Raw genomic sequence first — 72,089 nt, forward strand, 5'->3', positions numbered from 1 at the left:
ATGCTTTTACCTGCGGAATAGCCATGTATTCGTAGGAAAGAATCTACAAACATGGAACTCTTGGAAGCAAGCAAGATGAACAAAACTCAAGGCCCAGATCGACTTAAAATCTTCTTCTGATCATGAATACGGCATCCATATGGCTTAAAACAACCTGCAAACATGCATACGAAAGGCAAGAACGTGTATGCCCTAATAATGGCAAATTATAACCTGTACGTCCAAGCTTCAGCTTAAAGGCTCTAGTCTGTTCTAAAGATCAATACAAACTCATATGCAACGTTAGATTTGAAAGAAACAGAACAAAATATGATGAATGAAACTTAAGAACATATGAAAGGCATGAACGTGATACGACCCTTCTATGCATCATGGTGCTTCGTGATTCATTCATTAGTACCATATGTTACCTTGTGAAGATGTTAGAATGGCCGTTTGGATTTGAGAGAGGCTGCACTCAAAGCTACGGATTTTTCACTTCCTTTGAAAATTTCAAGCTTTGAAAACCCTTGTGTCTTCTCCAAAAAATTTGTCCCTTGGCTTGTGACTTTGTTCAGAATATATAAGGGATGGAATTAGGGTTAGAATCTTGGGAAAGAATCAAGTCATTGATTTTAGAAAAAATATAATTTTGATTCAAGAATTAAATCTTTCTATTTTGAGCTCTATGCTATTTCATGCTCTTTTCCATTTATTCTTTGCCATTAGATTGGATTTGGAGTTATGGAATTGATGGTGGGGATTGCCTTTCTAATATGGGAGATTCTACGGTGCATTCGCCCATTTGACTTCAGTGGTGAAGTCACTGTAATTGACCAATAGAATTAAAGCCCTAATCAACCCTAATTAATTCTAAGTTAATTTAAGCCACATCAGCTCTATGGTAAAAATAACTTTACTGTGGGACCCATTTTTAAAAAAAACTTTTGATTATTGCATATAAGTCCTCATTCATTTAATAATATCTTACAAATTAAAATTAACTTTTATTTTATTAGATGATAATTTATTTTAAACACAAATTATATTTTTTTCTTCAAATTCGTTCATCTTGTTCTTTCTCCCAACTTCCCAATTCTTTCTCCCAACTTCCCAATCGAAGAAATCAATTTGAAACCCTAAATCCCTAAATTCCTCCAGTGCGATGTCGCTCTCCTACTCCAACTTCTTCCTCGATGATATCTCTATACAACGAGGAAACCTCCAACATCTTATCCGGAGATTTGCCGGCGGAAAGCTTCTCTGATGTCGATTTGTCTCCGCCGTCGGAGGAAGCGTTCGAGCGGCCGAAATCTACGGGCTTAATGTACTTGCAGAAAGTATCCAGGTACCAATCATTTTCATTTTCTCAGAATCTTCAATTGATTGTTAACAAGAATGCATATGAAAGGTAAGTAATAAGACGTAATAACTTTTTCGATGTCTTTTCCAGGACGATTCAGAAATCATCAGTCGTTATCTTGTGCTTGTAAGGGATCCAATAATTCCAACAGCCAATAAGCCTTTTAAGGTGACAACTGATTTTAACCCTTGACTATATACATTCACAGTTGTAGATTCCCTCGAACCAATATCGTTCTCATTCATTATTTTTCTGACAAGCATTGTGTTTACACTGGATCAAGGTCTTGGGGTTCTGTTTAAGGTTTTGGCCATATTTGCATCGAGGGACATAAATTTATCCAAGGTATATCTCAGTTTGTTAGTCTAACTCAATAGATGATGATTAAAAGACTATTAACAATATGTGCTACGGAATCATATTGAAAGTCGTCCTCAAAGAAATCATCCACTAAGAGTTGTCGATGATTCCAACACTGGCATTGCCAAGTGAGTTATGTTTTTAACATTACATTGTGTTTCTAAGATGCAAGCATTGAAATAGTATATTTTTTTTATTCGACATTGAGTTAGGTACTTTGATTACCTTTTCTATATTGACTTTGAAGCGTCCATGACTGAGCCTCGGCGCAAACCGAATTAGAACATCTGCAGGTGTGTTTTGACTTTTTTTTTATGGAAATGCTTCATGAACTCAAATCTTTTTCATAAGCTTTTATATTTTCCAAAGTTGTATGCTTGTAATGACTATATTCTAAAACCATTGTATGTCTCTGCAGGAATTTGCCACATTTCTTAGAGTGCTTGGGACCAAATTTAGGTTTGTTTATTCCATATGAAAAGAAAAAGACAATTACACGAGTTCAAGACGCAAGACAGAATAATGAAAAGGTCCTTGCTCCATCATTCTCGGATGGTCGTCTTAGAGAACAGTGGTAATCTTGAAAAAGGCATTCAAGCTCTTGCTCAGAGTTTTCCTTGGAAGAATATGAACAAAGACATAGATGTTATGTCCAAATCATAGCAAAATATCCAACTGAATGCTGATGCTACTGCATTTTCAGGACTTGGTTCTTCTTTTCTTAACATCTGATAAGTACAAATCAGGTAAATTTTATTCTTTTAAATCCACAAGCTTTAAATATACAACTCGTTTGATTCATGTATGTTTTATTGTTCTGGCAGACTACTTATGAGAACTTCATATATCGATATGATCGTCGGGAAAACCCGTATAACAAAGGTGTGTTGAATAATTTCCAAGAGATATTCTGCATCAGCATTACCCCCTCAAAGAACCATTTCAGGGCAACAGTGCCAAACGAGCCAACATTACCTGCTCGATCAGTAGGTGGAGGATATATGAACCAAACTTTGGAGAATATCCTGAAAGCTTAAAGTGGTATGTGCAAGTAGAATTGGTTCATTCCCGGTATGACCATATCACACGATGGTAGCCACATCGGATGCCCCTCAAAAGCTATGAATGATAGACATGGAACTGTGGATATACTACACTAAAATGGTGTAAAGTATTAATCAAGCTTCATGAATGCTTAATTCAGATATTGCTTTGGTGGGGAATTTTTGTGGCATCTACACCTGTACTGAAGAAAGCTGAATGGCTAGTAATCATTGGACCGATCTTTCTTACACTGTTGCTTCTTTTCATCAGTGGCATTCCACTGCTCGAGGTTTGCTTCTTACCTCTGATTTAATCAAAATTATGAAGCATTTTTGTCGCATTTCTAATGATGAGTTGCATAATGGAGGCAGGAATCAGCAGATAAGAAGTTTGGAAACGTGGAGGGGTATAGGGTATACAAACAAAAAACCAGGTAAGTTTACCTGCTCCATGTTACTACATATTTCATTGTGTCATTAAGGAGAAACAACTAAGTCAAATATTTTTTTTCAGCCCTTTAATCCCACTGCCACCAGGAGTCTATGGAAAGTTACCTTCATGGTTCAAATCAGCTTTTCTCTTTGAATTTCCACTCTACAGTCGTAATTTTCCCTCGGAAGAACAAATTTGGTGAGGGGCAATTCTAATTTCACTCTTATTATAACCTTTCTGTCTGCAGAACTGTCCTATTATGCCATTTTGGTTTTCATGAACACAAGAATTTTCCGTATTTATCTCTATTAGTCATTGTGTTAACAACTTATCAAATAACATTTATTAGAAAGGAAATTAGTAAGTCTTGAGATTTTCACTTTTGATTTGATTCATGACTGCTCTATGTATTAGAAGTTTAGAACAGTCATTAAGAACAAGATAGCAATACTTTTAACTTTTAAGCTTGTTGGTTATTCCATCCTGGTGTCTCAAATCGTTCAAATTGTGTAAAACCCGAGAGTTATCACAATCCACATCGAGGGTGAGGAGAACCTCATAATTATGCAGCATGTTTCCTCTTCAACACAACAAGTCATCTAGCCTTTAAGCTTAATTTGCTTAGTACTTTCTGTGTTCAATTATAGATTTGATTCAAAACCTTGCATGTCTATATCATCAAAGTATCTGTCTACCATAATCAGGAATTGTGATCAGATTTTAATGTCTGTGAATGTGAAATCATCTCTGAATGCTTTAAAATTTCTATTTATTAAATGTAGGTCTCAATAAATGGTATTGAATTATTTACTGTTTGCTCAAGGTGTAGAACAAGCAGTGGGAAAAGCAGTGATACTTTGAAAACCGAGTAGCCAACCGTTGGTTCTCTTGCATCACACTAAAGTTATAGTTGCCATCGTTGTCTGTCGCTGTTAGGAATTTTCTTTGGGGTTTTTTCAAGGCCATGTAATGTTGTTGCAACTTGCAACTTTTCTTCTTGTTTTTATCCCTTTAATTTGGATCTTTTCTTGTATGTGATATATACTTTATGCAACTGTGCAGGAAACTAGATCATTTCTCTATCATCAATTCTTCTACTGCAATTATCATTTTGGGCCTGCATTGGCAAATGTTTAACACAAATGCTTTTCACACACCTCACTTTTTTATTCTTTTGCTATGTTAAATTTTTTGAAATATGATTCTTTTATGAACATATGCTGATTGTTAGTCATATTCCAATTATGGCATTCTTAATGCTTGTTATTAGAATACAAATAAGATGATTGCTGAGTGAAGTATCTTGCGGTTGTTTTGAAAGTATACTTATGAAAGAAAAAAACGTAATTTTCATGTCATACAGAAGAATACTTCTAGAAAAAAAATACAATTTCTTCTCTAGTTTTTGAAGTGTATTTCTGACCATGTTTGTTTTTAAAAAGTGTGACGTGTGAAAAGAAACTCCCTTACATGTATGTTTAGAGTAAACACAAGTTTAGTATAAAGATTTTCAAAAAATATATTCATTGCAAATGAAGTAATATATTTTATTCAACTAAAACCATTGAAGAACTAAGGCTATCCAAAATGCCATCTCTATTTATTTATCTCATGTTATTTTTGAAAGTGATTGTCAAATTGTAACTAAGGATTTGTTGTCTAAATTTAGCCTTATCATTAAAACTAATCAGAATTTGTTGTCTCTTTTTCCGAACTTTGAGGTAAAGTTCACCAAACGTCAAACGTCAAGCGAATATGGTTGCTGATACTTTAGCTAGAGCGGCTAATTCTTGGTCTAGGCGTTGTTTCTTTAGTATGATACCTTGTTGTATTGACATTTGTTTAATAAATGAAAGTCGTTAAGTTTGTTTCTGTAAAAAAAAAAAAAACCATTGAAGAACTAATTTGACATTATATTCTTGAGGTTAACAAATCATGTCTGTAAAATAGATTTCACAAAGGAAGCTGCTTTCTTTTGCTCTTGTTATTAAAGAGCTTTTTTGTTTTCATAAAATGTCCAAACCATACAGTGTAACAAAAACTATGTATCTAAATGGCATAAATTTCACAATTTCTTGGATTTACACATCTACATCTGAACTAATGTCGGACCAACTGTGCAGTTTTTGATTCTACTCAATCCAAAAGATCTTCAATATGGAGAAATGGTTAAACCAGGTTGTAAAACATTAGAGAATAATTTGAGAAGACCATTTGTCTGTGCAAAAGAATTTGTCTATTCTTCCATGAAGCCAGAGACTTCCAGCTCTTATTAGGCAGAAAAAGAATCATGGTACATAAAAAATGTAAATAACCAGGCACAACCATTAGTATGAAACTAAATGTATTTGAAGAACTGAAATTATGAAACTGGAGTCACAATAGCATCTATTTATTATCTTATGCAGTATGCACCATTGTTCAGAGCATGCTATACAAACAATGTAAATAAATACAATAAATGAATATTCTATGTTAACTTCTGCATCCTCACCACCAGTTCTCCCAGAGCCACAATGCTATTCTTCTCAAGGTGTACATTATATTATTTAAAAGAAAGACACTGAAAATAATTCAAATCTATAACCTACTTCTCAATTTTCCATGTATATGATTTATTCCGTGTTTTTTACTTTATAAGGATGTTTTGTTGCCGTATGAGACTCCAAGCAACTACTGGTTAAGAAATTAAACAAAAGCGATTCTGGATGTTTCTAGTTAGTCCAATTGCAAATCTGCTACCTAAGCTCACATATCTCCGGCAAAGACCATAAGGTAATGCATTGAATCTTCACAAGTTCCCCGGACAAGAAACCAAGCAATCTGATAAACTGAGAAAAACAATGTAAATATTAATGGTAAGAAGAAACTCTGAATCCTAAGAGCAAAACAATCACTGTTCTCTTAAGATAGTTCAACTTCTACCTGTACTTTCCTTGGGGATGGAACGTACACTTCTGCATAGAGTATGAAGGATCACAGGGATTTAGCTTACAAGCAAGAAACTTGCTCAGACGTCAGAGTGAAATGAACCTACAAGTAAATAGCACATTACATATTCAATTGTTTGGGAATGAAATATGTAAAAATCATGAGATGCAAGGCTCCAGATTCATCAAAATCAAATGCAGCATTTGCGAGCTTAGTAAAAAGGGAAAGCGCAGGATAGAGTAGAGGTTATGAGAAAAATGGAAGCAGGTAAGTCTACCAGATTGAAAGCCAGAATTTGTAGGGAAGAATATTGCGTAACTCTGGTTCCAGCTGTTGTCTCCAATCAACCATTGAACATAGAAAATCTGATATTTGGCATTGAAAAATTATATTCTGCTTGCATAACCGTTTCGGCCTTCGCAGTCTGGATTGCCTGACGCATGTAAATCTTGACTTGCTTTGGTTGTCATGTGAAAATAGAACATGAATGACAAGTTCGGCAGTCACAGATTCCCTCCCTGTTTGCACATCAACCTGTCAGGGGTTCTAATCGTTAAAAAGGTTGTCATTTAGATAATAAAACTCAGTAATTTGGCAACAGGTCAGATTGCAAAGGACCTAAGAGCTAAGAGTTAATCCAGGAGCAAGAAAAGAGAACCAATTTCTTGTTAAAAAGACATAGTAGCTACGCACTTATGAAGGAAGAAGGGTAATAGTCTTGGCAATTTATAAAAGAAAAGTTCAACCAGAGGCAGCAGCAATGACTCGAGACAGAGTATATGTTAAACATGGAAACACACACACACATATATATGTAACAAGTGTTATTTAATTTTAATCCAACTTCTCTAACACAAGATACACATTTTCTAAGCATTTACAGTGTGTGAGAGATAATAGATTATAGAAGCATAATCTAAAATGGAACTTAAGTTGATGCCCAGAAGTAAGTAAATAAATAAAATGGAACTAAAGTATCTGACCTTTTTTCAATATTTACTAGACCTCTCTCCATCATTTCATGACGAAGTTTCTCTGCCTTGTCGGTCTCATTTTTCTTGAGCAGTGCACCAATAATTGTATCAAAAGTTACAGCATCGGGGGAGCAATCATTGGTATCCATTTTTGACAGTAAGAGTATAGCTTCGTCAAAAGAGCCATCTTTACAAAGTGCATTGATGATGATAGTATATGTTCGGACATTTGGAGGACAACCGTGTATCAAAAGGTAATGAAGAGCATCTTCTGTAATCTTTAACTTTTCACCTTTGCACAAATTGTCAACAATTACATAGTTTGTGTAAAAATCAGGCCAAATTCCTTGAACAATCTTCCAAAATAATGAGATTGCCTCGTCAAAAGGTCGGGTTTTACAAAGCGTGTCTAACAATATATTGTAAGTGACTACATCTGGGGGTTGACCACTATCCCGCATTTCATCAAGAAGTTCCTTCACGTGTGGTATTCTGTGCAAATTGCATAAGCCATCGATAAGAGAATTATAAGTAGCAATACTAGGGACTAAATTTTTACGACACATCTCTTTAAAGAGAACCAACGCTTCATCAACCATTTCATTCTTGCAATAACCATTAATCAAGACGTTATAATTCAAAACATCAGGTTCCAAGCCTCTTTTGACCATTCCATCAAATAGTTCTTTAGCCTCGTCAACACTTTTTCTTAAACAATACCCATCCATCATAGCATTGTAAGTAATAATATCTGGTTTCTCACCTCTTTTCAGCATCATAACAAACACACCCTGTGCTTCTAAGATCCTTCCTTCTTTACATAAAGCATCAATCAATATGTTAAACGTAAAGTCATCCGTATCAACGTTTTCCCGCACCATTCTCATTAGTAATTGATTTACATCTTGCCATCGACCTACGCTACAACAACCACAAATTAAAGAGTTGTAGGTGACAACATCAAGTAAAACTCCCCTGTCACCCATCCGAGAACACAAACTAAGCGCATCCGTGACAAGTCCATCTTTGCATAATCCATCAATGACTGCACTATACATAACTAGATTGGGTTCAACCGACCGTTCCTCCATCTCGTGTAACAAATGTAACGCAGCTTTAGTTTGCCCGTTTTTACACAACCCATTGATTAAAATCCCATAAGTAAACTCATCAAAAAGATACCCTTGGGCTACTAGGTCTTGGTAAAAGTTCAAGGCTTTATAAATCATCCCATTCATACAAAACCCATTGATGATTGTATTAAAAGTCACCATGTTAGGTTCATAGCCACTCTTAAAAATGGTACCCAATAACGAAAAAGCAAAACCCATATGAGATTGATGACAAACACAGCTGAGGCGAGAAACAAAACGAGACACAACCAAAGATCAATCGAAACAAAAAAGGAACCAACAAGGAACTGAGATTAATGATGTAAAATTTAGAGACGCAAAAGGGAATGAGACAATTGAACCTGGTATAGAATAATCTCACTACAACAGAGTTGAAACGAAAAAGAGAAGCAAAACCCCTAATTCCAATCTAATAGCAACTTACCAGTAACCAACATACATACTCTACAATCACAACATTGAAATCTAATCCTATCAAGAGTTAATTCATACAAAATATAGGTCGTAATAATAATCAAAGTTAAAAAATCGAAACCTCTTAATCATCAGGCATGCAAACAGTCTCATTTACTTTCTCTATATTCCCAATTGCACATGGAACCTTCTTTTCGGGAAGCTATAAATACACCCAAAAAAACAAAATCAAAACAAGAAGCAAAACAACAACAACAATGTCAATTAAATTCGATTTGTTAAGAGAAAGAGAACGAGGCTGACCTTTTCCCAAACTCGATAGCTCTCTTGACAGCCATCGATTAAGCTTCGCATGAACTTGCGCTTTTCACCCATAGCCATAGTAGGAGTAAGAGATGTATGGGTTTTGGTGAAATTAGAAAGACAAGTATTCTAATTTGTGTTTGAATAGGTATCCAAGAAAGAGAGGGAGATGAAAATTTTTGAGCTTTCAAAGGAGGGAAATGTTGGAGCGTTCTAAATTTTTTTAGGATTTGTTAGAAAAGTTGAGGGAATATGAAAAAGTGGAAGAAGTTTGAGTTAATAAAATTTACAAAAGTAATTTTGATTAATTTTAATTAGTTATATATTTGCACTATAACTTTTGATTTTATCCATTTTGCAAACTCATTTGTAATATTTATTATCAATTTTAATTTTAAAATTTATTTTTATATAATCAAATAATTTAAGAAATATATATATATATATATATATATATATATATATATATATATATTTTAGTTAATTTAGTCTAAGAAAATAAAACTAAAAAATTTTGAAATATTAAAAAGTCTTGGTAAATTAAAAAGTCTAGTATTTATATTTTGAAAAACTTATAAGTTTATAGAATCAAATTAAAACTAAAATAAATTTTAAATAAATAAATTGTGAATCTAATTTTAAGAAAAATACATTAGAAACCTAAAATTTAAAAACAAATATTTATTCTTTTATTTATTTATTTAATTGTTATTTTCATTTTTAAAACACGATATATAACCGTTTCATTTTTTAAAATAAATATTTATTATTTTATTTTTATTTAATTAATTGTAAATTTTTGTCTCAATGTCCGTCTCTGTTAGGCACGGATAAAAATCCGTCTCTAACATAGTTTACCATCTTCTGTTGACTATCTTCCATGGTTCACACATAGTTGGCCGTCATCAATGCGTCTGTGACATGGTTCACACATAGTCGGACATCATCAGTTGACTCCCTGACATGGTTCATACATAGTTAACAATCATTTATGTATCTTTAACATAGTTCACACATAGCTTACCATCATTTGTTGACTATCTTCCACTGTTCACTACGTGTAAACCATGTTAAAAGTCATAGTCAACAGGAAGATAGTCAATGATGCTTTAATGATGGTCGATTATGTGTGAACCATGTCAGAAAGTCAACTTATGATGTCAAACTATGTGTGAACCATGTCAGACAGTCAATTAATGATGTCCGACTGTGTTTGAATCATGTCAGGGATGCACTGATGATGATCAACCATATGTGAACCGTGTAAGACAATCAACTGATGATGGTCAACTATGTGAGCATGCCAGGGATGCACTGATGATAGTTAACTATGTGTGAACCATGTCTAACAGTCAACTTATGATGTCTGACTATGTGTGAACCATGTCAGGGATGCACTGATGATGGTAAACTATGTGTGAAACGTGTCAAGGATGCACTGATGGTGATCAACTATGTATGAACCATGTTAGATAGTCCATTGATGATGGGGGACTACGTGTGAACCGTGTGAGGGATACAATGAAGATGATCAACTATATGTGAACTATGTTAGATAGTTAACTGACGATGCTCGACTTTGGCAGTGAATTGTGTCGCTTATGCAACACTTTTGAGGGATTTGGAAGCTTGAGAAGTGATTTAATTATTTTTGCTCCTTTTGTTTAGTTATATCAGAAACACCATACAAATCCACTAAAATATGATTCAGAGTACATGCATTGCTATGTGACCCATTTCGTTGACTCAGATCCACTAAAATATGATCCATAGTACATCCATTGCAATGTGACCCATTTCATTAACTCTGATCCACTAAAATATGATTCAGAGTACATCCATTGCAATGTAACCCATTATGTTGACTCGTCATCAATGCATCTCTGACATGGTTCACCATCATCTACTTACTATTTTCCATGGTTCACACATGGTTGACCATCATCAATGCATTTCTAACATGGTTCACACATAGTTGACCATCATCCATGCATCTCATACATAGTTAGGACATAGTTTACCATCATCTGTCAACTATCTTCCATTGTTCACACACAATTGACCATCATCTATGTATCTCTAACATAGTTCACACATAGTAGACCATCATCTGTTGAATCTCTTCCATGGTTCACACATATATGACTATCATCTATGCATCATTGACATAGTTCACACATAGTTGACCATCTTCGATTGACTATCTTCCATGGGACACACATAGTTGACCATCATCTATGTATCTTTAACATAATTCACACATAGTTTATAATCTTCTATTAAATATCTTCCACGGTTCACACATAATTGACCGCCATCTATTGACTATCATCTGATGAATCTCTAACATAGTTCACACATAGTTGACCATCTTCTATTGACTGTCTTACATGGTGCACACGTATTTGACCATCATTTATGAATCTCTGACATGGTTCACACATAGTTAACCATCTTTTATTGACTGTCTTACATGATGCACACATATTTGACCATCATTTATGAATCTTTGACATGGTTAACACATAGTTAACCATCATATTTTAACTATCTATAACAAAGTTCACATACAATTGACCGTCTTCTATACACTATCTTTCATGGTTCACACATAGTTGACCTTCATCTATGCATCTATGACATGGTTCACACATAGTTGACCTTCATCTATGCATCTATGACATGGTTCACACATAGTCGCTCTCTCTCCCCTTAGGGTAGCAGCCGCGACACTGTTCACTCACCTTCACTATTCACGAAAACACTATTCACGAATTGGAGAGCTTGCAAAGAATGACTATGGAGAACTAATTTTCCAAGAATCAATCTGCTGTAAACGAATTCCACTTTGAGGTTCTTTTATAAATTCCATATTGATCTGTTTCCTTTGAATTATTCTTATAATCTCAATTATTTGCCTAATTTGGTTGTGGCTATAGGATATAATTCTTAAATTCGATTGTTGTTGTTGTTTCTGAATCATATTCGCGTTACCGTAGCTTTTGCGTTATCGCGTTCGATCAATTTGCGTTTGCTTAATTCGCATAGGTTTTATTCCGTTTGCTTAATTCGGATTTCAGAAACTTCCTTCGTATAATTGCTATTGCGCTTGTTGATAGTTGTTGTAGTCGAATAGGATCAGACCCGTTTGGAAATTTATATGAATCAATGATGAGGCGGAAGTCGATACAGTAGGTTGATTCGTTTTAGCTTAATTATTAATCACTTTTTCAAATCAGCTTATTTTCAGAATCACTTTTGATAATCATTTTTCGACCAAACCAACCCCCCTAAATCGATTTAGCTTTTAGTTAATCAAAATAAGAATCCTTTGAGAACGATATTTCGAGTCAACTGTCGCTGTACTGCTTTTATGCTAAACAACTCGTTTTTGACCCGCGCGCGACAGCGGATCATCGACCGTCTTCTATGCGTCTCTGACATGGTTCACACATAGGTTGACCATCATCAATGCATCTCTAAGCATAGTTCAGACATAGTTGACCATTATTTGTTGAATCTCTTCCATGATTCACATATAGTTAACCATCATCTATTGACTTTCTTTCATGGTTTATACATAGTTGACCATCATCTATGCATCTCTGACATAGTTCACACATAGTTGACCATATTCTATACACTATCGTTCATGGTTCACACATAGTTGACCTTCATTTATGTATTTATGACATAGTTCATATATCGTTGACCTTCATCTATGCATATATTACATAGTTCACACATAGTTGACAATCATCTATGCATCTATTACATGGTTCACACATAGTTGATCATCATTTGTTGACTACCTTTCAGGGTTCACACATAGTTGATCATCATTTGTTGACTACCTTTCAGGGTTCACACATAGTTGATCATCATTTGTTGACTACCTTTCAGGGTTCACACATAGTTGATCATCATTTGTTGACTACCTTTCAGGGTTCACACATAGTTGATCATCATTTGTTGACTACCTTTTAGGGTTCACACATAGTTGATCATCATTTGTTGACTACCTTTCAGGGTTCACACATAGTTGATCATCATTTGTTGACTACCTTTCAGGGTTCACACATAGTTGATCATCATTTGTTGACTACCTTTCAGGGTTCACACATAGTGACATAGTTGACCATCATCTATGCACCTCCGACATGGTTCCCACATAATTGATAAACATCTGATGACTATTTTCCATGGTCTACTCATAGCTGACCATCATAGTTCACACATAGCTGACCATCATCTGTTGACTATCTTTCAGGGTTCACACATAGTTAACCATCAGCTATGCATCTCCGATAAGGTTCCCACATAATTGACAGACACCTGATGACTATCTTCCATGATTCACTCATAGTTGACCATCATAGTTCACACATAGTTGACCAACATCTGTTGACTATCTTCAATGGGTCACACATAGTTGACCATCATCTATGCATCTCTGACATAATTCACATATAGTTGACAAATATCTGATAACTATCTTCCATGGTTCACTCATAGTTGACCATCATAGTTCGCACATAGTTGACCATCATCTGTTGACTATTTTTCATGGGCCAGTTAACTATCATTTGTGCATCTCTGACATAGTTCATGTATAGTTGACAAACATCTGATGACTATCTTCCATCGTTCACTCATAGTTGACCATCGTAGTTCACACATAATTGACCATCATAGTTCACATAAAGTTGACCATCAATGTGTGCGTTTTATTTAAAATGTTAATATCTAAACTATTAATATTTTAAATATTTTTTTCATTAAGTAATTAGGTTATTAAATATTTTAACTATTTAATATCCAAACTATTAAACTTTTTATTAAATAATTAGTTTATAAATTAAAGAAAAAGTTATAAATATAAGTGACTTTAATGAACTAAATATTTAATAAAATAAATTTTTAACAAAATAAATACTTTAAAAATTAAAATTTTTTTACTTTTTAATCTTTCAATTATTAATATTCAAACTATTAACATTTTTTTGACCAAAACTTAACATTTTAAAACCTATTTTATAAACTATTAACGTTTAAATATTTTAAAACCTACCATTATTATTCAACGTTATTATTTAGCATTTTAAATAAAATTTAATATTAACATATAAAATATTCATTATATACATTAAATATGCCAATTTGCTACTAATACATTAAATATGCTGAAAGGATTCATTATATACTTGTGTTTTGTTATCATTAAACAAAAGACAGTAGTGGCTTGGTGGAGAGGAATATATGGATTTAGTTAGAATAGTGGGTTCGAAACTGCCTAAGACCATTTTTTAAAAATGCCAATCAAAATCCCTTTTACAGCAGCACCCATTGTAAGCCAGTGAAATTTGCAACCTCTATTGTATATCAAAATATTTATAAAAAAAATCAACATTGCATGCTTTAATAAGATTTTGGCTGAATTTGTGTTGGATTGCTTAACTTGTTTAGAACCATGGATAAGATCAAGAAACTTGATTATTTTAGTGAAAGCTACTTTCTATGTTTTTCTGCTCCAATGATTATTTTTTAGTGAAAGCTACTTCCCATGTGTCACGGCAAATGAATATTCCACCTAAGTTATAAAATTTTCTTGAACATGGAAAGTTAACAGAGTTGCCTATAAACTTGATAAAACATCTATATTACACACTAAGCTCACAACTTTTATGAAATACTTTACAATAAAACAAAATCATTTTCTTCCATTCCACTATGCCTTAGCCTATATTATTGATGCCGTAGTTACTTACAGAACTACAACCATGCCTCCAAAGGAGTTTAAGGCAGCAACTCCATCCATGCCAGAGTTTAAAACTGGCGAAAAACCCTATAGCAATTCAAAAGAGATTATTAGGCTATTATATATCACTACAATTTCAAAAGTAAAGATGAAAAACTTCACATATGTATTGAATATAACAATAGTCACTTTCTTAAATTCAATAAAATAATTCAAGGTCTACACTAATTAGGAAATAAAACAAGAAAGAAAAAGATTGTTTTGTTAAGTTTGGTCTTTCCATATCTTTAATTCAAATAATACCGAACCCAAGTTTAAAAAAAAAACCCCAGCAATAAAATCATTACTTTTGGCATTACACTAGAAAACAGATTGGTTATTGTCACTCAACAACAGTTAAATATTATCTCAATGCAAAAGAGTAACTAACGATATGATTTAATCTTACCACTTTCTCTGAAGCATTTTTCCCCGTTTCCTCCTGGTTTTTCACTTCCAAGGAATCAAAGAAAAACTTAAATACAAATATGGGGAAGATTTTATGAGAACTGACAGAGAATGTCAGAATGATAGAATGACAGAACTGACATATATGCAATGCCTCTACCTTTCCAGCTAAAGTTACTCACTATATTCTGCAATTTACTTTTGGTCTTGAAATCAATCTCTCCGTCACCTTCTTTCCTCCACAGCAACAAGTACAGACCCATGATGACAATAAATGAACCTATGATGCTGAAAATTTTATGAGAACTAACAGAGAATGACAAAATTGCCACAAATATGGTACTAAGATGGATAAATACTGGGACAAAAACTGGCCCTTTTTTCTCAGTGCACCATAGTTGAATGTACATCAACAAACCACTAACAACAATTCCCTGTCATTAATAATTGATAAAGTTAGAATTCAAGATTTTGTTATACTTGTTCATGAAATAATTATAATACTTAACTCCATATATTGTGGAGGACAAGTCAATATTGAGCCCTATATTCCATGCTGTATGGTTATTATGTTCTGCTATCACTGTGAAAACAGCTAATTGTGCTGCTCCTATAAAACACATCCATGTAGTGAGTGATAATTGAGCAGGGTATCTTTTTAGAGTAGATGCCTGAAATTTCCAATTACAAACGATATTAGAGTTGTAACAATTTTCAACTACAAAAAATGTTTACATTAAACTTACAGAAACTGATGATGAGTTAAGGTAAGAACCTGCATAATTTGTTCAAATTTTCTTACACTATAGCTGCTATTAGACAACAACAACACTACACACAAGATAACAATGTTTTTTTAAACAATTACAAATATCAGCAGATATTTTCTTCTTTTCCCGGATAATGGTATGACACCAAGTATTCTGAAAGTTTTTTCTGCTCATACAACCAGATATAAGATAATAATGTGGAGTATATTCAAAATAGTTTATTGGCTTGGCTAATTTTAACAAATTTAATAACTTATGTTTTTGGATATAAAAAATTAGGTGAATAGAATCTCACACGCTTATCAGAGTTGGAGCATGTATTTCTGCTTGATTAACAATGCTACTTATTATTCGCCAACAAAAGTCGAACTTATATGAATCAATTTCTTACCGGTGAACAAATCTAACGGAATTTGACTAATTTATTTGAGAATATTGGGAACACAACATCATATAAAAAATCCAAAGTTAACTCATCAAATTAATGTTACAAAAACCATTGCATCTTAATGAGTCCAAAGTTGACTCATGAATGGGAAGTTAAAATACCGAAACGGTTAGAATAGTTAATTACAGTATGAATATAAAATGAATATGTCTTCATAAGAATATTTCCCATTCAGATGCTTCAAAATAATAATGACAATAATTCATCATCTAAATCTAAGAGCAAGTCAGATGCACCAGGAAAATCCTTGTTTATAATGTGTGATTGGTTCAATTCAATACTAGGTGTGGTTGGTTCAATTCAACAACAAAGTGTGAAACAAGATACACTCATTATGAAGTCACCCAGAAAAAGAATCATAAAACACTTTAGGCATGGAACAGAACATAACATAATACACACTCGACAAAGGTAAATTGAGAAAACCCTAAAACAGAAGATAGTAATAAAGCAAGAGAAAGTGTGTAAAAAAACCTTATCTTTGTAGAGTTGTTTGAGTTGAATGACACCATACTTTTCTGAATGAGTTTTCTGAAATTTCAAGGAGCCGCAGCGGTACTAGGAGCCATCGTTGCAGGTGATACACCAATGTTTAATCGATGTAGGTGACACACAGATTAATGAAGATGAACAATTAGGGTTAGGGTTAGGAATTAGAATCCATAGAGTCGTAAATGAAGTAAGGTTTCGTCGATTTCGTTGAATTTGAAGTAAGGTTTCGTCGATTTCGTCGGATTTGGGATTGTGGTTTTGGATTTTGTTCGATTTTGCGAGTGTGGAAACCATCGCTGGTTCGGGAAATGATAGTGGCGGAATCGGAAGGTGGTGGCGGTTCAGATTGTGATGAGGTGGTGGAATCGGAATGTGGAGGTGGTTCGGGTTGTGAGGAATAGTTGACGGTGGATGTGGAATTTGAGGATTACGTTGTTGTGAGATGAAAGTACAAATTAAAAATGGCGATTAGGGATTAGGGTTCTTTAGGGAGAGGAATTTCTGTGTTTCAATAAAAGGAGAAAGTGAATATGGTGATGATGAAGTGAGGAAGATGTGGATATAATTTATTTTATTTTAATTGATCTTTTAATAAATATTAAATTTTACAAATAATATTAATATGTTAGGGACTAAGTTGCAATATACAAACTATAAAATTACCACAGTAAGTGTCAATAAGGGTCATTTAATGCTTCAGTCCACTGTGGCACTATTAGGGCTTAGGGCTTAATTCTGATTGGTCAGGCAGTGACTTCACCACTGAAGTCAAATGGGCGAATGCACCGTAGAATTTCCCTTCTAATATATCTTATTTTCATAATTTTATTCACATTATTTGATTTTTAAATAAATAAAAAATCAAATAAAAAGGATATTATCATAAAAATAGATCTTAGTTAGCTCTTGGGCCTCCATTAAACTTAGGAAAACGTGATAAATATGATTTGGCAAGCCCATTACTTAAAAACACTCATTTGGCTAATTAAAGTTTTGTGCATTTTCACCAATTTTTGCCAACTTGCGCAAGCCATAACTCTTTCAAATATTATCACATGGAGGCGTTATAGGACTTTTTGGAAATCTCAAGATGTCCTTTACAAGCCACTTTGGAAGCTTTTTTGCATTTGAAGATTTTATCTTGAAGATATGGCTCCTGGAAGAAAACAGCTTTTTGCGAGCTTTAAGAAGGACCTGTAATGTTTTGGCTAATAACTCTTATGCGGAAGAATTTCTTGACCTTGGGCCCAACATCAAAGTTGTAGAGAATCAAATTTCCTTGAGAATGAGCTTTGGTTGGGGAATTTATGATAAAATATGAACGAGACATGGTCAGTCAAAGTTAGGTTGACTTTCTCCTATAAACCCTAATTTAGAAACTCTTCCTTTTGATGATTTTTGAGCTTTTGAATGAGAAATCCTGTGAGTCAAGGCTTGAAATTTAGCATGCGGGTCCTTTGAGGCATATGAGAGGCCATGGAGCCCATTTGAGATCTTAGAATTTGATTTAACTTTGAGAGAATCCAAACCCTAGTTTTGGTCTTTATTGCTTAGGAGGAGAGTGGTCATACTTTCAGTCAGAGATTGCATGAGCCTGTGGAGACTATCTGAGCCCAACTATCTTGAAATATAATGGGAAAATTTTGGGGTATGACAGCTTCCCCTGTTCAATCTTCTTAACTCTGAGGATGTAGAGTGGTTTGTGTGTCAGTCCGAATCTGAAGATGGAAGATGATTGAACACTAGAATACCAAGAAATTTGCCCTTGTAGATGCAGGGAGTTTTAACGGGGATGGGCTTACGGATTCCATCAGGAAGTTGTCTGAGATGGGCTCATCTAGGTGTTAACAGAGTATTGTCTAAAGTAGATGCTCTTCAGACTGAGTCATATGCATTGATTGTGTCTTACGGGGAGATTAATCAAAATGAAGTAATGTCTTATAGAAGACTACCTGAAGAGGTTCCTGAGTAGGGTAGATCACTGACTGATGTAAAGGAGATTTAGGCTTTAAACAAAGCTCGGAAAGAAGTGTCTTGTAGAAGATTAACTGAGAAGTTCCTTGAAAGGACAATAGATGTCTTAGAAAAGATTGGATAAATGTGTTAAAGATGATTTCCTAAAAAGGTGGAGATATGTCTTAGAGAAGACTACCGAGAAAGACTATGGTATGTCTTGAACAAGACTAACCTAGAAAGGTATGACATGTCTTAAACAAGACTGGCCTAGAAAGGCTCCTGGAAAGGATATGATATGTCTTAAACAAGGCTGACCTAGCAAGGTTGATAAACGTCTTAGAAAAGACTACCTAGAAAGGTTGATAAACGTCTTAGAAAAGACTACCTAGAAAGGTTGATAAACGTCTTAGAAAAGACTATCTAGAAAGGTTGATAAACGTCTTAGAAAAGACTACCTAGAAAGGTTGATAAACGTCTTAGAAAAGACTACCTAGAAAGGTTCCTAGAAAGGATATGATACGTCTTGGACAAGACTACCTAGAAAGGTTCCTAGAAAGGATATGATACGTCTTAAACAAGACTACCTATAAAGGATGAGAAGTGACTTAGAAAAGACTACCTAGAAAGGTTATGAGAAAGGTCTTAAAAAAGACTACCTAGAGAGGCTGAGAAGTTCTTTAATTGTTTCTGAATTACCTTTGAAGAAAGACTCAGAATGAAGCGTTAGAATTGTATTTGTGTATTGAATGAGCGTTAAGATCGAATCGTTGACACAACCGTCTTTGTACCGCATTTGAATGATAGAGTTCTTTTGATTGTGAATTGACTTGAAAAGGCAAAATTATTTTTATGCAATATCATGATGCATGCATTGGTGAGGTTCTCGAAATAAACGAGAATGATGAATGTTATGTATGTATTGTGAATGATGCAAGGATAGATTATATAGTCGAAGCGTATTGGTAGCTTTGTATATCAATTGCTGGGTGAGAAAATAAATCTCTGTGTGTTGCTGGAGATGATGACAAGAGTATTGAGAATTCCTGTCTTCCGTTTGAAGATATCCAGCTGGGGTTTTTTGATTACCGCTTGGGGATGAAAGTAGCTTGAGTGATCTGATCCTGATGTATCCTCAGGACAAGAGAGAAGAATAACCTTCTGATGTATTATCTGATCGAGCTCAACTGTGAGTGTCAACTTTAATGGAAATAGTGAGTTTGAATAAACCATGTCAGAGAAGAAGATTGTGTCGGAGAACCGGCAATGTCGGAGATGGAGCCCATTTGAGATCTTAGAATTTGATTTAACTTTGAGAGAATCCAAACCCTAGTTTTTGTCTTTATTGCTTAGGAGGAGAGTGATCATGCTTTCAGTCAGAGATTGCATGAGCCTATGGAGACTATCTGAGCCCAACTATCTTGAAATATAGTGGACAAATTTTGGGGTATGACATTAATCGTCACTTTGTTCAATTACCTATAATCAACACAAAGCCTCATAGAACCTTCCTTCTTCTTAACCAACAAAACAGGCGCACCCCACGGCGATACACTAGGACGAATGAACATCTTCTCCAACAAATCCTCAAGTTGACTCTTCAACTCTTTCAACTCAGAAGCAGACATCCTATATGGAGCCATCGATATAGGACTAGTTCCAGGAACTAAATCAATCGAAAACTCAACTTCGTGTTCCGGCGGTAAATCACTTACATCCTCAGGAAATACCTCCACAAAATCACAAACTATTGGCAATTCCTCAATGGTTCTCTTCTCATGCACATCTAAGGTTGCCAATAACATAAACAATTCAGCCCCATCTTGAACAGATTCACCAACTTGCTTAGCAGACAAAAACAAATCTTCCTTAACACCAATCTCAGGAAAAATAACAGTCTTATCAAAATAGTTGATATACACATGATTAAATTCCAACCAATTCATTCTCAAAATCACATCAAGTTGCTCTAATGGAAGACAAACCAAATCAATCCCAAAATCTCTACCAAAAATACTCAAAGGACAATTCAAACACACAAAAGAAGTAGAAACAGAACCCATAGCAGGTGTATCAATAACCATACTTCAACGCATGTCAAATAACACAAGATTCAATCTCTTGGCACAATCCAAAGAAATGAAAGAATGTGTCGCACCGGTATCAATAATAGCAATCAAAGGTGTACCATTAATAAAACACGTACCTTGGATTAGCCTATCATCGGTAGAAGCCTCCGCTCCAGACAATGCAAACACTTTCCCTTTCGCTTGTTCCTTCTTTGGCTTATCACATTTGGTGCTAATGTGACCTTGCTCCCCATAATTGTAACAAGTCACTTTCGAACCACCTCTACACTCGTTTTCCTTATGACCATTCTTGTCACACTTGAAACATGTCACTTCAACTTTGGGATAATCAACAGCATGATGTCCCTCAACACCACATTTGAAACACTTGATCGGAGCACTAGATCCTCCCCCACTTGGCTTTCTGCCAAAACCAGCTTTCTTCTTATTATCATACGGTTTTCCACGATATTGACCTTTCTTCTCATTCATAGCCTTGTAGTGAGAAGCACTCTCCCTACTATCCCCATCATAAATCCGACTCTTATTAACCAACTCCGCAAATCGAGTAATCTATTGATATCCAATTGCCTTCTTGATACCATACCTCAAACTATTCACAAACTTCAAACACTTAGATCTCTCCGCATTCATAGTATTGTAGTGAGGACAATACTTGATAAGCTCTTGAAATCTAGCAGTATACTCCGCTACGGTACCATTCCCTTGCTTCAATTCAAGAAATTCCACCTCTTTCTTTCCACGACAATCTTCCGGGAAATAGTTTTCCAAAAATGCATCGCGGAAACGATCCCAAGTAACTTGAGTACCCTCCTCATCAAATATCTAGGCCATATTGCTCCACCAATCCTCAACTTCCTTTTCCAGCATGCGAGTACCAAACTGCACTCTCTGAGCATCGGTGCAATTCATGACCCGAAAAATCTTCTCAATCACCTTCAACCAAGCTTGAACTTTATCCGGTTCATGCTCTCCTTCAAAGGTAGGAGGATTGTTCCTCTGGAACTTCCCTAAGGCACGATACTCATCATCATCACCATTCTGATTTCCAACATTCGCTTGAGGAATTTGACCAAGAGATTCAGCCAAAATCCTCAATGCATCAGCAATGGCATCATCGTTCCTTCCAGCAACCATCGTCCTACGACAACCAACAACCAAAGCAAACAAAACACTATCGATCGTGTCAGATACACAAATCTAATACAATGGGAATAAAGACATTAACGACTCTGACCAACTGGTCAACCATGCTCTGATACCACTAATGTAACACCCCTTTTCTAACCCCAAATATATCATACAATCAAACAGAGTAAGCATGTATAAAGGAAAAAGGGTGCCACATGTTGATTTTCACCAAATGAAAATCCCAAAATAACATACACACAACATCCATAATACGCAAAGATCATATTGTAACACAAAATGTAATCTCATGTTCTCATACATTATGCATAAACGCTTGCGGAAAACAATTCGAATTGCTATTAAAGATTTCAATGAATATATCCCATACTATATTCATCTACCAAATTCAAATAACATCAATATATTTGTTACTTGAACATTACAATTCTAGGCTACAATGGCCTTTAATCACATATCCAAAAGTCATCACATACATTCAATATTCAACAAAGCATAAGAAATAGCAATATTCAAACATGAACATAAGTCTAAGAAAACCCCCAAGTGTTACATGATCAGAGGATATGACTCTCTACCTAATCAAAACGAAACCTCGGAATTCTCCGGCTAAGCCACGAATCAAGCAACTACTCTTCTGAACCTGCACGTTACCAACCAAGGGTAACATTCAAACATAAGGGTAAGAATTCAAATTCTAAATAGAAAATATAATAATGGGAACTGCAACACAAATAAGCATACATTTCAAAATTCTTTACTCTTCTCAAAACATGCATTTATCTCCAATATAAAGTTAACATGTTCAATACAATTAAGCATCACAATTAATTCACAACCTCATATATTGATGATTTACATATATACACATATATCACTCATACATATACATATATATATATATATATATATATATATACTCCACATTTCACATCAAATATGTATTAATCACATATATCACATTCTCTAATTCATATCAAATGATTCATCATTCCACATATATGCATATCAATCAAATTCACATCCACACATTCATACCACATAATCACACATAATAACATTTCACACCGACACGTGCGACTCAAGTGTGACTCTATGCGATATGCATGTGGATCCCTCAGTTATCATTTCCGGTCATGCCGATTGTCATTCTCTCTAGATTAGATAACCACCTCAAAGCCCCATACTCGTTAAGCTTTCAAACCCCATACTCGTTAGGTTTGAGACAAGTAAATAACCTTCGCGAGATTACCCTACATTGCCACTTTCAAAGACTCATGCTCGTGTACGTGTGCAACAAAACAAGACTCATGCATTTTAGACGGTCTCTATATCTCTTAAACTACACAATCACATCTTTACAACTTTGCACAACATTACACAACATGACTTTCAATCCAATATCACACATCAATTAGCATTTATCAATCAATCACATAATTCATGACATTAACATCTCATAAGGCATCCATGAACATTGATCATTCAAGATTCATCCATAACATACACATATAATTACATGTTATTTTCAATTAACATCATAATTAAATTAAACAAATTCCAATCAACCCTACTTTATCATATAGAAAATCTCATTAGCTTCCCAACGCTTCGAACGGCGTATAAAACGGAGTTACGGATCAAAAGTTATGGTCTTTACAAAATCTGCTCAAAATTGAACCTTTAGGTCGACGTAAACATCTCTCAGGTCGACGCAGACTCCTTTAGGTCGACTTAAAACTCCTCTAGGTCGACTTAAGTGAAGGAAAAATAGATTTTTGGCTTTCTGGACTATTTAGGTTGACTCAGATTCTGCATAGGTCGACCCAGGCTGCGTGAAAACTCAGATTTCACCATTTTTCTCCCCTAATCCCCTCATACAACACCCATTAACCCATACACCATCCATACATCATTTGAAAGCAAATTTAGCACACATATAAGGTTCCTAAACATGTTTCTAACCATGGGTCATTCATACAACACATTAAACATGAACAAACCACAAAATCCAATTGATTTCACATAAACCCTATCATTTTCTAAATTCATGAAATAAAAGAATAGAAAGCATACACAACATTACCCAATCATAGATTCTACAAGAACTTGTATTCAAACCCTTAACTCTTGAATTTCTCCTTCTAACTTCAAGAAATCTACAATCCTCTTCTCTTCTCTCTTCTACTCTTTTGCCTCTTTCCTCTTCTCTACTCTTCTTTCTATTTTTCTATCTAATTTAGGTTAACTCATAAAATTCTCTTCTAACTCTCATTATCTCATTGGGCTTAACCCATCCACTATTCTCGTTTCTAATTCCCATTAAGCCCAATAGCTAATTCTAATAAAATTCTACCATTTATTAATTAGCTAAGTAATATATTACCACACAATCAAATAATTATTACTAAAAAAATAATTAAGTAAACACACAAACAACTATCAAATATCAAATAATCCTAATTAAATAAAATCTAATAAAAATAGGGTGTTACAACTAACCCAGCCTCCGGTGGCGGAGCTCACAGATGCAAGGATGCTCCTATCATGGCAGCTACTCATGCTGAGAAAGAGATTCAAGGAACTTACCTGTAGCGATTTCGAACACAAGAAATCTTTAGAAAACTCAACAGTTGCTCCTAATGATCTTCGGTGCGAAATAAATGCGAGAATGGAAGTTCTTCAGGTGATTCTTGCTTTCTCGACGCAATCCTCTTCTTCTGCCTCTTTCTTCTTTTTTCTTTGAATTTCTGTGAATCGTTGTTGTTGTTGTTGTGCTTTCCGTGAGTGAGAGAAAGATGAGTGCGTGAGGTCAAGCTCACACCAATTGAAGCTCCAAGGTTGAGCTTCAATGGTTATTTTAGATGAGCGAATCAGTGAGGGTTGAGATAGTTTGGTGATGGCGAGGGAGAAGAGAGCGATGAAGATGATGAAAGGTTCAAGGTGAATGAATGAGGAAACGAGTGAAGGAAATGGCGTGTGTGAAATGGTGGAGACCTCAAAGAGTGAAGAGTGGATCTGTTATATAGAGGTTAAGAGGGAGAGGATTCAGTTACAGGCGAGTGAAATTGGAGGCTTTGAATTGAGATTCAGTTACTTGAATGGAGGGTTGAGATTAGGCAATTAGAGTTGGTTACAAACAATTCACTCAGTTAGTTATAGGTTGAAAGGTTGTTGAAGTTAGTTTGGTTAGAAAAACCAGTTAAGTGACAGTTAGGGATATTTTGGGATAATTAGTAAAATTATGTTACGTTAGTAAAAAAAGTTACTTGGAAATTCTGTTTGGGAAGTTTATTTTCAGTTAGTCATTGAAACTGTTGGAAATTAGTTAACTAAAATAGTTAGTAGTGAAGTGAAATGAAAATAGTTAGGTTGCTTAATAGTGTGAAAACAAGTTAACCTATTATTTGTTAGAGAATTAGTTATTATTAGTTGTACTTCCGTTTCTGTTAATTATTGGAGATTAAGTCATGTTAGTGTTAATTAGTTATGAGAAGGTTTAGAAATTCGTTTATCGCAGTAGAATTTGTTTTGGAACTGTGATCTTTGTTGTTTATATTTGAATGTTGAGTTTCCTGTATGCAGAATTTCTTACTTTAGATTATGTTGTACCAGAGCCATTGTTTGAATTATCATCAGAGTTTTTTCGTACACCGGCCGTCTCAAAGTCAAGACAATGCCTTCGAATACCATGATGTGTGATAGAAACAAGCTGATTGTCCATCTTCTCATTTGGATTACTAGTCCAAAAAAACCATCACCTAGATTGTCTTGCATCTAATAAATGTCGGTTGCGAGAACTAGCTCAGAACAATGATTTTTAGTTCCATATTCAGAACCAGAAGCAACTGAATTGACCATGTGTATTTCCTGATCATTATGTGATGCTTTGGAGAGCTTCCTTAATAGCTCTTTCAGTATGAGAGGGACTTTCAAATCCAATACCAGTCTCCAAATTACACTTGCAATCTTCAAAGGCATCCAGAATACAAGAATCTGCTTCTGTTGTGGACTATTTATGTGCGCAGGTGAATTTCCATTGACTTGTCACTGCCTTTGTGCCATACTGACCTGATATGAATGGTATGAATGACTTGTATGCAAACAGATTTAGCCTTTCCTTGTGACATAATGGTTAGTCTAAAATCCAGGGTTAGTGCTAATGTTAATAGGACCAAGTTGATTGAATTGTGTATGTAATGATGCATGGATTGATATTGACTGAACTGCCCATAAACTTATTGTTGCCCCTTTGAACAGGTTGAATATGATGGCAAGCTTGATAATTTGGGGAAGAGAGTCATGATTGTGGTGGCTTATGCAGGTTTGTCCTGATAAGGTTATTCAGATCAGATGATATTCTATCGATTTAAAGACATGGAATGGATCATGATGATTGTACTGTCTGTAGGTTAAAAGATGTAAGGTATAAATTTATGTGGATTAAGTGCAGACTTGAATCATTAGGTGTTAGTTATTAGAAAATAGGAAGATGGTTTATAAGTGTTTGCTGGTAAAAAAAGCAGTTAGAAAAACTATTAGTCAACGGTTATGTGAAGTTTGGAATGTTAATGAAGTATTGGTTTTAAACTTGTTAGCTACATCAGTGGTTTATATGAATGTATGAAATTTGGTTGTGTCATTTGTTGGACTGACTTGAATGGATTTTGAAATAGTTTATAAACAAATGAAAATGGTTTAGTAGTGTTAACTAGAAACTGTATGTTGCAAGTTTGAATGTTGATGAGTTAATTGGTAGGTTAGTGAATTAATTCTACTGAACTGTGATTATGCAGAGTCTGCATTAGTATGAATGGCATTGGAAGATGGTTTGATGTGTTTTAACAAATATGCTTGAACTGATATAGTCCATGTTTTGTATGTTGCAGGTTTGGTAGATGGTCATGAAGTCGGGATCAGAACTTGGAGATCGAGGGCGGGATTGAAGAATAGAAGAGGTTTAGAAAGCAGTCAACAGAAAAGTCAGGTCATGGGTCTTGATCAACTTTTTGACCGATGGTCAACAGTTGACCAAAAAGTCGACTGTAAAAATGTGTAATCTTTGATGTATTTTCTTATTTTTTTAAATATTTGTAATGGATTATTGACTCTTGTAATGTAATGACCTTTTCCAAATCAATTTGAGTTTTGAACATTCCCTCCATTATGAAATTTGAATTTCTAAGCTTTCAATTATTGTAACGTGAATGAATCATGATTAGAGAATTCCAAAAGCCTTAAGAAGAATTTTGGTCAAAAGTCAACCTTCCTTGGTTGACTTTGACCAAAAAAGTCAAAGTATTGACATATACTCTCCAATCTTGAAATGGTTCATAAGTTCCACCATGTTTTACCCAATTCTTGCACAAGATCCAAAATCAATGACTTGTAACTCAAGTAACCAAAGTAAATCCTAGAAGCGAGCACAAAGATACGAACATCAATCCCTAGTCAATAAGAAGTCTGTGTCCAAGTTTATAGATTTTGAATGAAGCCCAATAAAATGAATTGTATTACAAGTAATAATGAAGTCACTCCGTAAATGATGAATAACCCAAATGCTTAGCGAAAACCCCCAGATGATCAAAGGCCCAAACTAAGATATATATTCCATGGATGAATGTATGACATGTGTAAATGACCTAATGGAAAAATGATGCATATGAAATGAGAAGTCTAAGTTGAAGGATAGAAAAACACTTAGAAAGGGGGGGTTTGAATAAGTGTAGTCTAAAAACTTGAACGATAAAAACAAATTGCACAGTTATTTTTATCCTGGTTCGTTGTTAACTAAACTACTCCAGTCCACCCCCTTGGAGTGATTTACCTCACCCGAGGATTTAATCCACTAATCGTAACAGATTACAAAGGTTATCCACTTAGTCCACGACTAAGTCTTCTAGAGTCTCCTGTTCACAACCTGATCACTCTAGGAACAATTGCTTAGACACAAGCTAAGACTTTCTAGAGTATCCTGACCACCACGTGATCACTCTAGTTACAACTGCTTAGACACAAGCTAAAACTTCCTAGAGTTTCCTGATCAAACCTGATCACTCTAGTTCCTTACAAATTAATGTAATCAAATAAGAGTATTACAAGTGCTTCTGAAAAGCTATAATCACAACAGTGATATTTCTCTTAAAGTTTAAGCTTAATCTCACTAATATATTACAACAGCAATGTAGTGAGCTTTGATGAAGATGAAGTTTGAGAGCTTTTGATTTGAGCAGCGTTTCAGCAAGTTAGTATTAGTAGAGTTGGTAACCTTGCTTCTCATCAGAACTTCATATTTATAGGCGCTTGAGAAGATGACCGTTGGGAGCATTTAATGCTTTGCGTATTCCGTACAGCATTGCATTTAATGTTTCACTCTTTTGTCAGCTACCTCGAGCCTTGTTTACGCTGTGTCTACTGACGTTGCCTTTAATAGCTTCTAACGTTCCTTTTGTCAGTCAGCGTAGCCTGCCATCTTGTACTTGCTTCTGATCTGATGTTTGTGTATACAACGTTTGAATATCATCAGAGTCAAACAGCTTGGTGCAGAGCATCTTCTTGTCTTCTGACCTTGAAGTGCTTCTGAGCGTGATACCATGAGAACTTCAGTGCTTCTGCTTCTGATCTCTAGTTCTTCTGATGCTTCCATAGACCCATGTTCTGATTCTGCTTTGACCATCTTCTGATGTCTTGCCAGACCATGTTCTGATGTTGCATGCTGAACCTTCTAAGTCAAAGCTTCTGAGCGCTGATTTGTGCATACTCTTTATATATTTCCTGAAAGGGAAATTGCAGTGTATTAGAGTACCACATTATCTTATACAAAATTCATATCCTTGTTATCATCAAAACTAAGAATATTGATCAGAACAAATCTTGTTCTAACATAAGTCAGTTAGAAGTTAAAGTATGAGGGAAAATTTTGGGGTGCAACAAAATTAATGTTATGTTGCATCTAAGTTATGTTAATGTTTTAGATTTATTTATATTATGTACTATGTGTATTTGATAACAAAGATCTATGTTAGGTGAATCCATTTTAATATTTGGACAAATCCTTGAGATTGTATCGGATGTGTATTACATGTTGGGGCAATTTAGAGGGATCAACACAAGAGAGCATTTGTAATTCTTTTTCAACACTCTTCCTCAAGTGTGAGTCTATCCACAATGCTCCCCTTAAATGGAAGCTCTTTTTACCATGCAGACTTGTACCGCTGTTGACATTTTTCAATGGGATATATGTTGCGGGAGAATTAATATCAGGGGGGTCAACATGAGGGAGCATCTATATTGGGGTCTTTCTTTATGAGCAACATGCCTTGTGAGATACACACCACATTCTCACCAAAAACCTTAATATGATAGATGTGTGAGTTCTCCCACTTTGAATACTCAAGTCTATACATTTCTAACTAATGTGGAACTTCTCCACACTACTCACACTTGTATTTCTTTTTTAACAATACATGTATACGAAATAACAAAAAGGTGAATTTGAATTTTAATATCTGAACAAACTCAAGAGTGTGTTTTGGGTGTGTATTAAGTACATATGTAATAACAAAAGGATGAATCTATATTTCAATATTGGAACAAACCTTTGAGGCTTTACTCATGTGTATTACATGATACCATTTAGGTTAATTTGAATATCAATCTCATAACATACTCTTTACTTGTTTTTGACGTGATTCGACTATTGAATATGAATTTATAGTGTTGTTGTGTGTCCGAATTTTAAAATTCCAAAGATTCATAAAATATATTTTTGAATTTTCATTTATATAAGTAGTAGAAACGAGGTATAGTGAACAATTTCCTATTTTAGAGTTTAAATTTTGGAGATTCTAATTTTTAAAAGCCTTTTAAATTGATTCTAGTGACAAGATGGCTTATGAAAAATCCTGGAATATATTTAATTTGTCAAAACATTTGGATAAAACGACAGCTCATTCAAGTGTTTTTATTCCTACCCGTTGATCAATCATTAAAATGAATGAACGGTTGAGATGGGTTGACGTTATTTCCTACAGTTTTGGCTCCACGGTAGAGAATCCGCTCCCATCTTCTTGTAATAAATAACAAAATGTATCATTTTGAAATTCTTTATCTTCTTCTCTGCTTCTTTTTCTGTGTTGAAAATGGCGCTCAATGCTTTGCTGGGACACTCTGCACTACCCAAACTCTCTACTTCCTTTCATGGCCAACCACTATCTTCTTCCTCAAATTCTCCTTCTTTCGCCGCGCATCCCGGTTCGTCAATTCTCGTTTTACCACTCTTATTCATCTCTCATTTTTCAACTATCGATAAACAAATACTATGCTTTTCTATGTTCATTATTCCAGGAAACCAATCGTTTTCCAAAAAACAATTTGTGGTTTTTTCTCGGAGGTTGTCTGGCTCGAAGGAGGTCAGGAGAATCAAAAGGTATCAAATAACCCTAATACTGGCTTTCTTCTCTTATCCATATATAGCCTAACCAAACTGTAACTAACTGCATCTAAACTGTAACTAACTCTGCTGAGTCAGCACAAATTAGTTACACACTTACACTATATAAACTCTCTTGGTCACTTATCGTAACTAACTTTCTGTTATCAAAATAAATCAAAACAGAATAACATAATGGAGTATGCCTCTCTCTCTTTCTTCTTCTTCTTCAATTTCTCTCTTTCTAATACAATCTTGCATTTTCTTTCTATTGTCCGAGAACCTGAAAACTTTATTTTTTGTTTAGAAGTAGAAAACATGGATTCAAATTTTTGTCAAGATTCTTACTCGATGTTTGCTCGTATGAAGAGAACAGGAACTTCAGATTGTGAAGGATAGGAAAAGGTCTCCGTTAAGTCGTGGAAAAGTATCGCCGCCTTTATCTGTCCCTGATCACATACCTAAGCCTCCTTATGTAGGTTCAAATATACTTCCAGAGATTGCAAGTGAACATCAAATTCCTGATTCCGAAGGTATTGCTAAAATGAGGGCTGCGTGTGAGCTTGCAGCGCGTGTCTTAAACTTTGCAGGAACTTTGGTTAGGGTAAGATTTTCTCCTCTTAGTATTTACTTCCTAATTCCTATATCATAGTAAAATGGATATGATTTTCTTGAAGGGAACCTAGGAGAAGTGTCGCAAAGAACTTAAATCCAATAATAGTTGAGGCTTTGTGACCATAACCTTGATTATGCAAATGCAATAAATATTTAACTTGGTGCCACTTTTTTTTATCTGACTTGACTTGATCTTGCTATACATTGTCAGCCTTCTGTGACAACTGATGAAATTGATAAAGCAGTGCACCAAATGATAATTGATGCTGGTGCTTATCCCTCACCCCTTGGCTATGGTGGATTTCCGAAAAGTGTATGCACATCAGTTAATGAGTGCATGTGCCACGGGATTCCTGATTCTCGGCAGTTGCAGGTTTTACTAGCTCCCCCCAATTTTTTTAATCCCTGGTATACATATAACTCAGAATTGATGACAATTGTCCCTTTTGCAGAATGGTGATATTATCAACATTGATGTGACAGTCTACCTGAATGTATGCTTCTCACTTCTCACTGACATTTTTAGTTGAATTTAGCCCTACGTTTTTTCCAACTTAGATGTTTTCTACAAATTACAGCATTATTTTGGTTGAATCTGAATATTTTCCACTGATCATTCACAAGGGATTTATTAGTATATATACAACGGAGCAAATACATACATGATCTCATAATATCCAAATCAAATCAATCGGCCCAGTTTCCATAATATCACGTCTGAAATTAATCCTCATATACACCTTAATCAGTGGTCTCCTGTCAGTTAGGTAGTTAGTGAGTATAGTTAGTTAGAATTTGTTAGATAAAACTGTTGAAGGAGTTGGACATGATGTACATGAGAGGAAGGGATGAGTCCCGAGAAGAATGTAGTTAGTTACATTGAGTGAAGGATCATAGTCTTTGGTCTAGGGAGGTGTAATTTGTAAACTACAAAATTTTTGCAATATCTTTCTCAAATCAGAGGTTTCCCTACATCTTTGTAATAGAATGACATGCTCCCATCATCTGTCTCTGTCTATGCTCAAACTGCAAACATATGAACGTAAATTTGCTTTTAGTCTGCTGAAACACCACCTAGTTAGTAGTGGAATGAAAATTCATTACCACATTTCTGTCAAAAATTACTTCCATGTATGTTATCATTAATTTTAATTACATACGATTATTTTCATGATTTCTTCGTGCATATTATATTTTACTGGTAGTTTTTATGATAACCTATAGTAGTTTTTTTTTCTTTTCAAACATATTCATGTTCTTTTCTTCAATTTTTGACTTGTTCGAACTTATTAATTGTCACCTGTGTACAGTATATTCGATTATTGGTACCATGTTAGTTGCTAATATTCTATGCTTTATGATATTTTGTGACATGGTATTGAGGATCAAGTAATTATATCCCCTTCTATATATGATTTGTTAGGGATATCATGGAGACACATCAAAGACATTTTTTTGTGGTGAAGTCAGTGGTGCATTGAAAAACCTTGTTAAGGTAAATAGAAGTCAGCTGATACATGTCAAGAAAAAGAAACTTCCCGCAATTTTACAGTTTTCACTGAAGTAGTATGGCCTGTATTTCATTGATGGCACATTACTTTCTTTATATATTTGCATTTTTTCTCACACATGAACTTTAATTCCTCCTTAAGCAATGCCATTTGTGCAATTTTTTAGATCATTCATTTAGTCACAAGCAAATTGTTTATCTGTTGGTAGGTAACTGAAGAGTGCTTGGAGAGAGGAATAGGCGTTTGCAAGGCTGGTGCTCCTTTTAAGAAAATTGGAAAGACAATCAGGTATATTTTTGCTTTATCTTACCGACTAAAACCTATATGTTTGAAAATTTAATATTGCCAGCATGGATACTACAATAAATGTTAAACATAGGTTCCTTTAGTTTGTAATTGCAAGCTATTCTTCCAACAATAAAATTTATCAATTCTTTTGGCGGAGATTGGTGGCGAGGTGAGTTTAATAGGGAGAGTCACAGAGGCAAAACACATTACCCCATTACCATAACTAGCCAATATACTGCCACCTTAAATAATCACCACACTGTGGTAACTGTCTTGGGTGGTTTCTGTTCATTCTAGTTATGCTTTTTTACTGTGAACAGCTAGCACAATTTTCTTCCTATCACATTGCAATATTGTACTTTAGTTTTGAGTTATAGTGATTGTTTATGCATCTTTCTTTTTATAGATTGTTGGTACGATGATTGTTTGTATGAATGATGATGAGATGTACAATTGATGACTTCATATATAGATTTTTAAGTGTTTTCTTTTGTAACATTATCTCAGCGAGCATGCTAAAAGGCATGGCTACAATGTAGCGGAGCGTTTTGTTGGGCATGGTGTTGGAACAGTGTTTCATTCTGAGCCGCTTATTTTTCATCATCGTGAGTGACCTATCTTCTCCGATAATTTCTTCCTCACATTACTATTTCTATCATTAGATGGTTGTCTAAAATAGCAAACCTGTTAAACCGCACTTATCATGACTACCTAACTGAATTATGTTTACAAGTAACTTAAGTTGGTTCCTTAATTTTTACTTTCAAACTAAGATCTCCAGCTCTTATTATTACAGTTTAAGATCATACTTTTGAAATTTTTTTGGTTCTTTGAAAAAACTGAAACAAACTTGTAATTAACAGGAGTTTTCACCTTTTATTTCTGAAGTTATGATTTCTAACTTTTTATCATTCCATGATAGGAAATGACGAAGGAGGTTGCATGGTTGAAGGTCAAACATTTACAATTGGTAAGTGAATTGTAGATTCTTACCTAATATTATTATAGGTGATCATTGCTATGAAGCTAGTGATATCTTGAAATTGAATGATGATGCTGTAAAAATTCTATTAAAATGCAGAGCCTATAGTTACCCTGGGAAGCACTGATTGCATTACATGGCCTGACAACTGGACAGCAGTTGCAACTGATGGTAGTCCGGCGGCACAGTTCGAACATACCATTTTGATAACTAAGACTGGAGCTGAAATTTTGACTACATGTTGATGTGGTAATTTTATTTTATTTTCTTGAAACCATTATGTGATCATATCAAATCTGAATTATGTTTATATCTTTGTATCTAAGTTGCTTAATGTCTGCCTTCAGTTTCCTTCTGGAGGATTATGCACATGTTTGAAGCCCATTCAACATTACAATTTCTATCAGCAAATATGAAGTTACTGCTATACATCTAGTGAAAAACTTGCTGAGGTGACCATCTGGAAGCTGGATCAGCAGGGGACCCCTTGTTTGTGGTGCTTTTGTCAAGAAAGATAACTTCTTAGCTTAGAGATGTGTTTTTAAAATTGTATTTTTTTTTTTCTTCTGGAAATGGGAAGCAGAAAGCAAAAATGTTGATAGAAGAAATAGATATGGATCTCTAATTCCGCCAATTAGATTTTATTATTTTATTTCTAAGTTAGCATAACATAATCTCTCCATCATAGTATCATAGTTCAAGGAGATAAAGGTTCAAGAAAAGACAACTCAAGAAATGCATGAAATAACAGTGGCAACATTAATGGTCAGATATAAACAACTTGCATGTGTAGTAGAATACATATAGGAATTATAGAATTTTTAATCTAGTTGGAAGGATATACTCTAGAAGATGTAATAAGGGAATCTTTTGATTAGTTTCACGAGACTTATCTTAATTTTGAGCTTGAGGACAAACTCAATGCCGAGAGAAGAAGTGATGATATTGAACATGCATACTAAAATGAGTATTGGCTTAATGAATTATGTCCAGCTTTTGAGAATCGATTGAATGCTCATAAAACTATATTTTTTGGAGTTGGGTTAATATGGCTCAAGTATTTGAACGCAAATTAAAGTGCTCACAAAGAATGCTTATAGGGTGCGTTTGATTTGTAAAATAGAAAGTACTGGACAAAACAGGACTAGACATTATAGAACAGTACAAAATAATTTTGTGTTGTATTGTGTTTGATGATATTAATGGGAGAACTAAAGGTTCTTCAATCTGTTTACACAGTAATACGGAAAAACAACCTGACAAAAAAGAAAGAAATTACTAACCAATTGAAATTACGAGAGAAATAACAACGGATTTTTGCTAAATTCGTAAAAACTATAATTGGGATTAGTAATTTCTCCTAAAATCATCCATTTCTAAACCAAATTTTTTATACTCCAAACCGTATTATCAACATTCCAACCATCATTTCGGAAGCAAATCCCATTACGTAATAACCAAATAGACCATGAAGTTGCAAGCCAAACAACTCCCAATTTCCCTCCTTAACTTTATTTTCTTTACAAAGAGAGAACCAATCCATAAAATTCGATAAGCACTCCTCCACCACTCCGGCCAGTTTACCGACCCAAAGAGCTATCTCATTCCAAATAATCTTCACCACTTTACAATTGAAAAAAGAATGATCCTTACTCTCAAATTCTATACCACAAAAAGCACATTTTAAAGTATTTAAAGGAATGACAATACCTCTAATCTTCAAAAGATCCTTTGTTGGAAGTCTATTAAAAAAAAGTCTCCAACCAAATGCCCTGATCTTATAAGGAACCTCTAATTTTCAAACCTTGGCCAAAACCTCGTCATTTCTATTTCGGAGACCAAAATGAATACGAAAACTTGCATAAAATTCATAACAAGAAGATACCAAAAAAACTCCGGCCGGATCCACTAACCAAAACACCTTATCATGGTCAAGCTCTCCCGCCCCAACACCCCCTAACTTTGAATAGAGCAAAGCAAGCCTCAACCGATTATCGGAAGTCAACAAATTATCTCTAATACCAAAATCTCCCCACTTTTTGCAAACAAGAAATCAACTAAAGATCCGGAAACTCCTCTCTCAAACTATTCTCCTCCAACCAAATAACTTCCCAAAAAGGTATATTAAAACCTTTACCCAACCCAAACTTACACAAAGCCACCATAGGATCCTTACAAGATGAAACACCTATCTTGATAATATCCTTCCACCAAGTAGATTGAGCAAGAGGATCACTACCACCACCACAAACCGCATTCATGGAAATATCACTGTACCGCACTCTCAACAAGTCAACCAAAAATTATCATGACCTTGCAAAATTCTCCACCTCCATTTATTAAGAGGAGATAAGTTAAAATCCAAAATATTTTTTTGTTCCTAACCCTCCTAATTCAAGCGGAAGACACACCTTCTTCCAACCCACCCAATGGATCTTTCTCTTGCCCTCCAAACCACCCTATAAAAAGTCTCATTGGATACTCGTAAATTCTTTAGTCACCTTCATTTTGTTCAAAAGAGGAATCCATGTCGAATTTTTCCTCGGATTGGCTCCAATTGGAATCCCAAGAAAATTAAATTTATAATCTTCCACCTTGCAAGAAAGAACGACCGACGCGACTTCAAAAAAATTGCAACTAGTATTAATACCAATCAATTTTCTCTTGTGATAATTAATACCAAACCCCGAGACAAATTCAAAAGCTTTCAACATCGACTTGATAGCCCATACATGCTTCCAAGAACCTTGCCCAAACAACGAAGTATGATCCGTAAATTGAAGAATGTCGACAAGACACCTCCCATTAACGACAAACCCACTAAACTCCCCGATCTCAATGGACTTCCTTACCAACCTCGTTAAACCCTCCACAACCAAGACAAAAAGAAAAGGTGAAAGTGGATCTCCATTCCAAACCCCATTTTTTTAACATGAATCTTAAGAAATTACAATTCACTTTGTCACACGCCTTTTCAAAGTCCACTTTAAATAGAATGCAATTACTTCCTTCCTTTTTGGCGTAATCCACCACTTCATTAGCTACTAGAACACCATCTAGTAATTGTCTTCTTGGAACAAACGCACTTTGACACGGAGATATAATGGAATTCAACACCCTTTTTAATCTCCCCGTCAAAAGCTTAATAATCGCTTTGTACATACAACCTACTAAACAAATAGGTCTATAATCATCCAACGACATCAGATTCAGAGATTAAGGAACCAAAGCCAAGAAAGAGGAAGTGACCACCTTAGACAACATATCTCCAGAGTGGAAGTAATTAAAGAAATGAATAAAATCCTCTTTTAGAAAAAACCAACACTTTTTAATGAACAAGAAGGTATAGCCACCCAGACTGGACTCTTTGAATTTCCACAACCCCATATAGCATCTTTAATCTCCTCCTCTTGAAAAGGATTTTCAAAAGCCAACCTCTCCTCCATACTGATTTGTTTGAAAGAATTCCCCTCCAACACCATTCTCACACGTTCTGATTCCAAAACTTATTTGAAAAATGACTCCAAACCTCCTTCTTAACTTTCGAGACCGATTCGATGAAAGAACCCGAAGAAGAAATAGGACCAATATGATTATGTTCTCTTTTCTTCTTCATAACCTTGTGGAAAAAGCTACTATTACAACCCCCGTCTTTAAACCATTTAACTTTCGATTTTTGAGCTAGCATGTTTTCTTTTATCCTCAAATTCAACCAAACTTTACTTGTTGTTTCCTTCCGGTTTAACAAGATCTCCGAATGATTACCATCGGAATCAACTTCCAAGCACTCATCCCCAAGATTGATAGCCCTCACATTTTTCTCTACCTCCAAGTCTATATTGCCAAACACAATCTTATTCCACCACTTTAATCTATCTTTAAGAAGTCTAAGTTTTTCTTTCAAGACAAAGTCTCCTCTTCCTTCCATCTTAATCTCATTTCACTCCTTTTCCATGAACGGAATAAAAGATTTGAAAAAAACCATTCATTATTGAAATTGAAAGGTTTATAACCCCAATCGTTATTATCCACAACAAGCCATACGTGACAATGATCCGAAATATCTCTAGAACCAATAATTTGACTGACCACACTCCATCTATTCATAATAGCATCTGACAAAAGAAACCGATCTATACGACTCATAGATAATCCGTCACCAATATACCAAGAAAACTTTTCTCCTTTTCAAGGCATATCCACCAAATCACTTTCCACAATAAAATCTGCAAAAAGGTTCATTTCAATATTATTATCATTCAAATATCTCCATTTTCTTTTACTATGGTGTTTGATAGCTGTATATGCTTTTAAATTGGCTGCATTTTATGGTAAAACATTCCCGTGTGTGTGATGTCTTGACTAATGTCATGACACACTGTGTGTGGAATTGTGTAGGATTGTATGGTTGAGCTAATACAGGTTTTCGTTGGATGTCATGCTCGATGTCATGACATCAGTATCTGACAACAGTAGCTGTTACATTTTAGTTGTTACGTTTCCTTATTTATCTGAGGCTACAATTTAGGAAACTTTATATTTTGTGCTGTATGATTTGTGCTAAAATATCTCGTACTACAACATATGTGAACACCCTGATGATGTGGAAATTAGGTTAACTTGGTTAACCTTAATTTATGTTTGGAAGGCCCAAGTGTTGTTGCCTATAAGAAGATTGCAAATCCTACTTTCAGAGGAAGGTGTTTTAACGTGAAGAATTCTATGTTTCCATTGTGTTTGTGTTAGTGTTAATTGTACTCCAAACAATTGTCTCTTTGATGATTGTATTGGAATAGGGTGTTTTTGAGTTGTAATGGTTTGTGTCACTCTAAGCTTTTAAGCACGAATGTTGTGTCCCTTGATGGAAGCTTTGAAGAAAAATCAAGATTTGTTTGAAGTGTGTCTTCATCCTCTTTTTATTTGTCATTGTTGTTATCACTGTTGTGATTGAGGGGGAGTGAGTGGGAACTCAGGTCTAGCACTAGATTGAAATTACATTGGGTAGGTATTAAGTGAAGAGTTATAAACGGGGGAGTTTAGCACTGAATTAATACTGCTTATAGTGGATTTCCTCCCTGGCTTGGTAGCCCCCAGAGTAGGTGTTGTTGTACACCGAACTGGGTAAACAATCATCTGTGTTCTTTACTGTTTTTGTTTATTTTCTGAAAGGAAAGGGTGATGAAGGTGCTTCATAGTTTCAAAGGATAAAGTTATTTGGGGATAAAAGTGTTTTTGGGAATAGACCATCCATTCTAGATGGATCTAACTATGACTACTGGAAACCTCGTATGGTAGCAGTTCTGAAGTCAGTGGAAAACAAGGTCTGGAGAGCTGTGAGCAAAGGATGGGAACATCCTATGAAGAAAGACAAAGATGGAACTGAAGGATAGAAAAACACTTCCTTCTCTTCCTTCTGTATCTCTTCCTTCTTCTTTCCTTTTAAATCTTCCTTCTCCTTTTCCACTTCCTTCTTCTTTTCTTTTTCAACTTCGTTCTTTTCCAACTTCTTTTCTTATTTCTTTTCCTCTTCTTTCTTCTTCTTATCTTTCTTCTTTTTCTTTTTCTTCTCTTCTTCTTTCTTATCATCCTTCTTTTGCTTCTTCTTTTCTACTTCTCCTTCTTCCTTCTGTTCCTCCTTCTGTTCACCAGCTTTCTTATCATTCATCTTCTCTTCACTTATTGATGGAAGATCTAACCTTCTTTTTGTTCTCCTTTCTTGCTCTGGCACAACTTCAGGAACTTGATCCTTAGTAGTGATAGATTTCTGCTTGCTTATCCAGATAGGATCACAATCAGAACCAACTTCCCTGTGCATAGCAATGTAGTGAACAATAACTTATGGTCGTTCATTCCTGAAGAACAACTCAAAATCAGCCAAAACAGGGCCTCTTCTGGACCTAACTTTTGTGTTTACTTGAGGAGTAGAACTAACAGACTTAATGACACCCATTTTCTTCAGAGTATTACCATTCAAGGTACTTCTAATAATGGTGTAAGGATTTTTGATTATGCCAGCGTTCTCTAGATTTTCAACAATCTTTGTTTGAACCAGAAGATTTGGGATTATGCTTCCAAAAGGAATAACGTTCCTCTTTTTGTTTGGATGCTGCATCCTGTTTTCTTCTCTAGAATCATTCACAACATGCCACAAGTGATTGAAAATGATGTAGGGAAGATCCACTTTAATTTGATTTCCAATACAATACATAATGTATTGTTGGTCCTTGTTTACGAAGTTTGATGAACTTGTTGATTTTCTGTGGTAGAAGCAACCCAGAAGGATCTTAGTCCATACCTTGTATATATTTTTCAGATCCTTAACTTCCTTTGACTTCTTTCCATTCTGAAAGATCTCAGCATAAACAGCATCCCAATCAGTTCTGGGAGTTGCTTCAGTAACGCCTTCAACATTCATCAACCCAAACAACTTCCTTATGAGGGGTTCTGTAATTGAGAAGAGTTCACCATGAACTATGGAGAGAATTGCTTTTGGCATTACGGTTGCATGAACCCAAAATTCTTTCACTAAGTCTGAGTAGACTGGTCCACACAAATCATAGAATAGAGGTCCCCAACCTTGAAACACCATATTCTCTGTAAGATGAACATCATGTTTTTCCAGATTATCAAAATCTACCATCAACTCGCAGATAACTTCCAACTGATCCAACGGAATCAAACAAGTTTTCTGGGGAACAAGTTGTTGCTCTTGATCTTGTTCTTGTTGATGTTGTTGCTGAGAAGACGAACCAACATTATGATTTGAAGGGGAAGCCATTGAAGCACTTATGAGATTACTGGGTTTCTTTTTAGGGTTTGAGAAGAGAGAAAACAAATGACAGAAACGCATAAACTTAGAGAATGATGAATGTGTGAAAAGAGTAAAAAAGATTATGAGAGGAGTTTAAATAGGCACAAATTTGAAACAAAATGCAATTAAATTCTGAGAATGAATAGTTACAGAATGCAGAGAATCAAATGCATTTAATGTTGAGTGACGTTAGGAGAAAAACATGATATTTGAAATGATTTTCACAGTTACCTATGGCGGCGTCTCATCAACTGCACGCATGTAACGCTCGGAAAAATAAGTATATGCTTAATTTGGACGTTTGTGACATCTATTGGAATTTTACCGTTTTTGGAGTCGTTTCAGTCGGTATTAGTTCGGGATGGAGGACTAATATTTAATTGAAGGTTTTCATATTTTTGGTACTAGAAATATCATTAAGGTAATATTCCGCGTTTTGGGGCGTTTGAACGATATTTGAGCATAGGGGCATTTTGGTCATTTCCGCGGGATAAATATTTTCTTTATAAGAAAGAGATATTTGTGAGAAAGGAAAAAGGATGGAAAGAAAAAGAAGAGAAAGAAAGAGAAGAGAGGAAGAAGAAGAGCAAAGGGGAAAAACAAGAGAAAGTGGAGGATTCTCAACCGAATCGATTGCCGATCGTCACAATAGCAAGGTAAGGGGGTGAATTTAATTTACCTTGGATGTATGATTCTTATAGTCTTGTTCTTGTTCTTGTTCTTGTTCTTGTTCTTGTTCTTGTTCTTGTTCATTTCTATGCTTGGACAACAATGGTGGATTGTGAGTTTTGTGAGTTTAGAAGTTATAAACATGATTTTGTGGTGTGTATGTGTAGTATGATGATAGATACCTTCATTGATCATGCTTTCTTTTCCACTTCTATGGCTTGATTGAGTTTGGATAAAAGTTAGGTTTTGAGATAGATTGATGAATCAACCATGGAAAGTTTGATGTTAGGTTGTTTCTATGGTTTGTATGTGTTGTATTGGTGTTATAATGATGTTTTGGAGTGGTTTTGGTGAGTATGAGGGGCTTGGAACCGTTCTGGTTCGTTATGCTTTTTTCTGGGTTTACGCAGGTCCGCTGAGCGGAGGTGGGTCCGCTGAGCAGAGGTTCTGTTGCAGAAAATTCTCTGCGAAGGTCCGCTGAGCAGAGCTGAAGCGGACAACAGCATTTTCTGTTTTTCCAAAACTTTGAAACTTCGTAACTCCTGAACCGTAACTCCGATTTTGTCGCCGTTCGAAGCGTTGGAAAGCTAACGCAATGAACTATATTATTATCTAATTAAATGATTCATAGGATGTAATATCCCATTATTTTTATTAGGATCAAGTGATGAGTTGTGTAATATGTTGAATTTTCCAAACTTTGAAACCTTGTAACTTTTGATTCGTAGCTCCGTTTCGTACGCCGTTCAAAGTGTTAGGAAGCTAGTTGGATGTTCTATATGATAGTATAGGCTTGGTTAGCTTGTTATTAATTGGTTATGAGGTGTTGTTGATGAAAACACATAATTGTTTATATGCGCGATATGATTGGTAAATAATCATCGTGCTTGGTTGCAATTGTTGATGATGTAGGATGTAGTAGTGGTTGGTTGATTTTCATAAATGGTTTTGTGAACTAGTGCATGATAAATCATGATGATGTGTTGTGTGAATGTTATCGTATTTGTACGAGGTATGTGATTAGTTGTTGATAACCTGAGATCATGTTCATATATGTTATGTATTAATGAACGTTCGTTCTTGATATGTGACGATGTTTGGTTGTTTGTTATTAACATGATGTGTGGCCTTATGGCAAGTAAATGTTGTTATGAGAATGATGTATTATCATTGTTGAATTGTTGTTATTACAACTTGTTGATGATGTATTGATGGAGTTGTGGGCCAATGGCCAATATTAATTTGATGTGATGCAATTATGCGATCATTTATGCTGATGTGGCTAGTATGTTTTGACGGTGAATGTGTGCTGTGTGCTTATTAATGCCTGTGTGGTAATTATGGTGTGATATAATTGATAACGATGTTATTAATTGGTGATGTATCCTATTGGATAGAATATAAACGGTGTAACGTGAGTATGTGACCGTGTTATATTGTTGATGATGTTGTTGTCATGTAATAGAGTCATATATTTGCACAGCATAACATTTCATTACGTTAATGGCGGAATGCTATTAACAGGTGGCCTGAATTGGCAATTATTACCAGTGGGGGCTTAATGCTCGGTAAAAAGGTGTATTTGCCCGAGTGGCAAGAGGTCATCAGTGGGGGCTAAATGCTCGATGACATTTAGTCGTAGCTTACTGCTCGACAAAGGTGTATTTTCCTGAGGGAAAGAAGTCCCAGCATAATGCTCGGCAAAGGTGTATTTGTCATAATGACAAGGAGGAGTTTTACTCCAGATTTGGTACCACATGCATATGCATAGTCGAGTCTCATTCATCATTGTCTGTCTGTATAATTTATGTTATCATTCATGTGTCACATTACTTATATATTGATTGTGGTTGAATGAGTGGATTACTTTGTTGTATGATTATTGATGATACTTGTTGGCATTACTATAATTGTCATGCTTTCATTATGAATTATATTCTCACCCTTCTGCTGATTTGATGCTTGAGTGGCATCATGCAGATTAGCCGCTTTGGGAGTCTTTTGGAAGAGGTAGTTCTCCAGTTGGTCTTGTCGGTCGCTCTGATATGTAACACTGGGTAGTCGGGAGTCTGTTGTTATTTATTTGTATATGACTCTTTTGAACATGTATATGTGATAACATGCCATTGTATATTGTAAACACTTTATTTTGGAAAACTCCTCTTTGAGAGTGAGAGCTATACGTATATATATATGTTCATATCTTCCGTGTGTTATGTATCATGTTATTGGCAGGTGTGTATGCTTTTGGCATCGGTGATGTCCGTTTATTTTCAAGGTGTTTGTTTGGTTACTTAGTGTAACATCCTAATTGTGTTGTATGAAATTTTAATACTATGATATTTTCTTGCCTAAATGCTTTGGGTAGAATTGGGGTGTTACAACGCATGCTTGTCCCTTCAGAATGAACACGTGTTCATCATCTGGAATAGCTGGTGACAGCTGTTTTGCTTTAAAAGAAATTCTGAATCAACTTAGACATATGAAACGTTAGCAATAACAGAATCAAAATATCTAATTGATAAACAAGTTCAGAATATCTGATAAGAAAATAAATAATCATTTCAAATCTAATCCATATACCAGATTGATCAGTGTATTTTGATACACGATCCTCTATGTTTATACTTTTACATTTCCATGTTTTATTTTGGTTATTTTTCCCTTTTAATGTGTTTTTATAATTTAGTTTATTTTTATACTTATTTGATTTTCGTACTTAATTTTCAGCTTTAGCAGCTTTCACGAAAACGATCATAACTGGAGTTTGAGGAATCCGATTGAGGCGTTCTAATAATCGCCGGAAAGCTAAGAGAGAGAGCTACGACTTTCATGTTGGAGTCGAAGTCAGATTCGGAGCCTATATTTCCCAGATTTTCGTTTTAAGTTGCAGCCTTAGTTTGTTTTAATTTTGGTCAATTGTGGGTCGGGTTCTGGATGTTTTTGACCCAGTTGGGTTATTATGACCCGAATTTTCTTTTGTCTTCTCTTTAGTCTAGGTCTGGCCGTACAGCTACGATTCACGTTTTTTACTATTCATGAAATTATGAGGCAAGCTTGTACGAATTCCATGGAGAACTAATTCATTTGAGACAATTTGCTGTATTCAGGTTTCGACCTTGAGGTTATTATAATTATAATTCAGTTCTATTCCTTTCAATATTAATCTATGTCTCTTGTTTGCTTAATTCGATTTGCATAGACTATATTGATTTAATTTGATTGGTTGTATGATCCTAACTATAGTCACGTTATCGTTTGCTTAATTAGTTATCGTGTCCGTTTAATTCATGTTTGCTTAATTCATGAAACTTAATCCCGTTTGCTTAATTCGGATAATAGGAACATACAACTTATACTATCAATTGCGCTTGTCAATGGATATTATGATCGAATAGGAGTAGATAATCCGCTTAGGAGGTTGGAATTACAATAATCAATGATAGATAGGAACCGAATCAGCAAATTGTCGTTTTAGCTTATTTTATAATCACTTATTTTAATCTCTTATTTGCTCTATTGTTCATAAATCAATCTAAAACCATAAACCCCAATTTTATTTATATTAGTTAATAACAAAACAAGAATCCTTGTGATACGACTCGAGTCATTGTCGCTATATTACGTTTTCAAAATACTCGTTTTTGATTCGCGCGCGACAGCGGATCAAATTGGCGCCGTTGCCGGGGATTCTTGTTATTATTAATTGATTTTAGAGTCTTAGGTTTAGTGTTCGTGCGTTTAGGCAGTAGTTTCCTCACGGTTTTGACCAATCCGCGTTTAGAGTCGAAAAATTCAGTTTTTGAAAAACTTGTGTTCGATTGTAAAAAGTTTTTGCCTACTGGAAGTAGAAAAATAGTGCGATCAATACTCCTTTACTCTAGAAGAGTAAGGGAATTCGACCCAAAATTGTCAAATTCATCGTTTTTCTATTTTTAATGAATTTTTTACTGTTTTCATAGAGTCGAAAAAATCCAAAAAAATTCTCAAAATTCTTATTTCATCTAATTAGATTAAATTTTGTGTTTTTATATTTTTATGAACTTATTTTAATCGTGTTCCTTCATTCTATTTGTTTATGACTGTTATAGGACATTGTTGGAATTTTCGCATTTGTTGCTGCATTGCTTAATAGATTTTGATTCTGAACTTGATTTTGATAATATGGTTGATCAAAGAACACTAAGGCAGCTAGCTACGCTTGATGTTAATTATAATGGTTTATGTATTGAGTATGCTGATGTTGTTGTTCCCTTTGAATCGAAATCTGGTTTAATACACTTGTTGCCAAGGTTTAGTGGTCTTACAGGTGAGGATCCACATAAGCATCTGAAAGAATTCCAGATTGTTTGTTCTACATTATTGAGACCTAAAGGAATAACAGAAGATCATATCAAGCTGAGAGTCTTCCCGTTCTCACTTCAAGGTGCTGCAAAAGATTGGTTATACTACCTTGAGCCGAATTCTGTTACAAGCTGGAATGATCTCAAAAAAGTGTTCTTAGAAAGATTCTTCCCTCCCCAAGTTACAACTTTTGCATCTTCCAGGCCTTCATTAGAGGATATTGTCAAACAAATGGCTGCAAATAATCTCCAGTATCAACAACAAATAGATTCCACTCTTCAAACTTTGCAAACACAAATTAGACAGCTTGCCACTTTGATGAATGTCATGCAACAAGCTCAAGGATCACACCAACTACTTTCCCAAAAAGTAGTGAATCCAAAAGGTCCTAATGTAAGTGCGATTTCCTTGAGTTTCGAAAAGAGTGTTGAATCGGTTGAACCAGCACCAGAAAAAAATAAAGAGGTGGTTAAGTCCATTCCTAAACTTGATTCTGAAATTGTTGATGACACTTATAATGATTTGTTTGCAGCTGTCAATTTTCCATCTTTTTCTGGTTTTGATGATGTTTACTCGTGTTCTGATTGCACTGACACTAACGTGTGTGTTGTTTGTGCTGAGATTAATGATGCCTTGCAGGGTGACATTTTTCCTACAGGTGAAGTTGTCGATGAAGTTGTTTATGCCATTGAACTTGAAATCTCGGCTGCCCAAAACACACCATCTGTTGAACAACCACCTTCTTTAGAGTCTGCACTACTTCCTGAATATTTAAATTATTCATCAAAGACTGGATTTGAGAATGAAGATAAATCATTGAAGAAACATAGAAATGGAATTGGATGGACTTTGATTGACATTCTTGATATTATTCCATCATGTAATGAGCATAAGATCTCACTTTCAGATGAAGAAAAATTAGTGAGGCAGCCCTTTCAACCATTGATCTTTGATGTTGTGATAAATGACATCACTTTCACATGCGCATTCGACACTTTTACTTTTCGGAGATTGTTATTTGATCCTGGAATAAAAGGCGAAGGCACTAAAATAAATTTCAAGGTCAATGTACACCGTATTAGGCTACTCCATGAGAGCCCCACTTTGGAAGAAGAAAATGTAGAAGATATCTCTTTGAGAAAGGATGCTTATGTGATCACCTATCCTCCTTAACTACTCGGGTGTGTTCTTTCCTCTCTCTCCTCTCTTTTATTTTATGTTTGTTTCTTTCATTGAGGACAATGCATGTTTTAAGTGTGGGGGAGGGAATCATTTATTTTTCTTTGTTTTTGTTCTGTGTTTTGTTTTGTTTTTAGTTATTATATTAAAAAAATGAAGAGAATACTTTGTTTAATTTTCTTTTGTTTTCTTGTTTTGTTTTCCGTTTTAAAAAAAAATATGCATCGTTTTGAAAGTTTTAGGCTATAGATTGATTTGAGTCGAGTTTGCGGAGACTTTGGAAAAATTCACAAGATCGATATCGTTTTAACACCGTAAGTCTCCTGTATATGGAAATTGATTTGAATTTTTTATTATGTTTTAGCCTTAAATTCTCATTCTCTGACAGCTCTTGAGTAGTTTATTTCAGCAGTCGACACCATCTCTCACACACTTTACGTAGGGAAGCCGATGAATATAAGTGAGTGTTCCGAAAAAAAGAAAAAGGAAATGCACCTTCTAAGTTTGGTGACCCTCACCCGGTCTCTTAACCCAACGGTTGTGGAACCTTCAAAAGAAAAAGTTGAAAATAAGACTCTTTGTTAGTTGGTTCAGCGGTTTCTGGTGCTGAACTTGGTAGGGCGGATTACGGTCCGATCCCCCGCAACTACAACTGAGTAAGCAAAGGGTTATGCCACGTAAGTACCAGAACCCCGTGCAAAAAAGGATCAGAGTCACTAACCGGTCGTCCTGCTATAAGTGTGTGGAGATAACGGACTTAATGTGATTGCGCCTGAATGAAAAAGAGCAAAAAGAATGAGTAAGTTAGGCTATGGTATAATAATATGATTTGAATTGGTTTGTGTATTTAGGAGGCTTATGTTTGCATATCTGTGGTTAGTGTTCTTACGATATCCTTAGTGTGCAAGATTAGTACCTGTCGATGCAAACTTACCCGAAGAAGAGTTATAGCCTAGAATGATTAACTAATGATGTATTTGTGCGTTCCTTATTTTGTTGTTCAGTTTGCTCGGAGTGCAAAAGTTCAAGTGTGGGGGAATTTGATCAGTGTATTTTGATACACGATCCTCTATGTTTATACTTTTACATTTCCATGTTTTATTTTGGTTATTTTTCCCTTTTAATGTGTTTTTATAATTTAGTTTATTTTTATACTTATTTGATTTTCGTACTTAATTTTCAGCTTTAGCAGCTTTCACGAAAACGATCATAACTGGAGTTTGAGGAATCCGATTGAGGCGTTCTAATAATCGCCGGAAAGCTAAGAGAGATAGCTACGACTTTCATGTTGGAGTCGAAGTCAGATTCGGAGCCTATATTTCCCAGATTTTCGTTTTAAGTTGCAGCCTTAGTTTGTTTTAATTTTGGTCAATTGTGGGCCGGGTTCTGGATGTTTTTGACCCAGTTGGGTTATTATGACCCGAATTTTCTTTTGTCTTCTCTTTAGTCTAGGTCTGGCCGTACAGCTACGATTCACGTTTTTTACTATTCACGAAATTATGAGGCAAGCTTGTACGAATTCCATGGAGAACTAATTCATTTGAGACAATTTGCTGTATTCAGGTTCCGACCTTGAGGTTATTATAATTATAATTCAGTTCTATTCCTTTCAATATTAATCTATGTCTCTTGTTTGCTTAATTCGATTTGCATAGACTATATTGATTTAATTCGATTGGTTGTATGATCCTAACTATAGTCACGTTATCGTTTGCTTAATTCGTTATCGTGTCCGTTTAATTCATGTTTGCTTAATTCATGAAACTTAATCCCGTTTGCTTAATTCGGATAATAGGAACATACAACTTATACTATCAATTGCGCTTGTCAATGGATATTATGATCGAATAGGAATAGATAATCCGCTTAGGAGGTTGGAATTACAATAATCAATGATAGATAGGAACCGAATCAGCAAATTGTCGTTTTAGCTTATTTTATAATCACTTATTTTAATCTCTTATTTGCTCTATTGTTCATAAATCGATCTAAAACCATAAACCCCAATTTTATTTATATTAGTTAATAACAAAACAAGAATCCTTGTGATACGACTCGAGTCATTGTCGCTATATTACGTTTTCAAAATACTCGTTTTTATTCGCGCGCGACAGCGGATCACAGATCTTCTCATCCTTTCATTCTGGGCATAAATCCATACTGATATTCTTCAGAATGAACTTAAACCTATCTTCAGCAAGGGGTTTTGTGAAGATATCAGCCCACTGATGTTCTATATCCACAAAGTTTAAATAAAGAACACCATTCTTAACATAGTCCCTAATGAAGTGATGTTTGATCTCAATATGTTTTGCTTTGGAATGTAAGATAGGATTCTTAGATAAACAAATAACAGAAGTATTATCACAGAATATAGGAATGTTACTCTCATATATCTGATAATCTTCTAGCTGACTTTTCATCCAGAGCATCTGTGTACTACATCCAGCAGCAATAACATATTATGCTTCTGTTGTAGAGGGAAATTGTGGCTTGCTTCTTGCTGTACCAAGAGATTAGATGACTTCCCAGAAACTGACAGCTTCCAGAAGTGCTTTTCCTTTCAACTCTATCTCCAACGTAATCAACATCACAATATCCTACTAAGTTGTATTCTTCATATCTTCTGTAGACTAAACCAACATTAGTAGTACCTTTCAGATACCTCAGAATTCTCTTAACAACAGTTAAGTGAGATTCTCTAGGATCTGATTGGAATCTAGCACACAGGCATACACTGAATAGAATATCAGGTCTAGAAGCAGTAAGATATAGAAGAGATCCAATAATACCTCTATAGAGCTTCTGATCTACCTTCTTACTTACCTCATCCTTACCTAATACACACGTTGGATGCATAGGAGTCTTTGCTTCTTTGCTTTCTGAAAGATTAAACTTCTTCAGAAGTTCTTTCACATACTTGGTCTGATGAACATAAGTTCCTTCAGAAGTTTGATTGATCTGGATCCCAAGGAAATACTTGAGTTCTCCCATCAAGCTCATTTCAAACTCTGCCTGCATAGACTTAGCAAACTCCTTTCCAAGTGTAGCATTAGATGTTCCAAATATGATATCATCAACATATATTTGACAAATTAAAATATCCTTTTTAAAGTTTTTACAGAAGAGAGTTGTATCCACTTGTCCTCTAGTGAAACCATTGTCTAGAAGGAAAGAAATTAATCTTTCATACCAAGCTCTGGGAGCTTGCTTCAGGCCATATAATGATTTCTTTAATTTGAAAACATGTTCCGGAGACTTAGAGTCTTCAAAAATAGGAGGTTGGTGGACATATACTTCCTCATCTATATAACTATTTAAGAAGGCACTCTTAACATCCATCTGATACAGAGTGATGTTATGCTGAGTGGCAAATGAAATTAATAAGCGAATAGATTCTAACCTGGCCACTGGTGTATAGGTTTCTGTATATTCAATGCCTTCTTGCTGACTATAGCCCTGAGCAACCAGTCTGGCTTTGTTTCTTACAACTTCTCCTTTTTCACTTAGCTTGTTTCTGAAGACCCACTTAGTTCCAATGATGTTAAATCCTTTTGGTCTTGGAACCAGATCCCAAACATCATTCCTTGTAAACTGATTTAGTTCTTCTTGCATGGAAATTATCTAGTCAGCATCTTCCAGAGCATGATCAACAGAAGTTGGCTCTGTAACACCCATAATTTCAGTTTATTAATTTAATTTGGATTTAAATTAAATAATTGGAATTTTAGAATTTAAATTGGATTTAATTGAAAAATGATGGAGTAAGAGCTATTGGGCTTATGGTGTGGTGATAGTAAAAGAGGGGTGCTAATTAGTTAGGCCTTTTACTAAATTGTGGTTAATTTATTTTATTTTTCATAAAATAAGAAAAAGGAACCATTTGGGGAAAAAGGAAGAACACGTGAAAAGAGCAAGAGAAGAGAAAGAGGCAAGAACGTGGAACCGGAAGGAGAGCATTCAAGAAATTCATCGAGGTAAGGGGGGACTCTTCCTTTCAGTATCTCTTATGTGGTCTTAGGTGATAGGTAGATTGATGTATGGTTTGGTTCAATTAGATATTGGAATTGTTAGGTTAGGGTGTTAAAATTGGATTGAATTGATGATAACTGTGTGAACTATTTGGTTAATAATGAGTTTGGATGATGTTTTATGGTGTATAATTGAATGTATGATGATTATATGCCTGTATGTGATGTCTGGAATCGTTTTTGGGTGAAAAGGATGTGAAATCGCAGGGTCTGTCGCAGACTTGGGGTTTGCTGAAATCGCAGGTCCGCTGAGCGGAGGGGGGTCCGCTGAGCGGAGGTCCCAACGTAGTTCGCTCCTGTTTGACGTCGCTTGAGGTCCGCTGAGCGGAGGTCTGAAGGGTTTCGCTTCTGCCTTGCTCCGCTGAGCGAACCTTGCTGTGTGTGAATTTTTCCAAACTTCAAAATAACGTATCTTTTGATCCATGAATCATTTCTTAGTGTCGTTTTGGGCGTTGTGCAAGTAATTAAATGTTTTATATGATGAATGATGAATATTGGTATTATCCGACTTTATTTCTTTAAAAACTCGATTTAATTACTTGATGAGAATTGGACATTGTGTGCATATGAGATAGGTATGACAATGTGTTTGATGTGATGATGAATTGGTTGTGACTTGTTATTATGATTGTGAGGGATGCATGACTATTTGAATGACGTTGAAAACATGTACATACTTAATCGGTGATGTGGTGTTGAGATGAGTTGTTCATCGTGATTCGGTGTGTTTTAAGTATGTTATATGTGTTTCATTCATTCATATGCATTGATGTTGGATCCCGGTGATGTTTGGATCGTTGGTGGACATATTTCCCATTGTGTGGAAATTGTGTCGGTGGGCCGCATCTCGATGAGGCGTAGATCGGTTAGGTGGATTGATTCCACAGTTTATTGGTACCACATGCATAGTGTCAGTTGTGTCATATGCATTTTGTTATAATATGATTGTATGGATTTCTGTAGTGTGTGTTGTAATCTATTATGGTGTGAATTAATAATGGATGTGAATCTGAATATGTATAATTGGGTGAACGGTATATTATGATGCTTGTTGCTTATGAATTGCATAATATTTACTAATTGAGAATGAGACTCACCCTTACATGTTGTCATTTTCAGATTGAGGAGTAGCGGCATTAGTGCTTGGTGAGGATGACTCATAGAGTTTATCCGTTTATGTTGGGTCTTGTCGGTCATGCTCTGATCTGTAACACTGGGGAACGATAGTTATAGAGTTTTATGAAATTAATCTACTTTATTGGTGTTGGATTATGATTCCATTTGATGTATTTGATAATGTTTCTTATTCCGCTGTGATAAACATAACTACGATTTGGTGAACCGTTTCCTAATGAAGCATGACTTGACCATGATTGGTTTATTTATTTTATATAATTGTGGCACCCTTGTGTTTATGTTTTACTCTGATATAATTGTTTAAAAATTGCCGCGGGGTTTAGAGGGGTGTTACAATAGTGGTATCAGAGCATAGTTGGTCGTTTGAGTCAGAGTCTTAGTGTCAGTTAATCCCTCGTATGCGAATAGTGTAAGGTTGACACTATCGATACATCTTGTTCTAATGAATATTGTTTTATATTTAGCAGAACAATGGCTGGAAGAGGAGGAAGAAACGACGATGCAATTGCTGAGGCTCTGGGCATGATTGCTGGTGTACTGGGAGGGAGTGTCAATGGAGCTGGTATTGGTGCTGACAGGCAGTTGAACAGTTTCCAGCAGAACAATCCTCCGTTGTTCAAGGGCACACATGATCCTGAAGGTGCTCAGAAATGGCTTAAGGAGATCGAGAGGATTTTCAGAGTCATCGATTGTGCTGAGAACCTGAAAGTGAGGTATGGTACTCATATGTTGTCCGAAGAAGCTGATGACTGGTGGATGGCTACCAGGGCTGAATTGGATGCTGATGGTGTAGATGTTTCCTGGGCTATGTTCAAGAGAGAGTTTCTGAGGAGGTATTTTCCTGAAGACGTTCGAGGCAGGAAAGAGATTGAATTTTTGGAGCTGACTCAGGGTAATATGACGGTACCAGAGTATGCTTCGAAATTTGTCGAGTTGGCGAAGTACTACGTTCACTACAACAATGACGAAGCTAGTGAATTCTCAAAGTGCATCAAGTTTGAGAATGGTCTTCGTGATGAGATCAAGCAAGGGATCAGGTACCAGAGAATTCGGCAATATGTCGATTTGGTGGACTGTAGTAGGATCTTCGAAGAGGATAACCTTAAGCTGAAGTCATCTCACTCTCGCGAGTTGGTTGACAAGAAAGGTAAGAAGCCTATGGATAGAGGTAAGCCATATGGTAGAGGAAATCCTAGAGCTGGGGATTGGAAGAGGCCTAGTGGGGGAGATTCTGGTGCTCCCGTTAGGTGCTACAACTGTGGTGAGACTGGGCATAGAAGGAATGAGTGCAAGAGTGGAGAGAAGAAATGTTTCAAGTGTGGTAAGGCGGGTCATTTTTCTTCAGATTGTAGGATGAAGATTGTGACTTGCTACAATTGCAGCGAAGAGGGTCACATCAGTCCGCACTGCACTAAACCGAAGAAGGATCAGGTTGGTGGAAAAGTCTTTGCCTTGTCTTGGTCAGAGACTACTCCAGAAGATCGTCTAATTAAAGGTACGTGTTTTATCCAGGACACACCTTTAGTTGCTATTATAGATACTGGAGCGACTCATTCGTTCATTTCAATGGATTGTGCTAAACGATTGGGATTAGAAATATCTGTTATTCATGAAAGTATGGTTATTGACACTCCTGCGTCGGGTTCAGTAACTACTTCTTTTGCTTGTTTGAACTGTCCTGTTGACATATTTGGTAGGAAGTTTGGAATGGATTTAGTATGCCTTCCTCTTGAAGGACTTGACGTCATTTTAGGGATGAACTGGTTGCAATTTAATCGAGTTCATATCAATTGTTTTACGAAGACGGTTATCTTTCTTGAAGAGGTTAGTGTTGAGGATTTGACTATGTCAGTCAAACAGATGAATTTGGCTATTAATGATGGAGCGGTGGTATTTATGTTGTGCTCCTCGATGGAAGTGAAAGGGAGCGATAACACTGGTGAGCTACGGGTAGTAAATGAGTATCCGGAAGTGTTTCCAGAAGATGTTAGTGAGTTGCCACCTGAAAGAGAAGTGGAGTTCGCTATAGAATTGATTCCTGGAACTAGTCCTGTGTCGATGGCACCGTATCGCATGTCGGCATCGGAATTGGCTGAACTGAAGAAACAGTTAGAAGAATTGTTGGAGAAGAAGTTTATTCGTCCTAGTGTGTCACCGTGGGGTGCGCCGGTACTGTTGGTTAAGAAGAAAGAAGGTTCAATGAGGCTATGTGTTGATTATAGACAATTGAACAAAGTGACAATCAAGAATCGATACCCTTTGCCGAGGATTGACGACTTGATGGACCAGTTGGTTGGAGCTTGTGTGTTTAGCAAGATTGATCTGAGGTCTGGATATCACCAAATTCGTGTGAAGGCAAAAGATATTCAGAAGACGGCATTCCGAACGAGGTATGGACACTATGAATATTCTGTTATGCCATTTGGTGTTACTAATGCACCTGGTGTTTTCATGGAGTATATGAACAGGATATTTCACCCGTATCTTGACAAGTTCGTGGTAGTGTTCATTGACGACATTCTGATTTACTCGAAGAGTGATGAAGAACATGCAGATCATTTAAGAGTGGTGTTGGAGTTATTGAAGGAGAAGAAATTGTATGCGAAATTGTCTAAATGTGAATTCTAGTTGAAGGAAGTAAGTTTTCTTGGCCATGTAATTACGAAGGACGGTATCACAGTGGATCCTATGAAGGTAGAAGCAGTATCTCAGTGGGAGACGCCGAAGAATGCTTCAGAGATTCGTAGTTTTCTTGGTCTGGCAGGTTACTATAGAAAGTTCATTGAGGGATTTTCGAAGTTGGTATTACCAATGACTAAGTTAATAAGAAAAGGACAAGTATTTGTATGGGATTCAGAATGTGAAAAAGGTTTTCAAGAGTTGAAGAAGAGGTTGACAAGTGCTCCGATCTTAATTTTGCCTAATCCAGCGAAGTCTTTTAATGTGTACTGTGATGCTTCACTGATGGGTTTAGGTGGTGTTTTGATGCAAGATAAGCAGGTAGTGGCCTATGCTTCAAGACAGTTGAAAATTCATGAAAGGAATTATCCAACTCATGATTTGGAATTGGCGGCTGTGGTGTTTGTGTTGAAGTTATGGAGACATTATCTCTATGGTTCTCGATTTGAGGTATTCAGCGATCATAAGAGTCTGAAGTATCTCTTCCATCAGAAAGAGCTCAATATGAGACAGAGAAGATGGTTAGAATTTTTGAAGGACTATGATTTCGGTTTGAATTACCATCCTGGTAAAGCAAATGTTGTTGCTGATGCATTGAGCAGGAAGTCATTGCATATGTCTATGCTAATGGTGCGAGAATTGGATTTAATTGAACAATTCCGAGATTTGAGTTTAGTATGCGAAAGTACTTCTAATAGCGTTAAGTTGGGAATGTTAAAGTTAACTAATAGTATCCTTGGAGAAATTAGAAATGGACAGAAATCTGACGTTGGATTGGTAGATAAGTTGACATTGATTAACCAAGGTCGAGGAGGTGAATTCCGAATTGACGAGAGTGGTGTCATAAGGTTTGGAGACCGAGTGTGTGTACCCGATGTTGCTGAGATCAGAAAGAGTATTCTGGAAGAAGGACACCGGAGTGGATTGAGCATTTCCATCCTGGTGCTACCAAGATGTATCATGATTTGAAGAAGTTATTTTGGTGGCATGGAATGAAGAAGGAAATTGCTGAGTTTGTTTATGCTTGCTTAATTTGTCAGAAGTCGAAAATTGAGCATCAGAAACCGTCTAGATTGATGGAACCCTTGTTAGTTCCGGATTGGAAGTGGGATGGAATTTCTATGGACTTTGTATCTGGTTTACCTAGAACGAGCAAGAATTGTGATTCTATCTGGGTTATTGTAGACCGATTGACGAAATCTGCTCACTTTATTCCAATAAGAATGGATTATCCGATGGAGAAGTTGGCTCAGTTGTATGTTGAGAAGATAGTGAGTTTGCATGGTGTTCCAGCTAGTATTGTTTCAGATAGAGATCCGAGATTTACTTCTAAGTTCTGGACAGGATTGCAGGAAGCCTTGGGTACTAAGTTGAGGTTAAGTTCTGCTTATCACCCGCAGACAGATGGTCAAACGGAGAGAACGATTCAATCGTTAGAGGATTTGCTACGAGCTTGTGTATTAGAAAAAGGTGGTGCTTGGGATAGTTATTTACCTTTGGTTGAGTTTACCTACAACAATAGTTATCATTCGAGTATTGGTATGGCTCCGTTTGAAGCATTGTATGGTAGGAGATGTATAACACCTTTGTGTTGGTACGAATCTGGAGAAAATACGATGGTTGGACCGGAGATTGTGCAACAAACTACAGAAAAGATCAAGATGATTCAGGAAAAGATGAGAGCTTCTCAGAGTCGTCAGAAGAGTTACCATGACAAAAGAAGGAAGAATATTGAATTTAAGGAAGGAGATCATGTATTCATGCGAGTTACTCCGATGACTGGTATTGGGAGAGCCTTGAAGTCGAAGAAGTTAACTCCGTGTTTCATTGGCCCATTTCAGATTACTAAGAAGATTGGGAAGGTTGCTTATCAGGTTGCTTTACCGCCTGCACTCGCTAATTTGCATGATGTGTTCCATGTATCTCAGTTGAGGAAATACATTGCGGATCCGTCTCATGAAATTCAGGTAGATGATATACAGGTGCGAGATAATCTGACTGTAGAGACGTTACCTATGAGGATTGAAGATCGTAAAGTGAAGCAGTTGCGAGGTAAAGATATAGCAACGGTGAAAGTGGTTTGGGGAGGACCAGCCGGTGGAAATGTTACATGGGAGTTAGAGAGCCAGATGAAGGACTCTTACATGGAACTTTTTGTCTAAGGTATGTTTTCGAGGACGAAAACTCTTTTAGTGGGGGAGAGTTGTAACACCCATAATTTCAGTTTATTAATTTAATTTGGATTTAAATTAAATAATTGGAATTTTAGACTTTAAATTGGATTTAATTGAAAAATGATGGAGTAAGAGCTATTGGGCTTATGGTGTGGTGATAGTAAAAGAGGGGTGCTAATTAGTTAGGCCTTTTACTAAATTGTGGTTAATTTATTTTATTTTATTTTTCATAAAATAAGAAAAAGGAACCATTTGGGGAAAAAGGAAGAACACGTGAAAAGAGCAAGAGAAGAGAAAGAGGCAAGAACGTGGAACCGGAAGGAGAGCATTCAAGAAATTCATCGAGGTAAGGGGGACTCTTCCTTTTAGTATCTCTTATGTGGTCTTAGGTGATAGGTAGATTGATGTATGATTTGGTTCAATTAGATATTGGGATTGTTAGGTTAGGGTGTTAAAATTGGATTGAATTGATGATAACTGTGTGAACTATTTGGTTAATAATGAGTTTGGATGATGTTTTATGGTGTATAATTGAATGTATGATGATTATATGCCTGTATGTGATGTTTGGAATCGTTTTTGGTTGAAAAGGATGTGAAATCGCAGGGTCTGTCGCAGACTTGAGGTTTGCTGAAATCGCAGGTCCGCTGAGCGGAGGGGGGGTCCGCTGAGCGGAGGTCCCAACGTAGTTCGCTCCTGTTTGAAAGACGAAATGTTGGGCTTTCTGTTCTTCCATAATTCATAAGGAGTCTTATTTAGAATAGGTCTTATGGAGATTCTATTCTGAATATATCATACAGTGTTAATTGCTTCTGCCCAGAAATGCTTAGCCATATTGGTTTCATTTATCCTGGTTCTAGCCATTTCTTGTAGAGTCCTATTCTTTCGTTCTACAACTCCATTTTGCTGTGGAGTTCTAGGACAAGAGAAATCATGGGCAATACCATTTTCTTTGAAATAAATCTCAAATAATCTGTTCTCAAATTCACCACCATGATCACTTCTGACCTTTATGATTTTTCATTCCTTCTCAGATTGAATCTGAGTGCAGAAGTCAAAGATCACAATATGAGACTCATCCTTGTGTTTCAAGAACTTTACCCATGTCCATCTGCTATAGTCGTCTACGATGACTAAACCATATTTCTTCCCTCTGATTGATGCTGTTTTGACTGGGCCAAAAAGATTAATGTGCAGAAGTTCTAGAGGCCTAGAGGAAGAGACAACATTTTTAGACTTGAATGCAGGTTTTGAAAACTTCCCTTTCTGACATGCTTCGCAAAGAGCATCTGATTTATATTTCAGATTAGGGAGTCCTCTGACCAGATTAAGTTTGTTAATCTGAGAAATCTTTCTCAAACTAGCATGACCTAATCTTCTGTGCCAGACCCACTACTCTTCACTAACAGACATAAGGCAAGTAATCTTTTGATTCTTAAGATCATGAAGATCAATCTTGTAAATGTTGTTCTTTCTCTTTCCTGTAAATAGGATTGAGCCATCCTTCTGACTAATAGCTTTACAAGACTTTTGATTGAAGATAATGTCATAACCATTGTCACTTAATTGACTTATGGACAATAAGTTTTGAGCTAATCCATCTACTAAAAGAACATTAGTTATGGAGGGAGAGTTACCAATGCATATGGTTCCAGAGCCAATGATCTTGCCCTTCTGGTTCCCTCCAAACATAACTTCTCTAGCAGATTTAAGTTCCAAGTCTTGGAACATAGACCTTCTTCCTGTCATGTGTCGCGAGCACGCAGAGTCCAGGTACCATGACATGTTTTCCTTTGTCTTTTGAGACTTGAAGGATATCTGAAACAGGTATAATCTTTTCGTTAGGTACCCACATTCTTTTGGGTCCTTTTTTGTTAGTTCTCCTTAAGTTCTGATTGAACTGAGGTTTAGCACATAATTTATCATAAGATTTTCTTGTGTGTGCAACATATTTCTTGGTGTGTGTTATGTGGAAACTCTTAGAGTTAGATGTGTGCTTTATATCATGAGAATGGCCAAACTTGAACTGATCATACAAAGGTTTGTATATAATTTTCATCTCATCAACATGTTCAAGTTTATATGGGGTTTCACCCTCATAGCCTATGCCTATTCTCTTGTTTCCACTTACACCATATATCATAGAGGCTAGCTGACTTCTGCCAATACCTCTAGATAGAAACTTCCTGAAACTCATGTCATATTCCTTAAGGATATTGTTCACACTTGGAATAGAATTTTCTGAACTTGAAGATGATTCAACATCTTTAGATTATTTTAAAACTTTTTCTTTCAGTTCAGCATTTTCTATATCAAGCTTCTTAGTTTCAGATGCAAAGAGCTTTCTCATCTTTTTGTATTTGATACTAAGGTTAGCCTTGATTTCCAGTAGTTCAGTTAAGCTGGAAACTAGCTCATATCTAGAAAGTTCAGAAAATACCTCTTCAGAATCTGAGTCTGATGTAGATTCTGATTCATCATCAACAGTGGCCATCAGTGCTATGTTTGCCTGCTCATCTTCAGAGTCTGACTCTTGATCAGAAGAATCTGAGTCATCCCAAGTAGCCATAAGACCTTTCTTCTTTTCAAACTTTTTCTCGGGCTTTTCCCTCTGAAGCTTTGGACACTCATTCTTGTAATGTCCAGGGTCCTTGCATTCATAGCACGTCACCTTCTTCTTGTCAGATCTTCTGTGTCCAGAAGATTCTCCTCTTTCAGGCCTTTTGAAGTTCTTGAACTTTCTCTGCTTGCTTTTCCAGAGTTGATTTACTCTTCTGGATATCAGAGATAGTTCATCTTATTCTTCTTCTTCTGATTCTGACTCTTCAGAATCTTCTTCTTCAGCCTAAAAAGCATTAGTGCATTTTTTATTATTTGATTTTAATGCAATAGACTTACCTTTCTTCTGAGGTTCATATGCATCCAGCTCTATTTCATGACTCCTCAAGGCACTGATCAACTCTTCAAGAGACACTTCATTCAAGTTCTTGGAAATCTTGAATGCAGTCACCATAGGACCCCATCTTCTGGGTAAGCTTATGATGATCTTCTTGACATGATCAGCTTTGGTGTAGCCTTTATCTAGCACTCTTAATCCAGCAGTCAGAGTCTAGAATCTTGAGAACATTGCTTCAATGTTTTCATCTTCCTCCATCTTGAATGCTTCATACTTCTGGATTAAATCTAAGGCCTTTGTCTCCTTAACTTGAGCATTACCCTCATGAGTCATCTTTAAGGATTCAAAGATATCATGAGTAGTTTCTCTGTTTGTTATCTTCTTATACTCAGCATGAGAGATAGCATTTAGCAATATAGTTCTAGACTTGTGATGATTTTTTAAGTCTTTCTTTTGAGCATCACTCATGGCTTGTCTTGACACCTTGACACCTTGAGCATTAACAGGATGTGTGTAACCATCCAGCACTAGATCCCATAAGTCACCATCTTGACAAAGAAAGTAACTTTCGAGTCTATCTTTCCAGTACTCAAAGTTTTCACCATCAAAAACTGGTGGTCTATTATAGCCATTAAAACTATTGCTTCCACTACCATTGTTTTTTTGTTCAAGAGTAGGAGTAGATGAAGTTGTTTCAACCATTTTAACTTTGTGTTTTTCTCCCTGAATCTTTTGTCTAACATGGTTAAGTTCTTGCACCTAGAACCAGCGCTCTGATGCCAATTGAAGGATAGAAAAACACTTAGAAAGGGGGGATTGAATAAGTGTAACTTCAAAAACTTGGAAGATAAAAACAATGAACACAATTATTTTTATCCTGGCTCGTTGTTAACCAAACTACTCCAGTCCACCCCCTTAGAGTGATTTACCTCAACTGAGGATTTAATCCACTAATCCAACTGATTACAATGGTTTTCCACTTAGATAACCTATAAGTCTTCTAGAGTATACAAATAACAACTTGATCACTCTAGGAATCCTTCTAGAGTCTACAGATCACAACTTGATCACTCTAGGTGTTCTTTTACAATCAATGTAAAATAAAGTTTACAAGAGTATAGATTTGCTTCTAATAAAGCTGTAATCACAACTGTGATATTTCTCTTAAGTTTTAAACTTAACACTCACTAAATATTACAAGAGTTTGTGAGGTTGAAGATGAAGTTCGTGAGCTTTTGAATTTGACAGCGTTTTAGTATATTTGCACAAGTGTTCTTACTTTACTTCTGATCAGAACTTCTATTTATAGGCGTTAAGAGGAAATGACCGTTGGGAGCATTTAATGCTTTGCGTGAATAGTACAACTCTGCATTTAATGTTTCACACTTTTGTCAACTACCTCGAGCCTTGCTTTTCCTGCTTTTACTGACTTTGCCTTTTGTAGCTTCTAATGTTCCTTTTGTCAGTCAGAGATTAGACGTTTCATCCTTTCATATTGTACTTTCTTCTGGACTCAGATTTTGTAGATAACAACGTTTGAATATCAGAGTCATCAGCTTTGGTGCAGAGCATCTTCTGTCTTCTAACTTTGAAGAGCTTTGAGCGTGATACCATTCAGAACTTCAGAGCTTGTTCTTATGACTTTCATTCTTTTGATGCTTTCAGTTCATGTTCCGATTCTGCTTGACCATCTTCTGATGTCTTGCCAGAGCATGTTCCGATGAAGCCATCCAAAATCTTCATAGTTAGTTGCTTCTGAGCGCTGATTTGTGCATACTCTTTATATATTCTCTGAAATGGAAAATGCAAAGGATTAGAGTATCACATTGTCTTATACAAAATTCATATATAATGTTATCATCAAAACACAGAATATTGATCAGAACAAATCTTGTTCTAACAGGAACATCTGTGTTAATACCCAAAGAAGAATGGAACAAGAATGAGGAAGAACTGACTTTGGGAAACTCCAAGGCTGTAAATGCGTTGTTCAATGGAATAGACAAGAATATATTCAGACTTATGCAGCACTGTGATCTGGCCAAAGATGTGTGGGATATTCTCAAAACAATTCATGAAGGCACATCCAAGGTGAAGATGTCGAGATTTCAGATGTTAACCACTAAGTTTGAAGATCTCAAGATGAAAGAGGATGAGACCATTTATGATTTCTACATGAACATTCTTGAAATTTCCAATACCTCTAGAGCCTTAGGAGAAAATATGTCTGAAGAAAAGCTGGTAAGAAAGATTCTCAGATCACTACCTAAGAGATTTACTACGAAGGTTACAACAATAGAAGAAGCTCAGGATATTAGCAAAATGAAGGTAGAAGAACTCACTGGTTCCCTCCAAACATTTGAGATGAGTATAAGTGACAATATTGAAAAGAAGAACAAGAGCATAGCTTTTGTATCTAACACTGAAGAAGACTCAAAAGAAAGCAATGGTGGAAGTGATGAGAATCTATCAGAAGCCATAGCCATGCTTGGAAGACAATTCAACAAGTTTATTAAAAGAATAAATCAGAAATCCAGACCAAATGTCAAGAACACTCCCTCTGACAATAGCAAGTCGTATGTCTCAAGAAGATCTAAATCTGAAGAGAAGCCCAACCAAGGCAAAGGGATTCAGTGCCATGGATATGAAGGCTATGGTCACATTAGACCTGAATGCCCCACCTACCTTAAGGAGAAAAAGAAAGGGTTCTCTGTCACATGGTCTGATGGAGATTCTGAGAGTGAGTCTGAAAAGGAAACTGCAAAACACATCACAGTACTAACGAGTGTATGTACATCTGATAATGACTCCAATGAAGATGAACTAACGTTTGATGAGCTTGCAGCCTCATATAAAGAAGTATATGTCAGGAGTGCTGAAGTTTGTAAACAAGTGGAGAAGCAAAAGAAGGTTGGACAGAGATCAGGAGACATGTCTGAAATAGGATTTGGGGGCAAATCAGACGTCATTTTAAGGTCAAATCCTAAAGCTCGCATGTCAAATCAGATGTCAAGACCAATGTCACAACATCACAAAAACAGAAGCATGAACCAACTAAAGAGGAAGTTCCAGAGATAGAGGTGCTACTATTATGGAAGACTTGGACACATAAAGTCATTTTGCTTCAGACTATTTGGGTACTCTAACAACACTCATCAAGCCAAACTCAAACAGGTCACTCTTGTCAAGAATCAACAATGTGTGGCCAAGAGTGTTGCTCTAATAGCTCACATCCCTCTAAAAGTATCAGCCAAAGAAGACTAGTATCTTGATAGTGGTTGTTCAAAGCATATGTCTGCAATGAAGAACCTCTTGGTGGATATCAAACCTCACTCCACTAAGTATGTGATCTTTGGTGATGGAGCAAAAAGGGAAATCATAGGTGTTGGAAATTTAAAAGGTCCTGGTGTCCCTAATTTGGATAATGTTTTGCTGGTAAACGGACTAACTGCAAATCTTATTAGTATCAGTCAACTATGTGATCAAAGGTTCAATGTGAGATTCACTAAAGAATGATGTGTTGTCACTTATAGAGAAAATGAGGAAGTCATGAAGGGATCTAGATCTAAGGATAATTGCTACTTATGGGAGCCTAAAACCTCAAAGTACTCCACTACATGTTCTATGGGGAAAGAAGAAATTGAGGGCAATCATCAAGGAAAACCTGTCAAACCAGAAGCTCCTGTTGAAGAAAAGGAAGAATCTGATGATGAGTCTTATGTTGGAGATCTCACCATAAGTGAACTTGATGATGGATACTCTGAGACTTGGCTAAGGAATGAAAGACTGTGTAGAAGAATAATGGAGTATAAAAATACTCATGCACTTCTACAAGAAGAAAGAGTAAGTCTCCTGTCAAAAATTGCTGACTTGGAGAGAAGGTTGTTAAACACAAGATCTAAAAAACAGGCAATAATGAGAGGTAATCAAGCCATAAATATCAGCAAGTCAGAAGTACGAGTCATTCCCAACAAGATGAAGCAAAAGATTCTAATCAAAGGCTCCAACATCCGGAAAAACATCAAGAAAAGGGTACACCTATCTCAGTCAAGAGATGCCATCAATGTGGCAAGTTAGGTCACTTGAGGTCCACATGTCCTGAAACTCATGCACCTACCGGAAGAAAGATCCCTCAACAGAAAAATCTGGCCAAAATAGAGCCACCTCAACGTAAGTTATGTGTTGACATTGAACACTCAAGTTGTGGCATAAATGAAAAGAAGGCCATAAGCAAAACAGGAAGCTCTAGAAGAAGGAAACCTAAACAAGATGAAAGTCCCAAAAAAGAAGAGTTCATTCCTGCTATAATCAAGAACATAACAATGAAGTGTGATGCTCTGGAAGAAGGTGAGACTACTATCTCAGTGGAATGTGAGAATGTCAAAACAGATGCCTTAACATCAGAATATGCTGAAAAATCAGCTGTGTGCACTGAAATATAAGATGCCTCTAGAATTGATAAAGGTTCATCTTTTCAGTATCCAAAATGTTCTCCATAGGGAGATTATTGTTAGGAAACAACTACTAGAAGCTGTTCGAAGATCAAGGGAATCGTCTGCAATTACCTAGAGTATTCGCAACCTTAACTTAAAGAAGATAATGATGGTTCTTCTGAATGACATCTGGACTAGAGACATGACAAAGGAATTATGCCTGTTCAATGGAAGCAAAGCATGGAACGAGAGAACGAATGTGTCACAAATCAACCTGGGAAATCAAGAAAACAAGGAGAGCATGATCTTGCTTGTCACAAATGAGGCTGTAAATCTGATGATTGGTGTGATTCATAAGAAAGACTCAGACTGGTCTAAATTAAGGTGGACACAACAAGGTTTTTCTAAGCATAATGTCAAGGAGGATGTCGTAACAATGTTCTGTAACATCATTAGACATCTCTTCATCAAAGATTTTGTGGAGGACAAAAATATTACATTGAAGCATATGGCCACTGATATAGAGTTTGCTAATATTTGCACAAAGGGCTTAGATGTAAATCAAGTTGAAGATTTAGAGGGAGAGTGTCATACCCTAATTTTTGACCCCCCTGAGATGACATATCTTCAGGATTTTTCATCAGGTCAAGACAAGTTCCCAGAGCAGTTACTTCTCCATCTGGTATCTAATCGAGGATGCTCAAAGACAAGAAAGCTCAGGCAAAGGATCAATCAATACAAGGATTAGTCCCTAATACAATCATGGGGCTCAAGGACTTCATTTTTCTCATCTATGATTGATTAGACATCCAGTCATCTGAGTACAGGTTTACTCAGGTCACCAAACTAGGGTTTTGAGCCTATCAAGGACTGAAATCAGGGATCACATTTGGGAAGCCCTAAAAAACCTCAGGGGATCATTCAAAGACATCAATCATCTCCAAATATCTCATATTACAAGATCCACTGGACATCACACTTCAATTCAAAGTCTACAGTCATTATTTTCACATGGTCGACAAATTAGGGTTTTGACCTAATTCACCAAGATAGTGGACTTTTAATCAGGGCATGAATCCAAAACTCAAGACATGATTCAAGAATATCTACTACCTCAATATAATCCATTTACATCATTCATTTGAGGAGAAGATCTTGTTTCTACACAAAAGCCCAAAAATTCACTTTGTCAGGGGAAAGTCAACTGTGAAGGATCATCATTGACTTTTAAGGTTTTTGGTCAAATAATGATTTTCAAAGATCAATATCATCAATATATGGATGTCAAAGTCATTTGACCAAAGAAATTCAAAGAAATTCATCAAGGAACAAAAAGTCGGGAATTAGGGTTTTTGAAGGCATGGTGAGAACTCAAAATTTCACCTACACAACTCAAAAAACCTCCAACATGAAAGTTGTAGATCTTGCAAAATAAAACAACATCTTACAAGGGAACTTTTTTCAAAAGATCAACCATTTATGAAGTTTTGGAAATTTTGAAGTTTAGGTCATAAACACTTGGAAATTTTTCTAAGTGTTTTAACCTAGTTTTCATCCAACTTTGGGCTCATTTTTCACAAATTTCCCAAATGATTCTGAAGAAGACATAAACTAATGATTTGAAGTAGATGTTTAGGGCTTTCCAAATTGTGTTCAAACTTCTCCAAATTCAATTTGAGCTAGGAGTTATGCTTGTTCAAAGTTGGCCTCATGAAGTAAAATTATAGGTCATGTGCAAATTGGAACTTTGCAATTTTGTGCATTTTGCTTCATGAATGGATGCTACACGACCCATAACATGTCTGAAACAATACCATGCATTCATTTTCACCATGGCATGAAGATTGAAGAAGATTCCCAAAAGCAAGAACATGTGATTATGTAATCATTACTTTTGAGAATTTATGATAAGCAATGATTCACCAATGGGAATCTTCTCCTAAGCCAATAGAAACTTGCTACATATCAGAAATGTTCCCTAAGATCCTGCAAGATCAATGGATAGGGGAAGCTAGCCCGAAAATGCATCATTGCATTTTGGAGATTCTTTGAATTTCTTCATGGCTAAGAAACCAAACTCACTACACTAAGCAAGCTCACCACAGCCAATTGATCTGCATCCATTTGCCTATAAATAGAGGCCTCATTCTCATTCAAAAAACACACCAAAGCAACAGAATTCTTGCTTTCTCTTTTCTTTCTTCATACTTAGTTTTTTCAAAGGTCCTTTGGCAAGAAGACTCGGATTCTTCAAACCAAAGCTCTCTCTTTGAAAATAAGTATTCAAACACATTGAGGGAGGCATTTGGAGGTGATCCAAACCTCTGGAACACTGCTGGGCGTGGAGAATCATCATCTCCACCTCTCATTTGGAGCACTTGCAGTTGGAGGACCACAGAACAATTCAGGAGGTTTCAAGCCAAGCCAATCATCCAGGCACACTCCTCAGGTCATAGTGAAGCTAACCAGATGGCTGCAGCTCATCTGTAACTCCAAATTCAACAACCTCCATGTTCACTTGAAGCTGAAATCGAGGGAGGTCCATAGAACAATTCCGAAGGATTCAAGCTCCAATAAGCATTCAGTTAGCATCATTGAGTCTCAGGGAAGCTATTGAGATCATTCATTCAAGCCCAGGTGGTCTCTATCATCCTCACGACCTCCTTTTTCAGAGGTAAGTTTCTGAACCTCACTTCTCTAATTTAAGTACTCTTTGTGAAATAGCTCGATTCTATCTTGTTCAGCATCATCAGAGGATTGAAAACCCTCTATCATCATCCATTTATCTTTCAGTATAGTCATTTAATTTGATTTTGAAATTTTAGGGTTCTTCACGATTTCTGGTAAATTAGTTAGATGTAGTTAATATTAATTCATGTTAGTTACATATTTAGAATCGTGAGTGAATTTAGAGCAAGTTTCATGTTTACATCATTGCAAATGGTTGAGAGTTGAGAGAGTTCAGAAATTTGAATTGATGGAGCTTGAGGTTGAAGACGAAGATGGAGGGTGGCGCCATTTTTTAAATCTCTGAGCGAAGTTTGTTTTATTTTTAATGATAGGCGTTTCCTTAACGAATGAATAACTTGCCCTAGTGGCCACACATGCGCTCTTAGTCTCCTCATGCCCAAGGTCTGGGGTTCGAATCCCCCTCGCCTCAGACCTTTTGATTTTATTTTCTTTTTTCCACTCTATGCAATAGACAACACACATATTGCAATGAAATGCCCTCTATAACACCATGCGCGCGTTGGCTGGTTGGTGTGTGTTTTGATTGTTGGCTTCAAGGGCGTGGGTTCAAACCATGGTGAGGCCAAAATATTTTTTTTATCACTTTTTCTTTTCATTTTCTTCACAACTTCACATAATTAATTCACTTATCAAATTAAATCATTTTCACTTCATTTTTCACACACTTTTTATTTAACATATCTATTTTGTGAATAATCAAAAAAATCATAAAAATATTATTTATTTCATGTATTTTTATTAGGTTTAAAATAGTATGTTTTAGGTGTTTTCTTAAATACTTTAATACATATTTTCACTTTGTTTTAACCTAAATCATTTTGTAAATAAAGTTTATGATAAAACCCTAATTGTTTAGGTCTTAATTAAGTAAAAATCTTTATTTTTACTTCAATTAAGTTGACTTTTATCAATTCTCAAAACTGTTTTCAATCTCCGAATAAATCAAATGATTAGGGTTTTCAAACAACAAAACCTTGTATCATTCAAAATCATTTTCAATTGCTTTTACACCAGTACTGTAAAGTACTGGGCCTCTAATAGAGTGTAAGTCCCAAAAACCTTCTCTTCTTAGCATGTTTTCAAAACTGTATTTTCAAAATCTTCTTTCTGTTTTCAAAACATTCTTCTGGTATTTGAAGGGCATTATTCCCGGTGAAACTCTTCAGATACCTATGTGACCTTTGTCCATCTTCACTTCTTCTGTTTTCAAAAACCATTAACTGTTTATCATATATTCAACTGTCATCAACAAAACAACAAAAAATTACTGTTGAGGCTCTGTACATACTTCTTCAATGGCCTCCACTCCATCCAGGTTAGGCTTTACAAGCTTTCAATTTACAGTCTTTATTTAAATTACTGTCAAATATAAATTGTGCATATATATTAGTTTAGAACTACGTTTGAGTATAAACCTTAGGACAGTTAAACTATATATATATATTATAGGAATATGGCCTAGGATTGAGAATGTCTTCCCGGTGAAGGCTCTTTCCTAATTAGAGATCTGTAGTTCAAACCCCCAAGATGAATTATTCCCGGTGAAACATCTTGGCAAAAACCTTAGAATCCAAAAATAAATAGGACACATCCACCCAAAGAGGAATTATTCCCGGTGAAACCTCTTACCCATTTGCTTAGAGCCAAAATAAGTTCAAAACTACATAGCTTTCTCTTGTGCTATAACAAGGACCCTCGACTAGCCTCCTCTTGGGCTTTGTACAAGGACCCACAGGCTTCTTAAAAGCATTTCCAGCTTCCTCTTGAGCTTGTATACAAGGACCCATCAGGTTTCTTATAAACATAGGAACAGGTCTTTAGCCACCTTTTAGCCTACCCTGGTGAGTTTCTTCCAATTTAAACCAGACTTTAAACAAGCTAAGTTTGTCTCAATTTTGCATTGAGTACACCTTTTGGAATGAGAGACATGGACAGTCTCTGTCACCCTTATCTTCATCAATCTTCCTTAGCAGAGTCTAGGATCCATGCTTTGGGTCATCCTCAGCATTGAGTCAGCCTTCATCTTGGGCTTTAAACAAGAAGTCTCCATTAGATAATCTTTCTGCCATTCATTTTTAATAAAAACCCCTGGAAAGGGTTAGCCTCCAAAGTCAATTAAAATCAACCTCCATTTCAATAAATCCCTGGAAAGGGTTAGCTTCCACACATTCTTTCATTTTCAATATAAACCCCTGAAAAGGGTTAGCCTCCAAAGTCAATTAATTAATAAATGTCAATAAAAAAGATTCATTTCTCTTAGGAGATAATTTCCCCAAAAAAAAGGAGTCAAAACCCCTGGAAAGGGTCAGCCTCCAAAAAACATGATAAAGTCAGTCTTTTACCAAATAATTTCTCCAGCTGAGTCAAAATCCCTGGAAAGGGTTAGCTTCCAAAGAAAAACAGTCTTTCAATAAATAAAATCTCCTCAGTAGAGTCAAAACCAACAAAAACAGTTAGCCTCAACCTTGGGCTTCACACAAGGCACCCAAACAATAAAACTCCCCTGTTAAGAGTCAGCCTCAACCTTGGGCATTGTACAAGGCAGATAATAGAGTCTCCCCAGTGAGTTCTTCATCATTCAGTAGCCACAACCTTGGGCTTTGTACAAGGCAGATAAACCATAATTTCATGTGTCAAAGATTCCTAACACCTAGGATTTTTTCCCCATAGAGTCATCCATACTCAGTTTATTTAAGAGTCTGCCACAACCTTGGGCTTTGTACAAGGCAGAAAATAATGTTTTCCCTAGCTAGAGTCAGCCACAACCTTGGGCTTTGTACAAGGCACATAAAATAGAGTCATTCATTCAATTATCCTCAACAGTTAGCCACAACCTTGGGCTTTGTACAAGGCACACAAATAGAGTCTCCTTAAGTAGAGTCAGCCTCAATTCTGGGCTTTGTACAGAACACAAAAATACCCTGTAATTAATCCCCAGTGGAGTCATCTCCCAGAGTCAATAATATTAATTAATCAATCAAAAAGCCTCAAGCTTGGGCCTCATACAAGCCAGCTAAAGTCAAATCTTTTATACAGTAGAGAGACATAGCTTATCTCTATAGAGAGATATTTTTACTACTCTACCACATTCAAACAAACAAACATTTCCATTTCAATTTCAATTTTAATCAAGTCTCCCATTTAGGATTTTGAAAGGCATGAGCTGGCAGTAAAACCCAGACATGTGGTAACTTTCCCTAACTTGGATGAGCAACTTTCTTTCATTGAAGAGGCATTTGACTGGTATACTTGCACATACACAAGTAAGGTCCCCCTCTTGAATGAAATGAATTCAGTTATTCTGTCACTCCTTTAAATGTTTGTGGTAGAATAGTACAAATACCTCTCTGTAAAGATGATTTCATGTCTCTTTACTGTAAATAGAGATTTAATTCCAAGCTTCAACCTTGAGCTTTAAGCAAGGCACCAAAAAAAAAACAATTAATTTCCCTAGTTAGTTCCCCGAACTACATTAAGCTCTGACTTCCACTAGGGATATGTAGGCATGAGGTTCACAAGGAATCTCAGCGAGCTAATAAAATACCAAAAATAGTCAGTTTGTCTGTCTGTCTGTCTTTTAAAATCAAATCAATTCTTTCTCCTAATACAAAGGAGAAACTTTCCCAATCATTAGCAGCAAACACAATCACAATGACACAGAGAAGGTTCCTGTAGAGTACTACAGATATGTAGGGTGTTTAAACACTTCCCTATGTATAACCAACCTCCCGGACTCCAGAATTTCTAGTCTAGGTGAAATCCCCACACTTAGCAAACTCCTAGGGTTTAGTTGAGATCTTTTTTCCCCTTTCCTACTCGTAGGACAAATAAGAAAGTTCGTGTGATATCGTAGGAAGAACTGAAATAAAATTCATCCCACCACGGGCGCATTCTCCTTCCAAATTTCGCGTGAAGGGTTTAGCGTGCCGTCCTCCCAAGTGAAACGGGGAGGTAAAGAAAACGACCACCACAGAAAAATGGCGACTCTGCTGGGGATATAAGTGTTAAAAAACCTTGGTTTTTCATCCAAACCAATGGTTGACCTGTTGCTGGTCCAGCCCCAATGAGGAATTAGGGATGCCAAATTCCCCCTCAAACAAGAGAGGTCCTGCCTAACCTCTGTGTCATTTCATGTGTTTGTTGCATATATATTTGTTTATTTTGTTTATTCTGTATCGGGAAAGGGCTTGATTTCCCCTTGTGGTGAGAAATCCTATACCCGGGTTTGAGTGCAACATAAGATAGGATGGAGGATGTCTTCCCGGTGAAGGCCCTCTAATCTTGGTTTCCAAGTCTACTCTTGGGATTTGCCTGGCTGGTTGTGATTAACTGCGCCACTGCATTCCGAGACTGATTTGTACCAGGAGGACCTAGAAACACATTAACCCCACTTAGAGCCTTTTTTTTTAGGACGTAGAGCGGTGATTACGGAAGTAATTGTCACGCAGATACTACACTCAGAGAAAACTCTCTTATAGATACCAATCAACGTATCTTTAAGGTTGAGCAAAAACTCTGAGACCCCTAGAACCCGTTCTACAGGTACAAAAATCCTTAACCTTAGTTTACCATTGGGGCGGGGATTGCGTTTGGACTTCATGACCACTATACCCTTCAACGCCATGTTTGTTTAAAACTCTTGTGTGTGCATTCATGCATCATTCATTAATAAACAACTAAAAACAAAAAGAGTCTTTTTCGAGTCGTTTTTCAAGGAAACTAAATAACGAACATTTTGAACTTCATAGAAAGAGAGAAACGGAGAAAGGACTTAAGGATCTATATTATGGATTACGGAAGAAAGAGAGCTAGGAAATACACCTTCAAGATTCCCCAGGTCGAGGAACTGGGAAAGCTCGGAAAACTGGTGGTCAACCCCCAGGCTTTCAAGGAGAAGTATGGAAAACTTCTGCCTTTGCTCAATACCAACATTGTGGATGGGATCCTTCCCACCTTGGTACAGTTTTACGATCCAACGTATCACTGCTTCACCTTTCCAGATTATCAGATCATGCCTACGTTGGAGGAATACTCTCGTCTGATTGGAATACCCGTGTACGCGCAAGATCCGTACTCCGGTTTGGAAAAGAATCCTTTGAACGTAATCTACATTAGAAC

At 36.0% G+C, this 72,089-nt stretch overlaps 2 protein-coding genes and 1 long non-coding RNA gene across 6 annotated transcripts; 1 reads left to right on the top strand and 2 right to left on the bottom strand.

The window, feature by feature from the left end:
- Positions 1 to 5,476: 5,476 nt before the first annotated feature.
- Positions 5,477 to 9,011, bottom strand: LOC131648747 (pentatricopeptide repeat-containing protein At3g22470, mitochondrial-like). The gene is made up of 7 exons (XM_058918477.1): positions 8,934 to 9,011; positions 8,776 to 8,832; positions 8,641 to 8,660; positions 7,093 to 8,469; positions 6,387 to 6,643; positions 6,104 to 6,211; positions 5,477 to 6,009 (listed from the first exon to the last, which is right to left on the bottom strand). Exons 1-5 carry the CDS (start codon positions 9,009 to 9,011, stop codon positions 6,613 to 6,615), a joined length of 1,563 nt encoding a protein of 520 aa, XP_058774460.1. The 3' UTR covers positions 5,477 to 6,009; positions 6,104 to 6,211; positions 6,387 to 6,612.
- Positions 9,012 to 14,141: 5,130 nt separating this feature from the next.
- Positions 14,142 to 17,402, bottom strand: LOC131649731 (uncharacterized). Of its 2 annotated transcripts, XR_009298260.1 has the most exons (4): positions 16,831 to 17,402; positions 15,648 to 15,809; positions 15,140 to 15,572; positions 14,143 to 14,778 (listed from the first exon to the last, which is right to left on the bottom strand). It is a non-coding gene; the product is annotated as an uncharacterized LOC131649731 (long non-coding RNA). The 2 variants fall into 2 exon arrangements; XR_009298259.1 differs by having other exon boundaries at positions 14,142 to 14,778; positions 15,140 to 15,809.
- Positions 17,403 to 30,111: 12,709 nt separating this feature from the next.
- On the top strand, positions 30,112 to 34,814 carry LOC131649733 (methionine aminopeptidase 1B, chloroplastic). 3 transcript variants are annotated; one of them, XM_058919491.1, is made up of 11 exons: positions 30,112 to 30,293; positions 30,387 to 30,468; positions 30,848 to 31,075; positions 31,298 to 31,459; positions 31,539 to 31,580; positions 32,510 to 32,581; positions 32,806 to 32,885; positions 33,393 to 33,490; positions 33,808 to 33,855; positions 33,967 to 34,113; positions 34,215 to 34,814. In XM_058919491.1, exons 1-10 carry the CDS (start codon positions 30,127 to 30,129, stop codon positions 34,110 to 34,112), a joined length of 1,125 nt encoding a protein of 374 aa, XP_058775474.1. In that variant the 5' UTR covers positions 30,112 to 30,126; the 3' UTR covers position 34,113; positions 34,215 to 34,814. The 3 variants fall into 3 exon arrangements, with proteins under 3 accessions (XP_058775474.1, XP_058775473.1, XP_058775475.1); XM_058919490.1 differs by having other exon boundaries at positions 33,967 to 34,116; positions 34,215 to 34,799; XM_058919492.1 differs by having other exon boundaries at positions 30,142 to 30,293; positions 30,841 to 31,075; positions 33,967 to 34,116; positions 34,215 to 34,752.
- The last annotated feature ends 37,275 nt before the right edge of the window (positions 34,815 to 72,089 follow it).

This window comes from Vicia villosa, linkage group LG2, assembly GCF_029867415.1.
Source record: "Vicia villosa cultivar HV-30 ecotype Madison, WI linkage group LG2, Vvil1.0, whole genome shotgun sequence".
Lineage (NCBI taxonomy): Eukaryota > Viridiplantae > Streptophyta > Magnoliopsida > Fabales > Fabaceae > Vicia > Vicia villosa.

Bases quoted from the DNA above. Each gene is read 5' to 3' on its own strand.
- LOC131648747 (XM_058918477.1), bottom strand. From the start codon at position 9,011: ATGGCTATGGGTGAAAAGCGCAAGTTCATGCGAAGCTTAATCGATGGC. The intron at 8,661-8,775 runs GTTTGCATGCCT...TTGTGATTGTAG, and splicing joins TAGAGAAAGTAAATGAGACT to AGTATGTATGTTGGTTACTG. The intron at 6,644-7,092 runs GTCAGATACTTT...AACCCCTGACAG, and splicing joins CTAGTAAATATTGAAAAAAG to GTTGATGTGCAAACAGGGAG.
- LOC131649733 (XM_058919491.1), top strand. From the start codon at position 30,127: ATGTATCATTTTGAAATTCTTTATCTTCTTCTCTGCTTCTTTTTCTGT. The intron at 31,076-31,297 runs GTAAGATTTTCT...ATACATTGTCAG, and splicing joins TTGCAGGAACTTTGGTTAGG to CCTTCTGTGACAACTGATGA. The intron at 32,582-32,805 runs GTAAATAGAAGT...ATCTGTTGGTAG, and splicing joins CATTGAAAAACCTTGTTAAG to GTAACTGAAGAGTGCTTGGA.